Source organism: Hordeum vulgare, chromosome 5H (assembly GCF_904849725.1).
Source record: "Hordeum vulgare subsp. vulgare chromosome 5H, MorexV3_pseudomolecules_assembly, whole genome shotgun sequence".
Lineage (NCBI taxonomy): Eukaryota > Viridiplantae > Streptophyta > Magnoliopsida > Poales > Poaceae > Hordeum > Hordeum vulgare.
The window spans coordinates 197,430,235-197,502,323 of record NC_058522.1 but is presented as its reverse complement, the minus strand read 5'-3'; positions in this window follow the sequence as shown (position 1 = coordinate 197,502,323).

The window sequence follows — 72,089 nt, the reverse complement described above, 5'->3', positions numbered from 1 at the left end:
CCAGCGATGCACCTTGCCACTATGGAGTGGGGTGCCGGTGTCCGCACACTAGTCCGGGGTATTGGAGACCCCACTCTTTAGTGCACCGACAGGAGCCCCCGGGCGTGGACCACACACGCATGTGAGGCGTTGTTGGGCCAGGCCCAAAGTGCTGCGTTGACTTGCAGGCGCCGGGCTTATCGGAATTGAGCCGTTGCAGGTTTTCTTTCCCCATGTCGCGCATTGAACACCCGAAGTGGGAGGGTGCACGGCATGCGTGTGATGGCCCCTTTATTCCCCGAAAACGCTTCTGCCACGCGTAGGGCATGTGCAACGGCGGTCGGGAAAGTCGCGATCGAGGCCTCAAAAGCCGCGGGCGTGGATGGGCACGCCCCTGCATGCATTGGCGCATCAAGGCAGTTCCATGTTCCGCTCGTGACTTAAGGGCGATTGGACAAGAGGGCAGCGGCTTCTGGAGCGAGTCAGGTTGCCTCCGGGCTTTGCCCTATAAATTAGGGTGTTTGCGCGGAGGTTTTTCCCATCCATCTCACTCTCGAAGCCTTCAGCGCCTCTCGCCTTGTCTCTTTTTCTTCTTCTCAACTTTGCTGGTGGCACCCGTCCCTAACTATGGTTAGGGGATGGGGCCGGCCTCCGTTGGCCATCGGGGCGTCAAGGGGATCTCGCTCGGATCATGCCAAATCTTTTGAGGCCGCAGCCAGCGGCAGCCCTATCGACCATGGCGGGGAGGCTCAAGGGACCGAGGACGCCCAGAACATGGTCGAGGGAGGCGGAGTGCTACTCCAGCGTCCTCGCCTTTCCCTGGGCTTGTCCCGGCAGGAACTCACGTCGAAAGGGCCCCACTGGATGCATCAGGACCCGGCTGCAACTCCCATGCGCCTTTGCTAGGACGATGGAGGAAGAGAAGCTCCCGATGCTTTGGCTACGAGTACATGGCTGCGGCAACGGTGCCGTACCGGTGGTCGTAGAGCATCCGACCCCCCCCCCCCCCCCGCTCCTGTTCCTTGGCCGTGGGTGGAAGAGCTTCGCTCGTGCCCACAATCTCTAGGATGGGCATGTTCTCCGCTCTAAGATGACGGCGGACAACCTGCTCTCCATCAAGCTATATGGGAGCTCAGGTGCGCGTCTCGGCTGCTGCGAAGAGAGCTCGAGCGGGACCGACAGCCCTTCCTCGTCTGGATGTGACGAGGAAGGGTCGGGTGGTAGCGACAGCAGGGATGGTTCAGATCCTTGGCAGTTTAATACTACATATGAGGACCTGACCTCGAAGTGACCGTCGGTCGCATTATCACTATCGTGGTTTTTTCACGGTAGATGTCCTCGTGAAAGGACTTAATGAAGGAGCCATCGCACCTTGGTGGCAACTCAAAGGGGGTGAGCGCAAGCGAGACTCACATTTACCCAGGTTCGGCCCCTCCTGTAGAGGTAAAAGCCTAGGTCCTGCTTTGTGTATATTGATGATGGATTCGATTACAAGGAGAGCGTAACTCGCCAGACCTAGCTCTCGATGATTTCTAACTTGACCTATCTGTCCTAGAGACTCCCCTTTATATACAGGTCGAGTTCTAGGGATTACAAAGTCTTGGCCACACCACAAATCGTCGCCTTCCATATCTCTAAGTCGCCGTGTTTGCCAAGCCAGGAAACCTTCTTGGCGACTTATCTTCTTCATCAATCACTATCCGCCACTCTGGCTCATGGGACCTCGTAGCCCTCTGACGAGAATCTCTCTACATGCCCCAGGCCTGGGCCAAGACTTGCACTAACCATGTATGTATGAGATGCCGCTTTCTTGACCCGGCCCAATAGGGCAGGTCATACCACAGCTAATATCCCCAACATTAGGACCCAGTTTGACTTGAATTTATTCACGCCAACAAACCTTCATGCTTATCTTCAGCGACTCATATTACCTCCATTATTTTTTAATAAGTGACAAGCCGCCAGCTTTATCAATTTGCTTGAGTCACCAAATCATCTGTCGGTGACATCACCTTCTCCACTATTCTCGGGATTCTAGTGACGTCACTTTCCAACGGATCTTTTTCGTCTTTATCGTGTCATCCTGAAAATCTATGCATCATCATTTTCGGTTTTCAATTTGTCGCCTCGATTCCCGCGCCTGCCGTTTCGTCCTCTCCCTAGGCCTTTAAATAGCCACGACGGAAACGGTAGGGCATCGCCACCTACCCCCATTATGTCCCTTCGGCCGCATCGTCTTCCTCAGGCTCGCACCTCGGCCACCTCGCCATCGTCGAAGCTCCGTCACAGGTCATCGTGGTTCAGCCGTTCGCCAGGCGAGTCAGGGGTGCGGTCGCCGTCGCGGAACCTCCGCAAACTTCCACCGACGTCTTCTTCCTTCTTGAGGTAAGTTCTCCTCCCCCATTAGGGATAGATATCGAACCCCTGCATTCTTTAGGGAAGCTCCGGGACCCCATGAATTCCATATCCCTTTAGCTTTTAATCCGTCTGGGTATGGCATTGTAGATCCTTCCACATGGTGGTAACCGCGGTAGTTCCATTGTGTTCCACAACAAGTAGTATTCCTCTTCCATAGATTTACACACAGTTTTTCGTAGTGTTCTTGTGTTCTTAGCACCTGATTCTTTGGTCGACATCATTTTCTCAACTAGAACCACACGTAGATCCGTAAGTTATCTTTTGGTGTTGGAAACATGTTTGTGCCAAATTGAAAATATTCTTAAGGAAACATTTTAGAGCCACAACCCGCCTCTTTTGTTACGGCAAGTTACAACATCCTTGCAGATATGTTCCCAATCATTTAGCCGACGAGTTACCATTCCGTAGATCCTGACAACCCACCCATCTCTTTCTTTTTGTAGTTATTGGTACCATCTCGAAATGCAACTGGTTGCCAACACAGGTCAACGATGCTTATCTTGATAAATTTGTGAAAACAGGTAATCTTGAAAACAAGGAGATCATTGGGTCACGCATCGCCGTCGGGGAGACAACTCCCCAACCTGCCGAAGGGGAGGTAATCATCTTTGCTGATCACCTAGAGCGAGGCTTCAAGCCGCCCGGTTCGAATTTTTTTAGAGATACCTTGCACTTCTTCAACCTTCATCCCAAAGACTTGAGGCCAAATTCCATCAGCAACCTTTGTCAGTTCCAAGTATTCTGTGAGGTTTATCTGCAAATAGAGCCCACCGTATTGTTGTTCCGGAAGTTTTTCTACCAGAACCGCCAGACGGAGTTCGCCAATGGGCCTATCTTAGAGCTTGGTGGAGTCAATATTCAGCGGCATCGTGAGTGCGGCTTTCCCTCCATTACATTGCCTAGTCATCCCAAAGGTTGGGCAAAGAGTTGGTTCTACTGCCACGACACCTCTCCATCCAATGAAAACCCTCTGCCAGGCTTAAGGGAAGATCGCCAACCTATGGATTTCAAGCTGTCGGAAAAGCTATCTGAAGAAGAGGAAGCCACATTTGTCCCTATCTTTGCTAAGCTCAAGGCCGTGACCACCAACGGTCTTACCGGGATTGATCTGATCTGCTGCTGGGTAGAATGGAGAATTGTGCCCGTAAGCCGCGGAGATGGTTTGATGTGTGAGTATAATGGCGAATTGAACCATCCCCAATGCTTTTACAATGTGAGGCTTCTGGAAAAAGACATTATTGATATCGTAAAGACGCTATGTAGCGAGCCTATTGAAAATTGCTCCAAGATTGGGCTTAAACCCTTTTGCTTCACCAACCCGACTCCAGAGGTAAACAAAACGGGTCGCCCTTTTAACCTTTCCATATAATCATTTATGTTTCTGGTCTTGAGCCTTTGATCATGTTTAATCAGAGGGATTCGGCGCTTTGGACCCGAAGACCCAAACAAATGTCAATAAAACAACCAAACCCGCCTCCCAGACGAAGAAGAAGAGCAAAGGTAAAGCTGCAACAAAAGAGTCATCCGTCGTTGGCGAGTCTTGGGCCGCCGAAGAACATTCAGAGGTGAAGTTTCTCTTGTATTTTATTGCTTCATTCTGACTTGCACGTATGCTTTACTGCCTTTGTTTATAGGATGATGATTCTGAGAGCCAAGATGAAGATGTCGAGGTAATTTCCATTTCTTCTGACTCAACTTCTTCTCCCCCCAAGCCGGTCAAGCGAATTTGTAGAAAAGTTCCCATGTCCCACCGGATGCTCATCTTGAACACAATTTCCTTTTGAAGAAGGAGAGTTATACACCTAAACGTCACACTCGAAGACATTCTCGAGACCTAGTGTCCGGCTTGCCCGAGAGAACAATTGGTCGCAAACGACTGCAACCTCTTGAGCTTCCGTTGGTTTTTCCCTTGAAGAGGAAAGGGTGATGCAGCACAGTAGTGATAAGTATTTACCTCAGTTTGAGAACCAAGGTATCAATCCAGTAGGAGTATCAAGATGAGGCACTAATGTACCTGCGCAAAAACAAACAAACTTGCACCCAACGCTATAAAGGGGTTGTCAATCCCTTCACTATTATTTGCAAGGTCAGATATGAAGGTGAAAAGTGCAACAAAGTAATTGTGTAGATCTGAAAATTTGATGTGAAGTAGACCCGAGGGACATAGTGTTCACTAGAGGCTTTTCTCATGATAGCAAGTATTACGGTGGGTGAACGAATTACTGTCGAGCAATTGATAGAATAGCCCAAAGTCATGACGATATCTAAGGCAATGATCATACGTATAGGCATCAGGTCCGAGACAAGTAGACCGATAATTTCTGCATCTGCTACTATTACTCCACACATCGACCACTATCCAACATGCATCTAGTGTATTGAGTTCATAGCAAAGAGAGTAACGCCTTAAGCAAGATGACATGATGTAGAGGGATAAATTCATGCAATATGATATAAACCCCATCTTTTTACCCTTGATGGCAACAACATGATGCGTGCCTCGCTACCCCTTCTATCACTAGGTGAGGACACCGCACGGTATGAACCCAAAACCAAGCACTTCTCCCATTGCAAGAATTATGGATCAAGTTGGACAAACGAAACCCACAACTTGAAGAGAATTACAAGGATACGAAATCATGCATATAAGATATCAGAGGAGACTCAAATAATATTCATAGATAATCTGATCATAAATCCACAATTCATCGGATCTTGACAAACACACCGCAAAAGAAGGTTACATCGGATAGATCTCCATGAAGATCATGGAGAACTTTGTATTGAAGATCCAAGAGAGAGAAGAAGCCATCTAGCTACTAGCTATGGACCCGAAGGTCTATGGTGAACTACTCACGCATCATCAGATAGGCAATGGTGTTGATGTAGAAGCCCTCCGTGAATGAATCCCCTTCGACAGGGTACCAGAACGGTCCCCAGATGGGATCTTGGGGAGACAGAAGCTTGCGGCGGCGGAAAAGTATTTTCGTGGCTCTCTCTCGTGGTTTTGGATTTTTAGAGAATTTATAGGCGGAAGAAGTAGGGCAAAGGAGCCACGGGGGTCCACAAGCCTGCTAGGTGCCCCCCAGGGTGCGGCTAGGGGGCTTGTGACCTTCCCCGAGGTCCCTTGCCTTGGTTCTCAAGTCCCTTACGTATCTTCTGTTATGGAAAAAATCACCCCGCATGTTTTATTATGTTTCGACTCCGCTTAATATTCTTCTCTGAAAAAGGTCAAAAACACAGAAAAAACAGAAAATGGCACTTGGCACTGAGTTAATAGGTTAGTCCCAAAAAAGATATAAAATAGCATATTCATGCATACAAAACATCCAAAGTTGAGAAGATAATAGCATGGAACCATAAAAAATTATAGATACGTTGGAGATATATCAACGACAAAGCAAGGTATGTTTCCGCGAGCATCTTTTCCTTCTTGTGTAAGATATTCTCGCAATTTATCCAATCTTTGAATCCTTGTCCATCAGGTTTCACCTCCTTCATCTGGCGATTCAGCAATGTGGACTCTCCCCCCAATGATTCGTTTTTGGGGGTAAGTTTCTTTACCAGCATGTTATTTGAAATGTCAATGTCTTTGTTCCAACGTTGGTACCATTGTTTCTGAGAGCGCAAGCCAAGAAAAGGAAAACTGGCGACTCATCTTCGGCTTCCAATGCGGATGAAACGTCTGGTATGGGTACCTCCATCCGAGAGGCTCGAGAAGAACCACCTGAAGTTCACGACAATATCTTTGATGATGTCCCTGATATCCGGGCCAACCCTTCAAGCCCTCAAAAGGCGGTAACTCAAAACATCAACCCGCCCAGTCCTTCTAAGGCTCCTGAAGATCCAGTCGCAGTCATCGTTACTGGTACTTGTTATTCTAAACCTGCAACCGCAGTGTTAACCAAACACACGCCAAAAGATGCCCTAATATTTGCGGAGAAGGATATCACCAAGATGAAGCTTCCTCATGATGAAAAATTAGAGTTTGAGGAGCTATATTCTGGTTTTCTGAGCCGCCTTGAGACAAGCCGCGAGATGGAGAATAGCCTGGCCAACCTGATGCGGATCAAACATGAGGTATGACATCTTTATCACTATTAATATATCCTCCCATTATCCCTCCAAAGGACGGGTCATCCATGAAGAATCGTGCATTTGTATCATTCTTGAATGTCTAGCTCACAAGGGCAGGGTCATCTTTGTAAAGACGAGCTGGGTCTTGAACTTATAGTTGCGAAAACAGCTTCAACCTGTAGTCCCCAAGGGCCGGTTCATCTTTTGAAAGATGAGCCAGGTCTTGAACTTGTATTTGAACATAAAATTTCTTCAACCTGTAGCCCCCAAGGGTCGGTTCATCTTTTGAAAGATGAGCCGGGTCTTGAACTTGTAATAGACAAAAAAAAATCTTCAACCTGTAGCCTCCAAGGGTCGGGTCATCTTTTGAAAGATGAGTCGGGTCTTCAACTGTCACACCCCAATTCTTGGCTTTCCTTACTAACTAACTTATTTCAAAATTTAGGACCAATTAAATTTTTTTGAATACTTGTGATGCTTGAAGTGACTATTGTTTGCCTTGTTTGTTTGCATGATTGTGTTTGATACCTAATAGATCCTGTCACTCTCTTAATCATCTTATCATCCCATGATCTCCTCCCTAATGATCATGCCATGTGATTAGGATAAATATCTATTTTTACCAAATATTATTTTCACCAAAAAGCTTTTCTTTGAATTAAACTTTCAAACCCCTGAGATGAGGTTTGTACTACAAGTCTTCAAATTAGGGAGTTTCTTTTGCACCAATTGTTTTATTTAAAACCATTATCAAAATGACTTTCAAAAACCACCATATTATTATTTTAAAAGTTATTTTATTATTTTATTTAAAAGCCTTTCTGTGAGGCCAGAAATGGTCTCCTATGAAGGAAATTTATTTTTATTGCATTCAAAATATTTAAGAAAATTTAGGGAAACTCAGTGGATATACTAACTCCATATTTATGAGTTTCAACACATGGTCATGTTCAAAATATTGGGCAAACCCCTTCAAAACCATTCTTGCCTATTTCAAGCTTTTGGAATATTTCTATAAGAAATATTCTCAATAAATTCCAGTAAAATTCGATCATGTCATCTATGATATTATTGATGATCTTGCCAAGTTTCATTTCAATCCAAGTTGATTTGGCTCCCCTAATCACTCTAAAACCCTATCTGTCCAGAATCAAATTTGAGCAACTTTACATTGTGAAGTGTCTCCAATTGTGCTCAAATTTGGTGGACATGTTCCAGTATTCCAATAAGGGATCCACATTAAGTGGTACACCAATGAGAATAGAGGAACTTGTCCTAAGACCCTCAAAACCCTCTCTGTTGATTTCTGACTCTGGTAAACTTTACATAATAAAGTTTCTCCAATTATCCTCAAACTTTTTGTGCATGCCTTAATGCTCAAATAATGCCCGTACACCAAATATTGGATTTGTGGGAATTCATTTGAATAGGGTTCTAAGAAGAAACCCAATTCTGCCCATTTCAAGGGTTTTTCAAGTCTACATTGGAAAACTCCTCCAGCAAATCCCAAATTTGGTGTGCAAGCCTATTTTCATATATTATTTGACCGTGTTAAGTTTCATAGCCATTGGAATTCATCTGATATCCTAACCACAGATCAAACACCTTGTGTGCACTTAGTAATTTGGCTTGTTTTGCCCCTTCTTCTTTATTCCTTGAGCTCAACTTTCTACCACAGCCTCTCATAGTCATATTTTACCTCCAGTAACTTTCCCATGGCCACTGGTCAATTATTGGGGAAGGACCCTTTGTAACTTTCTCTCATTTTCACCCTTGGCAGCACTGTTTTACCTCTCTTTCCATTCTTCTGCTTAAGCTATCACCCCCAATTCTTTCCAGAGCCTCTCTAGTGTCTCAATGCATCATTTCAAATCAATAGATGGCATGCTCATGTAGGAAAATTAGCAGCACCTCTTCAAGTTCATTTTTGGCTGAAATGTGGCTTTGTACAGCAAGTATTGGCTACACTTGCTTTCTTGAGCTGAAACTTTGCAGTCTGGTAGTCCTTCCATGCCTAACACTGCCACACATAATTTCTCTCCAAGGATCCCCACCTAAGACCCAGTTTTGTCCGCTCTAAGTTTGTTGTTAGAAACTTGGCAGCAGTCAAAACTAGTTCAAACCGACACCACTAGTCACCAAACTCCACAGTTCCTTTCCAGATAGCATGCCCCACCTCCCAGACATGATTGACTGGTCTTTGCAAACCTGTGGGCATCGATGGCCGTGGTGACCACCACCTAGCATGCAAACCGGGTGCTTTGCACCTAGTTTCTCCCCTCCTGACCGTTTCATGGCGAAGCAGGTTGCCCCAACATGTCCCAGCGTGCCGCAGAACATCCTTTGACTCTCTCCACGACGCTGGCTAGCTTCCAAGGACCTCAGGGACGCGTGGCCGCCGTGCCCTGGGTGCACCAGAGAGCTCCGAGACCCTTCTCGGCTCCCTTCCCCCACTTAGAGCGTTCCTCGAGCGCCTGCGCCTCTCAAACTCTTCTCCTTCCCACCTAGGAACTCCCACTCGAGCCCTCTCCTCTCGGGCTCACTCCTCTCCCCATGGCCGAAAGGTGGAGCTCCGGCCTCCGCTCGGGTTGGCATGCGCAGGGCCTACCCTCGCCTCCTTCCTCCCCTGCTAGAGACACCCAGGCCGCCGCAACTCCACCGCAACACCGCCTACTCTTCCCCATCGCTTCTGGTGCCAAAAATCTGGGGGTAGACGGCCTCCCCGTAGCCTCTTCGCCAGCGCTCATGCAGCCCTCCCTTGCAAGCACTGAGCAGGAGAATGGGTGCGGCTAACCGCCCCGAGCGCGCCAGTAGCCGGCACACCGCCGGAGGGTGGCCGGAGCCATCTGAGGAGCCCCTCCCCATCGCTACCGTCGCTGCCCTCGGCCGCGGCCAAGGCCCCTCTCTCCGCAGTTCCCCTGCGGGAACGAGACCCCCAGGTCGGCGCAGCTCGTTGCCCCGAGTACGCCGATGGTCGGAGCGCTGGGAGCCATGCCCTGTACCTCTGGCAGCCGCCGTCAGCCTCCCCTGCTCTTTCCCGTGGCAGGAGGTTGAAGAAGGCCACGGGCCCCGCTCGTCAGCCGGCTGGCTAGGCCGCCAGGTGGGGCCGCGCCACATACGTGGTTGCGCCTCAGTGGGGTGCCGTCTTCCTGCGCGGGAAGCACACTTCGTGCTAGGGCGCCTCCTGCGTGGCTCGGTTGGCTAAGCCAAGCCAGTGGGCTGACCCGAAGGCCTAACTGACGCGCAGTACGCACGATAGCCCCCCCCCCCCAAAGCCGAGTTTTTTCCCATTTTCTATTCGGTTAAACTTGTAAATTCCATATTAAATCCATTCTAACTCCAAATCTGATTATTCAAATTTCTACAGGTTCCTAAAATCAAGCTCTATACACCTATGTGCCTTGCACATTTTTCCAAGACATGTTTCTGTGGTATGTTAATTAAAATCCAAATCTGGATATTGTTAACCCCATCTTTCAAAAATCCCATAGGCTTCATTTCAACTCCAAATGGACTGATTCAAACTCCCAGAGCCTTCTAAAATCATTCTCCATTTTTAGAACCCTGGTCAACATTTTTCTGTGACTTATTTCCGTTGCAATAAATAAATAGCTCCTATTGCTATTTAATCCTCATTGTAAAATCTCTAGAATATTCATACCATCTCCAAATCCAGTGAAACCACTTCCTAAATATTTCTAAAATCATTCTCTATTAAATGGGTGCCTCCACTTATTTTTAACGGAATGATTTATGTTAGCTTATTCAATAACCACCCATTGCTCCGTTCACCTATTCAAAAATCCTTGATGATTCAAATCTCCTGTGAGAAGCTTCAGGTATTTTTGTTATGACCAGAGAGGTCCAAGAAAAATAAAACTTCTATTTATAGAACACTTTTATTCTGCTTGATGTGTGGCTTACTATGGTTGTTTCCGACGATAGTTGACGGTAGACGGAGTACTCGGAGTTGGAGCGGAAGACCTCGAAGACCCCGAGGACTTACGTGATCAAGGAAAGCAGCCTTTGACCATGACTTGAGCATAAACATTGTTGCATGCTAGTCTAGCAAGTATTTTCCCGTTGCATGTGGTCACGATGCCAGTTCATCATTGTGGTGATCGCACCGGAGGCTTCTTCAAAGCCCTTGCACGATGATGATGTTATTCATATGGCTCCTCGGAGCACAAGCATGATGAGCTTGACCCTACCATCTATGAGGATCATGCTACTGTCATGTTGACTAGTAAAGTTATAGGATCATTGCACTGAGCTTGACCCTACCCCTTAAGGGTCATGTTATTACCATGTTGACAAGTAAAGATAGAGCATATTATCATAAGCATGATGATGAGTTAAATAAAGAGTTTATGAAAACCCCGTCGGGTGCCACTAATGCCCGAGGGTGATGATGAGTTGGTGATCACTTTTGGTGAAGTGATGCACCGGTGTTTTTGTGTGAGTATGGTTTCGGAAATGGGATTAGATTTATGATGTGTCGACCGTCCCAACCTTACCAGTACGACCACGATACCCCTTTATGGGACGGGGCTTTGTTGATTACTCTGGTCGGTACTAGCAATGAGCCACATTACTAGTGGCGGGAGTGATCGGTGTCACTCTCGTGATGGGGTCGTGCCAGGTAGGACGACTATGCCATTATTATGAGTTCGAGGCACACCATTGGTCCCCGCATGGTTGATACTATCCAGAGTCGGTGCTCGTAAGACGTACAACATGTGGGCTGGGTACCAATCGAGTGGACCTCTTTGTCTAGTATCGTCAGGGGAAAGATGATGATTGGGTACTTACCTCGGGTATATGTGATATACCGCGAGTCGTGGATGACACGGAAGTTTCCCGTTTCTCGTGGGTCCAGCGTACTACCTCTGCAGAGTGTCAAACTATTCGAATAGCCATGTCCACGGTCAAGGACAGTTGGTTGGTGTTGCTTAAACTACGTCCAGCGTTTCCGCATAAACCAGAAGTGTGTGTGTGGTGTTATAAAGGTGTTGTTTTGATAATCACAATAATATGACCAAGTTCGGTGACTTGGCATATAGGGTACACCCGGATGGTTTAGCCCTCATTAATACATTGAGGTTATGACAAGTCCGATGACTTGGCATATAGGGTCAACCCGGATTGTTAAACCCTTAGCAGATATGTTGATATCTGTAACCTGTTCTTCAAAAGTAATTCTTTAGCTTGATGCATATACATGATCATTCCACCCAGTGGAGTTACACTAAAGATGCATGATACTGTTATCCTTCACTTTCATTGTTCGTATCATGGGCTGTTTGCGAGTACATTCAAAGTACTCATTGGCTTGCCACTGGTTATTTCATTGACCAGGTGTGAAAGACAGGATATGGTGAAGATTAACTCGGTGACGTTCTTGCGAGCTAGGATGCTTCCCAGTCAGAATGTCTGTAGGTTAAGGCTGATGGCATGGGTTCACGCTTTCAACCAATAATTCCGCTATTGGTCTAGTTTGGTGCTTTGGACTTTAAGGCCCTATGTATGTAAGACTCGACCGAGGTGGTAATTTATTGTATCAAACGATATGTATGGATGTAAGACTCTATTATTCAGTATCTGTGTTCAGTGAGCATTGATCCTTGGGATCACTCAGCACGGCATTCTCGACTTACCAGTCGGGGTCCCCACATGAACTTGTAATTGAACAAAAAAATTGTTCAACCTGTAGCCCCCAACGGCTGGGTCATCTTTTGAAAGATGAGTCGGGTCTTGAACTTCTAATTGAACAAAAAAATTCTTCAACATTTAGCCCCAAGGGTCGGGTCAGATTTTGAATGATGAGCCGGGTCTTGAACTTGTAACTAAAAAAAATTCTTTAACGTGTAGCTGCGAAGGGTCGGGTCATCTTTTGAAAGATGAGTCGGTTCTTGTGTGATGGTATGACCATAAAAGAATTGAATTAGACAATAGCCTCCAAGTGTTAGGGATATTGCTTGCAATGATCCTGAGACTTGCTTCCCCAATGTTTGTTGCAGGAATCCTTGACTCGGGCCGACTCAACCATGGCCGGCTTGAAGGAAACCTTAGCTGAGCAGCAGGACGCTCGGGCTAAGTTTGAAGAAAAGTTTCATCTTGCCCTTGTTGACATGGAAAAAATGAAAGTAGAACACAAGAAATTTGCAGATAAGGCCCATGCTGAGCAAGCCGCCATGTTGAAATGGGTGGAACAAGCCGAATAAATGTTGAAAGCCGTTATTCAAAAACTCTCCGGCTTGAAGCGTCATATCTCCAACATGACCCAAGCCATATTTGCTAAGGGTCAATCACCTACTTCTGAAAAATGCAGTGTACAATATTGCAACCGCTAATTATCCTGTTTTGCCACTTGTAGGTCCACGAGCCGCCACCCTACAGAATGATAGTATTCTGAAGCTGAAATCGGTCTATACTTTGACAGAGCAGCTGTACACGGGTGCTATGATGACTATGAAGTCCGTGATGGGCAACAGGGAACTCATCAGATCCATCAAGAACATGCTTGGTTGCCTGTCAACACTGCCGCCCCCGATATAGGAGTTAAAAGGGTGAGCCGCCCGGAAAGGAGCGCTAACCACCCTAAGCCGGTGTTTGGCCTATGCCCCCGAACTTAAGCCGGAAGAGGTGGCTGCTGGCTTTCCAAAGTTAAAGGACGATGGGTCAGATTTCACCGAGGAGGACTTCCACCATTGTGTCAAAGAGTCTCGTTTTGCGATGACTCAACTAGTAGCCGGCCTGGACTTAGGCAAGTACCACACGGCTTATGATGAACACAGCAAAAGGGTGACTCCTCCCTCGTATGAGATGAACAACCTGACTCCACGACGCCATTAGAATCCTTTCGATTTTGACGTTGATCTGTCCACCGTCTTGACTGATGAAGACGAGTTCCTCACCTTGAGCAATCGCAATTGGAAATTGGGCGACTTACAGATCGAAGATGGCGAAAGCTCGAGGCAGGGTAACCCGGAGGCGGCTTGAACCAAATTGCCATGAAGTTTATCCTCCAAGAATATTTTGATCCTTTTACGACCGGGATATGATTCCTGGTATGGCCTGCTGAGCCATGTAATAGTCTAGGATTCGGGAAAACAGTATGATAACCGTACCTTTTGATGGTGTTTGGAAGTTTCAACCTTCATTAACATGAATTGCTTTTCCCAAAGATTTGTCATGTTTTGACAAAAAAGGTCTTTGCCCTGTTTATCAGAGAAAAAACAATAGACCGGCTCGGTGAGTCATGGCGGGTTATAACTTTTTATGAAACCTTTGGGCGGTGCCACAAAGATAGTCGTAAAGTTCGTCGACTCGATGAGTTACTACAGGATAGGACGAGTTTGCAAAACTCTTTTGCTACCCCAAGAAGGCTTTTGCAACAACCCGAGTTGTTTAGACCGATTGCTCAGGCGCGATTCAAGCTTCAGTGAAGCAGGTTCAGTGAACACATGGTTTGTCTATTTTCCATGTGTCAGCTCTTGCCAGTACCTTTCATGTTTTAACGAAGGCATGTTCAGGGTCCAAAAAGTGGATTGACTTGCCAAGAGTACATGGGACCATAGGGCGAGTCGCCAAACACACAGTCCAGTATAACCATTGTAATGCGTTAAATTTTCGCTAGCCAAGAGGGTATTGAGGCTCAACTCAGTTAGTGGAAGCCCCCAAGTGACCTATGATTAGGGAAAAACTAGACATAGGATGGAAGAAGCGTATACGCTCTTACTACAGAACGACTTGGGAGCTAGTATCCCCCAAGTAAGCCGGCTTAATTCTCAAAACTATATAAGGTGCCCATGTTTGAACTGTGCAACGTGGCAACTTTGGTCCTCTTTGGCGTATCAACATCCAGTTTTGAAATAAGTGCCACGTGGCAAATTATGCTCTTTGATGCTGATAGCATCCATATTTGGACGACTTTTGGAACAATAAAGACTCATGCTTTCAAGAAGCTGAAGCGGCAAAAGACCTCGAAGTTTGTGGGCGCCGGCTTTATTGCTTTATATATAAAATAAGAGTTTACAAAGTAAAAATTGTAGATATAGATAAGGAGCCAGTGGCTCTAATTATAGTATGGCCGCAAGTGGGCGATGTTCCATGGGCGGGTTGTCTCAACCTATGTTGTTGGCCTATCCGGGCGAAGATCCACCAGGTAGTATGAACCGCTGTGGAGATTCTTGCTGACGACAAAAGGTCCTTCCCACGGAGGAGATAACTTATGCATACCTGTATGATCCTGAATGAACCAGACCACTAAGTCATCCTCTTGAAAAGTGCGGCTCTTGTCTCGGCGGCTGTGATAGCGTTGCAAGTCCTGTTGATAAATCGCCGATCGTGACGCGGCCAAATCACGTTCTTCCTCCAGGGCGTCCAACGAATCTTCATGTGCTAGCTCGTTGTTTTGTTCCACATAGGTGGCAACTCGTGGTGAGTGGTGTCTGATGTCACTTGGTAATACCGCCTCTGCTCCATAGACGTGGAAAAAGGGTGTGTAACCGATAGACCGATTAGGGGTGGTCCTCATGCTCCACAAAACTGAAGGTAATTCTTCAACCCAGCATCTCGGAGTACGTTCCAGAGGTACCATTAGTCAGGGCTTGATTCCTCGCAATATTTCCTGATTCGCCCTTTTTGCCTATCCATTAGACTGAGGGTGGGCAACTGCCGAAACATCAAGCCGAATGTGCTCTTTTGCGCAGAACTCTTGCATGGCGCCTTTGGATAAATTAGTACCATTGTCAATAATGATACTATGAGGATACCCGAAGCGAAAAATCAACTTCTTGAGGAACTCGATAGCCGTGTCTACATCGCAGCTGCTAACCGGCTCTGCTTCAACCCACTTGGTAAACTTGTCAACTGCCACCAATAAGTGGGTCTTTTTAATGGACGACATCTTGAAGGAGCCAACCATGTCTAGCTCCCAGTCCGCAAAAGGCCATGTAATTAGAATCATCGGTAATTCCTAAGTCGGCAGATGTATGAGACGTCCAAATTTTTGAAACCCGTCACATCTGCGTACTATATCCTCAGCATATGCATGAGCTGTCAACCAATAAAACCCATGCCTAAAGGCTTTAGATACCAGAGAGCGTGAACCGGCGTGATGACCGCAGTCGCGTGCATGTATGCCGTTAAGAATCGCACACCCCTCTTCGGAGGAAACACACCTTTGAAAAATTCTAGAAGTACTTCGCTTGTGTAACTCGCCTTTATGTATGATCATCGACTTGCATGGGCGAATGATTTGGCGGGTCAACAACTCGTCAGTAGGTAACTCGCCTCGTGCCAGATATGCCATGTAGGGGATTCCCCAATCCGGTGTAACACGGAGAGCCGCCACAAGTGGAGACTCAGGGTCAGGAATTGCTAAATCTTCTTCTGAAGGCAGTTTTACTGATGGGTTTTGCAATGCGTCGAAAAAGACATTAGGGGGAACCGGCTTACGCTGTGAACCGAGTCGTGAAAGAGTATCAGCCGCCTCATTGAGCCGACGATCAATGTGATCAACCTGATAGCCATGAAAATGACCCGCCACATCAGATATTGCACGCCTATAAGCTGCCATCAGACGATCTCTGGAATCCCATGTTCCAGAAACTTGTTGCGCCACTAGATCTGAGTCGCCCAAACATCTGACTCGACGGAGCTTCATCTCTTTGGCGATTCTCAACCCATGGAGCAGGGCCTCGTATTCCGCTGCATTGTTGGTACACGGGAACATGAGTCGAAGGACATAACAAAACTTGTCACCCTGAGGCGAAGTCAAAACCACGCCATCCCCCGAGCCTTCTAGCTATCTAGACCCGCCAAAATGGATAGTCCAATACGTGTGATCAGGTCTGTCTTCCAGAATTTACAACTCGGTCCAATCGTTGATCAAATCCACCAATGCTTGAGATTTAATAGATGTGCGAGGGGCATATTTCACATGATGGGGTCCAAGCTCAATAGCCCACTTAGCAATCCACCCAGTCGCCTCTCGATTCTGCATGATACCAACAAGTGGGGCAGTCCTGACCACCGTGATAGGATGCTCTTGAAAGTAGTGCTTCAACTTCCGACTTGCCATGAACACCCCGAAGACTAGCTTCTGCCAATTTGGGTAGCACTGTTTGGAGAGGGTTAGGACTTCGCTGATAAAGTAGACCGGTCTTTGAACTGGGTATTCCTTCCCTTCCTCTTTGCGCTCGACGACCACTGCAACGCTTACCGATGTAGAATTGGTAGCAATGTACATGAGCATAGGCTCTTTGTCAGTCGGAGCAGCAAAGATAGGCGGCTCAGCCAGTTGTTTCTTCAAGGCTGCGAAAGCTTTGTTGGATTCATCCGTCCAAACAAAGCGATCAGTTTTCTTGAGCAGCTGATAAAGAGGGATGGCTTTCTTCCCAAGGAACTTATGAACTGACTTAGAGCCGCAATGCGACCCGCCACGCGCTGAACTTGATTGATATTGGCCGGCTTGCCTAGCGAAGTGATTGTTTTAATGTTATCCAGGTTAGCTTTGATGCCTCGTTCTGACACCAAGAAGCCCAATAACTTTCCTGCGGGAACACTAAAAAACTCACTTGGTAGGGTTAAGCCTCATCTGGTACACGCGTAAAATGTCGAAAGTCTCCCTGAGGTCCTCCAAAACTGACTCTTTCTTCTGGGATCTGACCACTATGTCGGCAACGTAGGCATGAACATTGCGCCCGATCTGGCTGTGTAGGCAATTCTGATGCAGCGTTGATAAGTCGCCCCCGCGCTCTTGAGCCCAAATGGTATGGACACATAACAGAAGGCTCCAAAGGGGGTTATAAATGACGTTTTCTCCTGATCCAGCACAACCATCTTGATCTAGTGGTACCCTGAGTAAGCATCCAGAAAACACAATCGCTCGCAACCCGTCGTAGAGTCAATGATTTGATCATTGCGAGGGAGGGCGAAAGGGTCCTTTGGGCAGGCCATGTTGAGGTTGGTGTAGTCAATGCACATGCGGAAGGTGCCGTTTTGCTTGAGTACCAAAACCGGGTTAGCCAACCTTTTAGGATAAAAACCTCAATGATGAATCTGGCGACCAAAAGTCGGACGACTTCATCCCCAATTGCTTTACGACGTTCTTCATTAAACTGCCGAAGATACTGCCGAACCGGCTTTATGTTAGTGTCGATATTAAGGTGGTGCTCAGCGAATTCTCTTGGTACACCTGGCATGTCTGAAGGCTTCCATGCGAACATGTATCGATTCTCATGGATGAATTCGATGAGCGCGCTTTCCTTTTTGGGATCCACACCCGTGACAATGGTGAACTGGTTGGACGAGTCGTGAGGCGTGAAATCTATCACCTTCATGTCATCCGTCGGGTTAAACTTGAGGGCGGCTTTGAATCGATTGTGGGTCTCTTGAGTGGTGTCATATCTGTAGGGTCAAAATTGGATTGGTGAAACTTGAGCTCCTCGGCCGAGCAACCGACTCGGCATAAGCCGCGTCTCCTTCCTCACATTCTTGAGCTATTTTCTTGTCCCTGTTGATCATGATAGTTCCCTTAGGGCCAAGCATTTTGAGCTTGAGGTAGACGTAGCATGGGCGGGCCATGAACCGAGCGTAAGCTGGCCTTCCGAATAGTGCATGGTAAGGGCTCTTGATCTTGACCACCTCAAACATGAGGGATTCGCTCCTGTAATTGGACTTCGTGCCAAAAGCTACATTAAGTTTGATTCATACAACAGGGTATGCCGACTTACCCGGAACAATGTCGTGGAAGACCGTCGAAGATGGCATCAAATCGCCCTCTGAGATATTCATCCGTCGAAAGGTATCGAAATAGAAGATGTTAATGTTGTTGCTGCCATCCATAAGGACTTTGGAAAGAGTGTAGCCCCCGACCTAGGGAGTCACGACCAAAGCCAAATCGCCGGGGTTATCAATCCGGGGCGGGTGATCCTCCCTACTCCAGATAATGGGCTGTTCAGACCAATTGAGGTACGTGGGGAGCGCCGGCTCCACCACCCTAAAAGCTCTGCGTTTCACCTTTCGGTCCCTTTTGCAAGGGCTGGTGGTGAACATGTGATATTGTCCGCTACTCAACTGCTTAGGATTATTCTGGAAGCCCCCATTGTCATCGTGTGGCAGGGGGTCTCCTTGTGGGGGTGGTTGCTGAAACACGCCCTGCGTGTTGTACCGCTGATTGTTGTGAACCTTGTACTGCCCGGCATTAGACTGCGACCCACCCTGCGGGCCCGGGTTAGGAAATCCACCAAACGGGTTTCGATGTGATCCGGGCGTGCCAAATAGTTCCTCATGACCGCCTTGATTACCTCCTTGACCTTTTTTGAGCGCCTCAGCGCGAAACTCCTGCATCACATAGCAATCCTCCCAAGAGTGGATAGACGGACCTTCCGCGGTGGCGTGTTGTAGGCAAGGGCCTTTGAGCATCTTATGATAATTATGTGGTGTCTTCCCACGGAAGCCCCTTTTCTTCTCACATTGGTTCCCGTTGCCAACGTTAGTGTTAGCGCCGAAGTCTGTGACACCTTCCTGCTGCCTCCTCTTACCTTGTCCCGCGGGGTTGTGGTTGCCTCGCCCTTGGAACTGGGATTGGCCCTTTGACGACTCGCCTCTCCTGGCGGTGCTAACTTTATCGTCTTCCTCCCTAGGATCTTTAGTGTCGTCTAATTCGGCATACCTGGTCAAGATGTCCATCAATTCGCCCATGTCCTGCACCTTACGTTTGAGTCGCCCAAGCTTCATTACCAAAGGCTCGTAGTGACAATTTTTATCTCGGATCAGCACCGCATGAGCCACCGAGATGCCATCTGATGAATGGATTACTTCTACAACTCACCGCGTCCAATGATGGGCCAATTCATTTGGACGTTGGACACAGTGTTGTAGGTCGACGATGGTCATCGGGCGCTTGCAAGTTCCTCTAAAATTTTTGACAAAGCGTTCCTTCAACTCGGCCCAGGTGTTGATGGAGTTGGGCAGCAGGTTCTTCAGCCGTGTGCGTGTCGGTCCTTCGAGCATTATGGTGAAATCCTAAGCGTAGACCGCCTCATTCACATCGAGCATATCCATCGCAAGCTCGTAACTGTCGATCCATGAACTTGGCTCGAGGTCTGGCATGTAAGTGGGTACCATTCGTGTTCCTTTGAAATCTTTCGGCATACGCTCGTTGCAAAGGACGGGCGCTAGACAGGGTACCCCGATGTGCCTGCCACCTGTTTCTGTCAAGGTGGGAGAAGGCAGGGTGTAAGCCGGATAACCCTGACCCGCCGCAGTTGATGTTTCCATCAGGCGGATGGCTCACGTGGAATCCACGAGAACATGAGCCTGCGCGTCGGGCATCCCGGGTGGATTGGTCTGCGGCGAACGCCGTTGCTCGCTGGTCACCGCAGGCAGGTCATCATGTCGACTCCTGGTCTGACTCGCCTGGGGCGTGGAGTGTAGCAGCTCGCAACTATGAATATTGTTGGAAATATGCCCTAGAGGCAATAATAAATTAGTTATTATTATATTTCTTTGTTCATGATAGTCGTTTATTATCCATGCTATAATTGTATTGATTGGAAACACAAATACATGTGTGGATACATAGACAAAACACTGTCCCTAGTAAGCCTCTAGTTGACTAGCTCGTTGATGAAAGATGCTCAAGGTTTCCTGACCATAGACAAGTGTTGTCACTTGATAATGGGATCACATCATTAGGAGAACCATGTTATGGACAAGACCCAAACTATCAATGTAGCTTGTGATCGTGTCATTTTATTGCTATTGTTCTCTACGTGTCAAGTATTCATTCCTATGACCATGAGATCATGCAACTCACTCACATCGGAGGAATACCTTGTGGGTATCGAACGTCGCAATGTTACTGGGTGACTATGAAGGTGCTCTATAGGTATCTCCGAAGGTGTCAGTTGAGTTAGCATGGGTCAATACTAGGATTTTTCACTCCGTGTGACGGAGAGGTATCTCGGGGCCCACTCGGTAATACAACATCACACACAAGCCTTGCAAGCAATTTGACTCAAGTGTGAGTCACGGGATCTTGCATTATATAATGAGTAAAGTGATTGAAATAGGTATAGGGATATCAACGATCAAATATCGGGCAAGTAACATACCGAATGACAAAGGGAATGTTATACGGGACTATATGAATCCTTGGCACAGAGGTTCAACCGAAAAGATCTTCGTAGAATATGTAGGATCTAATATGGGCATCCAGGTCCCTCTATTGGATATTAACCGAGAAGTGTCTCGGGTCATGTCTACATAGTTCTCGAACCCGCGGGGTCTACACACTTAAGGTTTGATGATGTTTTAGTATAGTTGAGTTATATGTGTTGGTGACCAAAGGTTGTTCGGAGTACCAGATGCGATCACGAACATCACGAGGGTTTCCGGAATGGTCCGGAAACAAAGATTGATATAGAGGAACTTGGTGCTTGGACTCCGTAAAGTTTTCCGGAATTGCGGGCAATGTACTAGGAGTGACGAATGGGTTCTGGGGGCCCATTAGGTGGGCCCACCATGCCCCAAGGGGTCCACGTGGGTTTATTGGATGTGCAATAAGGTATAATGGGCTGACAAAGTCATCCAAGGAAATCCATGAGGAAAGAGTGGAAAATCCAAAAGAGGTGGGAAAATAAGGAAGGAGTCCTAATCCAAGTGGGATTGGAGAAGGACTCCTCCCTTCCCTAAGTCGGCCGACCCAAGGAGACCTACTTGGCCGGCACCCTAGGGCTTTGCCCCACCCCTTGGCTCCTCCTATATATACTAGAGGTTTAGGGCTGATTTGAGACAACTTTGCCACGTGCAACTCAAACCTACACCTTGTAGTTCTTCCTCTAGATTAGATTTCTACGGAGCTAGGGCGGAGCCCTACAGGAATAGATCACCACCAACACCGGCGCGCCGTCACGCTGCCGGAGAACTCATCTACTTCTCTATCTCTCTTGTTGGATTAAGAAGGCCGAGATCGTCATCGAGTTGTACGTGTGCTGAACGCAGAGGTGTCGTCCGTTCAGCGCTAGATCGGAACGGATCGTGGGACGACGGTGATTTGAATCACGAAGCTGTACCACCATATCAACCGCGTTTCTTAACGCTTGCCACTGAGCGATCTACAAGGGTATGTGGATCAAATCTCCCTCTCGTAGATGAACATGACCATGATAGGTCTTTGTGTGCGTAGGAAATTTTTTGTTTCCGATGCAACGTTCACCAACAAATATTGTGTGTGTTGTACCACCGCCACCTTCAGCATCTCGATGGCATTTCTCGCCTCCACCTTGGTCGGGGAGTTTCCGTGAATCGGGAGAAATTCAAGGTGGCGGGTTGCTATTGGCATGTTATCCACGGGGTTCGAGAAGTGAGCCCGTGGCGTTTAGAAACGGGGTGTGTGAGGCTCCATCGGCGGAGGCAGTTGCGGGTTAAGCGGTGGTCGAGCTCGATCGCCTCCTGGGGCGGCCTACCATTACCGATTGGGATCCATCCTAGGGTTATGCGGGCTGTCGAAGAGCCGAGTTGGGTTTAAATAACCCGGTAGGCGGCCGTGATGTCTCCTCTCGTGGATCGCATCGGAGGCACGCTGTTGTCTCTCAAGCCACCAACCTTCAGTATTCAACCCCTCTGTCTCTGCGGTGATCTGGGCCTGCTGTGTTGCCATCCTGGCAACTTCTACTTCTATGTCCCGCTGGATCTTGGCCATATCCTCCCTTAGTTTCGTCTGTTCGGCGTTGACTATTTCCGGGTTCTCTATCGTCACAGTGATCGCCATGAGTTTGGCCGTTTCTGCTGCCAGGTCCGCCATGGCTTGACCTAGGGCCTTCCCCAACCTTCTGGTTTCATTCTTACCCGTCAGATTTGGTTGAGGCGGCGCTACCCCCGCCATGTACATGGCGACTTGACGATGCGGTCCCGCAAAGTCCTCAGGGATTACTACCTCCAGCAACCCCCCAGCTGTCCTTCGTGGAGAGGGTAGATTGAATCTGTATCACCCATGGATGACTCGTTGTCCAAGTTGACAGGGGTGATCTCCTGGAAGACCGGCTCGTCTGATAGGTCGGTTCCTTTCGTAAAACCAATGAAAGTGTGGTGTTTCCAGACCTGGTGTTTGGCAGGATTGGCGTACCGGGCCGGCTCGACGATGTCGGTGAAGGTGTCCGGCTCAGGTACGGGTGCCCTGATCTTGCCGATGAAAACGTGGATCTTGCTGAAGGGGACCATGTATCCAGATTCGATTGAATCAGCGTCTGATCCCCACTGAGAGTTGTCGATGTAGTACTTCCCGCGGCGGCTTTTCGTCATGATGCCATTCGCGTAGCTTCCTGACCCTGGAAGCGCTCCCTTTGAGAATTCAAATCCACCATGCACATGCCCCATGGTGGGCGCCAACTATCATGGTTTTGTCATGACATATGTCCTCGTGAAAGGACTTAGTGAAGGAGCCATCGTACCTTGGTGGCGACTCAAAGGGGGAGAGCGGAAGCGAGACTCAGATTTACCCAGGTTCGGCCCATCCTGTAGAGGTAAAAGCCTACGTCCTGCTTCGTGTATATTGATGGTGGATGCGATTACAAGGAGGGCGTAACTCGCCTGACCTAGCTCTTGATAATTTCTAACTTGACCTATTTGTCCTAGAGACTCCCCTTTATATACAAGTCGAGCTCTAGGGATTGCAAAGTCCTCGCCACGTCATAAATCGTGGCCTTCCATATCTCTAAGTCGCCATGTTTGCCAAGCCAGGGAACCTTCTTCGCGACTTATCTTCTTCATCAATCATGAACCGCCATCTGGCTCATGGGCCGTGGCAGCCTTCTGACGACAATCTCTCTACACGCCTCAGGCCTGGGCCAGGACTTGCACCGAGCATGTATGTATGAGTCGCCGCTTTCCATACCCGTCCCAACAGGGCGGGTCATACTGCAGGTAATATCCCCAATAATTACCGTCAGCCCGCGGCTCACCCCTTGTTGAGCCGAGACCTGTGCGGTGGAAGAGCCGACGCTGCCTCGTCTTCTTGGTGGCTCCCGAAGTTTGGCTCCGTCTTCTCTCCTGGTCGTGTTCTCCTCTACGCAATGCTGGTTCAGGAGGAACCATCCTGGATTACGCAGAGGGCCTTGCCGCCTTGTTATCTTCTTAGGCTTCACACCCCTAGCATAGGTCGTCCCTTGTCAAAAGACAGAGTCCTCAGGTTAGTGTAATGCCCCAAGTGTGTAACTTGCCATATTTGGAACCTTCTCTATGTGGTCCAACTTGTCATTGATATGAGAGCCTATGCATGTGTTATTTCATGTGTCACCTTGTTTTGTTCTTCCTTTGCATGCATGCATTCCATCCATTCCATGCTTTGTATTGTTGTTCTTGTGATGGTGATGGTGTGATGTCATGTGATGATATGTGGTATATATGTAGGTGTGGAGTGGTGTTGTTGAAAGTAGGAAGCTATGTGGTTTGCTCTAGGCTTTATAAAACTTCCCCTTTCTCTATTTATCTCAAGCCCATATTTACTTGTTGCTTCTGTGTTTTACAAATGCCCATGGTTTAGGATATTTTGTGGTGGATGTGCAGTTATGTATTTTCTGTTTTGAATCTATATTTTAAAGGTGCAAATATTCCCAAAACAGATCATATAAATGTTGTTTTGTAAATATTTAGTTGCTCCAAATATTTCTTTTCCAATTCATTTAAATAGGTCACAATTCCTTATGACCAGGGGCATTTTCGTTCTGTTTTTAGTCTTAAAAGATTTTCCTTTCCTTTATTTTCCTCTCTAGTTATTTTGTAATTAGAAAACCCCAAGGGTTTTATTCTTCTTCTATCTGCCGCCAACTAGTGGGGCTCCTCCCACTAGCAGGCCCAGTTCCCCTCCTTTCTCCTGTAGACGCTATTCCCTGTCCTCCTCCTCCGTCACGCTCCTTCAGAGAGGCAGAGAGTGTGCGGCAGCAACAGACGGCGTCACGGATGTCGAGCCGCATCCCTCGCCTCCTCCTCCTCCATATAATCCCCCCTTGGCATCCGTGCAACCTACGGTTCCTCCATTGCGCCTCCACCTCCATCCCATCTCCTTCTCCCGCTCTGTCGATGAAACCAGGTAAGGGGATCGACCTCCGCCATCGCCGCAAGCTGAGAAGCCCTAGCCGTCCCGCCCGTACACCTGCGGCCTCCCCAACACCTCGACAAGCATGCAGGATCTTCCAGGAGCCCATTCCCATAGCTACTTCGACGAGATCAGCCATGCTACAACTACCTCGACGATGGCGGCCTTCCTCCCCGACGGTCTCCCCCGAGTGGCTCCTTCCCCTTCTTCCTCTACTTCCTCTCTGGCCGACGCGACTACCTCGTCCAGTAGGTGAGGTAGAACCTTCCCCTCTCTTCCCTGTCACCAGATCTAGCGCTAGGAGCCTTAGCCTCAGCATGTTTCCCCTTCTATCGCTGGCGCTGCCATGCCTCGTCGAGCTTGTGTTGTAGGTTTAGTTAGGGAAATGGAACCGTGGGAGCCTGGGCTTCCTTCCATCAACTAGCCGTAGCTTAATTTTGCGTGTAACGCCGGCGAGCACCTTCCCCTGTTCTGGCCATTGTCGGGTAGAGGAGATGCACGAGGGGGTGCTCAAGAGAGATTACTCCCCTCCTATGTTAAGATACGAAGCAGTAGCAGAGTGGCAGAGGCGTTTTGGTGCAGTGGTAGGTCGGGGGTTTGAATCCCCGCGGCGCACCTTTTGTTTTGTGATTTTTCGCCACGGTAGCTATAGCAGAGAGCATTCCCTGCTCTCTTACCTGTTTCTGTCGAACCAGAGCACATTAGCAGAGTGGTGTGGTGTTGTTGGTTCAACCAGGAGGTCCTGGGTTCGAATCCCCCATTCTTTTTTTTTTCCTTTGCCATTTCTTTTGCTGATTTCTTTGTTTGCTGGGAGGTGCTGTGGTGTACTAGGTGACCTTGTGTGGTGTTTTATTTACCCGTCAACAGTATGTTGTTGCTATTATTTTTGCTAGCAAGTGAAGAGTGCATGTGTAGGTATATCTTGGTAGCAATGCATGTGTAGGTTGAGTGCATATATATGTATGTGTAAGTATCATGATGTGTGTGTGCACTTTGTGGGTGTATGGCACTAAGGTGGTGAAGCTTATGTGCATGATGTGGGGCTGATGCACTAGTGAGTGCAGGTGTGATGTGTGTGTGTGTGTGGGTCCCCCCCCCACACATACCTTGTGTGTGTGTTAGTTGATCTTGTGTGTGTGTGCAAGTTGTGAGTTCTTGTGTGTGTGTGTCACACACATATGCCAAGGCATGATGTTCCTTGATGAACTCATGTGCAAGTTAATGTGTGTATGTGTAGAGATGCTATGTGATTGTAAGCTAGTGTGTGTCTGATGACTAGCATGTGTAGGAGTTAATATGCTTGTGCTTGATGCATGGTGTGTGAATGGTGAGGTGTTATGGCACACTTACATGAGGACTAAAACCTCATGTCACCATTGGTGATGTGGACATGTGCAAGAGCATGTATAAGTGATGAGCTAGTGGACGCACATGAGATGTTGCACTATTCACTCAATGTGATTCCATGTAGATTCTCCTTTCAAGTTTGTGCCCAATTGTTCTATGAAAGTGACTATGTTTTATATATGTTTTTGGGGTAGAATCATCCCAGGAATCCAATGGCGGGTTCAGATTCCACATCGGAACACTTTCTGGGAATGTCATATTTCAGTTTTGTTCCATGTTTAGAGCTTCGTTCCATGAGATGTGATGAGCCCAAGAGGTTGATTCTTTGTTGTGGCAGTAGAGGGTGAACCCCTCTACCACATGTTGGTTTTTTTTCATGCTTAGGAATTCATATGTGCAAGTTGTGCCTAGTCAAAGTAGGCATGTGACTGAAATTCCAGATTAGTGAAAATCTGTGATTTTCACTAAGTCTGAGAATCTGCTTATATTCTCTTCTCCTGTTGTTGTGCTTGTGGAAGTCCATGTGTTGGGAATCAGCCCTTGCTATCAACTCCGAAGTTGTAGCTTTTGTTTTTTCTAGCTCCCTGTCAATTTTCATTCTATTTGGAATCCTGTAGATATTGTTTTTGGTGCTGTCAAAATGCTTCAGAGCATAAACATCTTGTGAGAATCTGGAATTTTCACCAAGTCCCTGAAAACTGATATTTTTGTCCAAGTTAGCAGTTGTGTAACTTTCTGTGTGAAACTCCTTTGGATTCTATTTTTGCTTGTGCTTGTAGTACTCTTGGATAGCTTCTGCCACATATCCTATATGGCCTATTTGGGTGGTTGTAGGTGCTTTGCATGTAGCCCTCAAACTGCTATGATGTTGTTTATTGCAGATTGTATAGTTTTGATGTTTTGATGCTTGTGAGTGCATAGATGATGGTGTGGTGATATTCCTTGCACCACACCATCCATACTTGTTTGTTTTATGTCTTGGCAACTTGGGAATACCAGAAGTATGCCATTGTAGTGTGTGGTAATGGATTTGACACGTAGGACTCTATTTTCTTGTTTCGTTGATTCCGGTTGAACCGTAGCTCCGTTTGTAACGTTCTTTATATGTTTTTGCATCGTTTTCGCGTGACGCATATGTTCATGTCATTCTCATGCATGTCAAGATATATTATAGTACAGTTCTGTCTAGGAACTTGTAAATCCTTCCCATGCTTGTGCACGTAGCTAGAATAGAGATGCATGTTCATTTTCATCTCATGCATCATGTGCTTGTTGCATCTTGTGGTGCTGTTGTTCATTGGATGTTATTCATATGTTGGGTAGCACTGGGATCGGAGAACGAGTACATGGATCCGGGAGAGTACGTGCAGGACGAACAAGAGTAGTTCCAAGCTGAGGACATCACAGGCAAGATGATATGACCTTGATTCCATCTCTAGACTTGTTATGCTAGATTCATGTTTCATTCTCATATGCTCGCTGCTTACCACTGAAATAAATGCGTCCTGATATTGCCATGAAACGCAAACACTTTTTCCCCTCCTAGCAAATCTTGAGTGGCTAAGTAGGCTTTGCTAAGCTTCTAATGTTAGCGTTGCTAGTTGCAGGTGCCTTGTCTCATGTGATAACATGAGTTTGATATCATTATGTTAAATATGATATTTAATTAATGCACATATACACTTGGTAAATAACGGGAGGCCTAGCCTTTTGCCGGGTGTTTTGTTCCGTTATTGCCGCCAAAGTTGCCGGCTACCGGTGTTTGATTCCATAACTAATCGCTCCTAACACGTTCGGGGTTGTTATGGGGACCCCCTTGATAAATCGAGTAGTGTTAAGACTTGTCCAGCAGGACCCAACATTGGTGTTAATTTGCTAATCACTTAATAATAATCTGCATAGGGAATGGCCTACTCAAGGAATTTAATCAACAACCCGGGCCAGTGCTCCTCATGATTGTTGGTCCAAACAAGAGTCGTGTGATGTCTATCATGCCACTATACGCTATGCTCATCCGGCGTGTCCTGAGACTGAGATACGCGGCTCTTATCGGGGTCGTCGACATGTCCGGAGGTCCTGCTAGTCTTCTCTTACCTTAGCGATATATCTTGCGTATAGGAATCCCGGTGAATCTTTGGTTCTCCCCAAAGTTGAGCTTTTCCTCTAAGGAATCCGTTGAGATCACGAGATTCGTGATAGAGGATTACTTTGCGGCCCGTGACCGTTTGTGATGAACTAGTTGGAGCACCCCTGTAGGGTTCGGAAAGCCGTGCCCGTGGTTATGTGGCAACTTGGAATATTTTTTCACATCCGGTTATAGTTAACTTGAACATAAGCTAATAAAATTGCCAACTGTGAGCGTAACCGTGATTGTCCCCTTCGAAGACCTCTCTTCGATTGGTAACACGGTGGGGGTTATGACTGACGTAAGTAGGTGTTCAGGATCACTTAGTGATCAACTAATCATCGTTCGCTAGTATATACCACCTTCAATACTTGCTCTACGTAAGTTAGACACCATATATCCTTAGGATGCTGCAACCTAAATACTCCACATTCCTTACCTAATAACTTGACTAGTTCTGGCACCAAGGTCATAGATTGCTGAGTCCCCGTGGCTCACAGGTTCCTTCAACACACCAACAGGTACAGGTACATATCGTAGGAAAGCATGCAGGGTAGCATAGTCATTTCTCATGTTTTGTAGTCCGTAGCGGAACTACCTTGTTTGGATGCGTGATGTACCTCTGGTATTAAGTATGAGATGGCAGTTGAATCCCTAATTGTCATTCTATTATTATGTATGTGCTATGCTACCGTGCTTGCGAAACGCTTAGATGTGCTTCTTTCCAATTCGGGGCCTCGTTCCCTAAATCGTAAAGGACCGCATCTTAGTCGTTACAGTTAGGGCAACAACGCTTTGTAAGTAGAATCAAATATATCCAGACGAAGGAATGAATAGATGCATCCTTTATTCGACTCTCATTTTGTATGGTTATTCTCTTGTGCTTTCCGGATGATTGCCGGCTTGACTTATCCTGCCGCGAGTACTTAGAGGAGCAGATCCTCAAAAAACTCAATAGAGGAGGTCTTCACCAGCAAGACTCCTTGTCGCACTCAGTGCAAGTATGTAAATCGTCGAGCATGGCTCCAGGCGCAGTATGGTGCTACGTAGCCGTCCGAAATGTTGAACGAGATCTAAACAAGATGAGGGCGCTCTATGGCCTCTCAAGTCGTTGAACATGCTCGAAACGAAGTCGGAGTGCATTGATCTTAGCGAGGTCCATCTGCATGTGAGATTTTCATACAAAAGTTGAAACTTCAAAAGGATACAACTAGTCTACATCGAGTCTGGCAAGAGGTTTGCCCTTGTACTTATCTTGCATGTCACGACATTCTTAGCCGCACCGTCTGAAGGTGCGGCCGGGGAGGAATATCTTGCACCCCCAGCAAGCTGACATTGCCCCCAGTGACCTCCTTGCCGATGAAGTTTTCGCTGGTGGATCTTGGCCGCACTGAAGGAAAGAGGCGCGCTTTGGCACAACACTATGTCACCTCTTTCGCAAGAAGTTTGTTGGTGGCGCCCCCGAGCGCATTTTCCGGGTGTCACAATGCTTCAAGGAGAAATGTGAGTCGGAGGGCGGGTAAAGGGGAGGTTCGGAGCCTCGGACGCGTCCTCGACGACCATGCAGCACTCCGGAGATGTTCGACGGCCGGAGTAAGCATTGGAGGCCTGGCCGAAGCCCCCTGACACGCCCTCGACAGCAGCGCGGGCGTTCCAAGGATGTGAGTCGGCCAGGCGATTCAGAGCTCGAGGCATCCGCTCGTTCCAGCCGTGCTCGCATAGCACCCATGGAGGTGCCATGTGATCTTGCGCGTGGGTACAGCAGCCACTGCCTCCACCCGCTCCGGTAGGATGCTATGGCGAACTGAGATCCATGGAGCCGTCGATTGGATAGCCAGATCGGGACGGCGCTGACGCCGGCCTTCTTCCGGCGATCCCCCTACGTGGCGCACCAAAGATGTCGGTGAAAGGATCGACACCTATGGGGCCCTCAACGGTCCCCTTTTGCTGGTTTGGCGGGGAGAGGAGTCGCGGCAAAAGCAGAACCAACGGTCAGGGCTCGACAAGATCGTTTTTACCCTGGTTCGGGCTGCGTTGTGTGTAAAACCCTACTCCTGCATGCGTTTTTATAGGCAAAGGGTCACCACAGTGGCTCAGAGGGTGAACGGTGGTTCACGAGTGGAACATCGGCGACCGCCTGCCACAATGTTACTGTGGCGCATTAAATGCTATTACAGGTTTCCTATCCTAGACAGGTATCCACACGTGGCAACTGTTGGAAATATGCCCTGGAGGCAATAATAAAATGGTTATTACCATATTTCCTTGTTCATGATAATCGTCTATTGTTCATGCTATAATTGTATTAACAGGAAACAGTAATACATGTGTGAATAAATAGATCACGATGTGTCCCTAGCAAGCCTCTAGTTGGCTAGCTCGTTAGTCAATAGATGATCATGGTTTCCTGGTCATGGGCATTAGATGTCATTGATAACGGGATCACATCATTGGGAGAATGATGTGATGGACAAGACCCAATCCAAAGCGTAGCACCAGATCGTATTGTTCGGATGCTAAAGCTTTTCTAATGTCAAGTGTCTTTTCCTTCGACCATGAGATTGTGCAACTCCCAGATACCGTAGGAGTGCTTTGGGTGTATCAAACGTCACAACGTAACTGGGTGACTATAAAGGTGCACTACGGGTACCTCTGAAAGTGTCTGTTGGGTTGGTACGAATCGAGATCGGGATTTGTCACTCTGTGTGACGGAGAGGTATCTCTGGGCCCACTCGGTAGAACATCATCATGAGCTCAATGTGACTAAAGGAGTTAGTCACACGATGACGTGCTACAGAACGAGTAAAGAGACTTACCAATAACGAGATTGAACAAGGTATAGGTATACCGACGATCGAATCTCGGGCAAGTTCTATACCGACAGACAAAGGGAATTGTATACGGGATTGATTGAATCCTTGACATCGTGGTTCATCCGATGACATCATCGTGGAGCAAGTGGGGGCCACCATGGGTATCCAAACCCCGCTGATGGTTATTGGCCGAGGAGGTGTCTCGGTCATGTCTACCTGTCTCCCGAACATGTAGGGTCTACACACTTAAGGTTCGATGATGCTAGGGTTATAGGGAATTGTTATACGAGGTTATCGAAAGTTGTTCGGAGTCCCTGATTAGATCCCGGACGTCACGAGGAGCTCCAGAATGGTCCGTAGGTAAATATTGATATACAGGACTGATGGTTTTGGACACCGGAAGTGTTTCGGGCGTCACGGGTAACGTACCGGGACCACCGGGACCACCGGAGGTGGCCCCGGGGGTCCACCGGAAGGGGGCAACGACCCCGGGAGGCCCAGACCGACCTTACACGTACGCTTACGTGAGACTAGTTCCACCGACACACATGCACACCATGCATAAAGGTGGTTAGCGAGTGTCTGTCTCTCCCACTCTAGTCGTATTGGATTTGATGAAAAGGGTCCTTAGGAAGGGTAAATAGCTTTGGCATATCATCGTTGTGGCTGTCATGTAGGTAAGAAGGCACTGTTGCTAGAAACCCAAATCAGCCACGTAAAACTTGCAACAACAATTCTAACTTGTTTTTGCACGGTTTGATATGTGATGTGATATGGCCAAAGTTGTGATGTTGCATGTATGATGTATGAGATGATCATGTTATTGTAATAGGTTTCACGACTTGCATGTAGATGAGTATGACAACCGGCAGGAGCCATAGGAGTTGTCTTAATTTATTGTATGAGATGTAACGCCATGTGCTTACTACTATTACTTCATTGCTAACGGTTAGCTATAGTAGTATTGATAGCAGTAGTTGGCGTGACGACTTCACGGAGACACGATGATGGAGATCATGACGATGGAGATCATGGTGTCACGCCGGTGACAATGATGATCATGCGATGCCTGAAGATGGAGATCGAAAGAGCAAAGATGATAATGGCCATATCATGTCACTATATAATTTTATTGTGATGTTTATCATGTTTTTCATCTTATTGCTTAGAACGACGGTAGCATAATAAGATGATCCCTCTTAAAATTTCGAGAACGTATTCCCCTAAGTGTGCACTGTTGCGAAGGATCGTTGTCTTGAAGGACCACGTGATGATCGGGTGTGATAGATTCTAATGTTCGCATACAACGGGTGTAAGCCAGATTTACACACGCGAAACACCTAGGTTGACTCGACGAGCTTAGCATGTACACACATGACCTCGAATACAAGAGACCGAAAGGTCGAAGATGAGTCGTATGGTTGAATACGATCAACATGAAGTTGCTCACCACGGTGACTAGTCCGTCTCACGTGATGATCGGACACGGGTTAGTCAACATGGATCATGTATCACTTAGATGACTAGAGGGATGTCAATTTAAGTGGGAGTTCATACTTAATTTGATTAAATGAACTTAATTGTCATGAACTTAGTCTAAAAGTTGTCTTTATAAATATTGTAGATGGCCAACGTCAACCTCACTGTCTACGCATTCCTAGAGAAAAACAAGTTGAAAGATGATGGTAGCAACAATGCGGACTGGGTTCGCAACTTGAAGCTCATCCTTGAAGCAGCTAAAAAGGCTTATGTCCTTGATGTGCCGCTAGGTGACCCTCCCGCTCCCGCAGTAGCCCAGGACATTCTGAACGTCTGGCAAACGCGGAGTGATGACTACTCTCTGGTTAGGTGTGGCATGTTATACAGTTTAGAAACGGGGCTCCAAAGGCGTTTTGAGCAACACGATGCATATGAGATGTTCCAAGAGCTGAAGCTAGTTTTTCAAGCTCATGCCCGTCTCGAGAGATATGAAGTCTCCGACAAGTTCTTTAGCTGTAAGATGGAGGAGAACAGTTATGTCAGTGAGCACATACTCAAAATGTCTGGGTTACACGGTCGTCGAACTTCCGGATGATGCTATAATTGACAGAATCCTCCAGTCGCTCCCACCAAGCTACAAAGGTTTTGTGCTGAACTACAACATGCAAGGGATGGAGAAGACCATTCCCGAGTTGTACTCGATGCTCAAGTCTGCAGAAGTAGAAATCAAGAAAGAGCATCAAGTGTTGATGGTCAACAAGACCACTAGTTTCAAGAAGGGCAAGGGTAAGAAGAACTTCAAGAAGTACGGCAAAGCCGTTGCTGCGCCCGGTAAGCCAGATGCTGGGAAGAAGAAAAAGAATGGACCCAAGCCTGAGACTGAGTGCTTCTATTGCAAGGGAAAGTGTCACTCGAAGCGGAACTGCCCCAAATACTTAGCGGGCAAGAAGGCCGGCAACGTTAAAGGTATATGTGATATACATGTTATTGATGTGTACCTTACCAACGCTCATAGTAGCTCTTGGGTATTTGATACCGGTGTTGTTGCTCACATTTGCAACTCAAAGAAGGAACTGTGGAATAAGCGGAGACTGGCCAAGGACGAAGTGACGATGCGCGTCGGGAATGGCTCCAAGGTCGATGTGATTGCCATCGGCACGCTACCTCTACATCTACCGTCGGGATTAGTTTTAAACCTTAATAATTGTTGTTTAGTACCAGCTTTGAGCATGAATATTGTATCAGGGTCTTGCTTAATGCGAGACGGCTACTAATTTAAGTCAGAGAATAATGGTTGTTCTATTTATATGAGTGATATGTTCTATGGTCATGCTCCGCTAGTGAATGGTTTATTCTTGATGAATCTCGATCGTGATGTTACGCATATTCATAGTGTGTGTACCAAAAGCTGTAAAGTTGATAATGATAGTCCCACATACTTGTGCCCCTGCCGCCTTGGTCATATCGGCGTTAAGCGCATGAAGAAGCTCCATACTGATGGACTATTAGAGTCTTTTGACATTGAATCATTTGACAGATGCGAACCGTGCCTCATGGGCAAGATGACCAAGACTCCATTCTCAGGAATAATGGAGAGAGAAACCGACTTATTGGAAATAATACATACTGATGTGTGTGGCCCAATGAATGTTGAAGCTGACGGTGGCTATCGTTATGTTCTCACTCTCACCGATGATTTGAGTAGGTATGGGTATATCTACTTGATGAAGCAGAAATCTGAGATGTTTGAAAAGTTCAAGGAATTTCAACGTGACGGAAAAAATAAGTGTCTACGATTAGATCGTGGAGGAGAATATTTGAGTCACGAGTTTGGCACACACCTAAGGAAGTGTGGAATCGTTTCACAACTTACGCCGCCTGGCACACCGCAACGCAACGGAGTGTCTGAACATCGTAATCGCACTTTATTAGATATGGTACGATCTATGATGTCTCTTACCGACTTACCGCTATCATTTTGGGGATACGCATTAGAAACTGCAGCATTCACTTTAAATAGGGCACCGTCTAAATGCGTTGAGACGACACCGTATGAACTACGGTTTGGCAAGAAACCTAAGTTGTCGTTTCTTAAAGTTTGGGGCTGCGATGCTTATGTGAAGAAACTTCAACCAGAAAAGCTCGAACCCAAAGCGGAGAAATGCGTATTCATAGGATACCCTAAGGAAACTATTGGGTATACCTTCTATCTTAGATCCGAAGGTAAAACCTTTGTTGCCAAGAACGGATCATTTCTAGACAAAGAGTTTCTCTCGAAAGAAGTAAGTGGGAGGAAGGTAGAAATTGATGAGGTAATTACACCCCCTCTCGAAGAGGATAGTAGCGCAGCGCGGGAAATTGTACCTGTGGTGCCTGCACCAACTCAAGAGGAAGTTAATGATAATGATCATGAAGCTTCGGATCAAGTTACTACTGAGCCGCGAAGGTCCACAAGGGTACGCTCCGCACCAGAGTGGTACGGCTACCCTGTAATGGAAATTATATTGTTAGACAACGGTGAACCTTCGAACTATGAAGAAGCGATGGCGGGCCCGGATTCCAACAAATGGCTTGAAGCTATGAAATTCGATATAGGATCCATGTATGAGAACAAAGTATGGACTTTGGTGGACTTGCCCGATGATTGGCGAGCCATAGAAAATAAATGGATCTTCAAGAAGAAGACTGATGCGAACGGTAATGTAACCGTTTATGAAGCTCGACTTTTCGCAAAGGATTTTCGACAAATTCAAGGGATTGACTACTAAGAGAATTTCTCTCCCGTAGCGAAGCTGAAAGCAGTCCAAATCATGTTAGCAATTGCCGCCTTTTATGATTATTAAATTTGGCAAATGGACGTCAAAATAGCGTTCCTTAACGGGAACCTTAAGGAAGAGTTGTATATGATGCAACCAGAAGGTTTTGTCGACCCTAAGGTGCTAACAAAGTGTGCAAGCTCCAGCGCTCCATCTATGGGCTGGTGCATGCATCTCGGAGTTGGAACATTCGCTTTAATGAGGTGATTAAAGCGTTTGGGTTCATACAGGTTTACGGAGAAGCATGTATGTACAAGAAAGTGAGTGTGAGCTCTATAGCTTTCCTCATACTATATGCGGATGACATATTATTGATGGGGAATAATATAAAGATGTTGGAGAGCATAAAGGCCTATTTGAACAAGAGTTTTTCAATGAAGGACCTTGGAGAAGTTGCATACATATTAGGCATCAAGATCTATAGAGATAGATTGAGACGCCTCATAGGTCTTTCGCAAAGTACATACCTTGACAAGATATTGAAGAAGTTCAATATGAAAAACTCAAAGAAAGGGTTCTTGCCGGTTTTGCAAGATATGAGATTGAGTAAGACTCAGTCGCGGACCACGGTAGCAAATAGAGAGAAGATGAGTTATGTCCCCTACGCTTCAACCGTAGGCTCTCTTATGTATGTCGTGCTGTGTACTAGACCTGATATAAACCTTGCCATATGTTTGGTAGGGAGGTACCAAAGTGATTCTGGTATGGAACACTGGACAACGGTCAAGAATATCCTTAAGTTCCTGAAAAGGACTAAGGAAATGTTTCTCGTTTATGGAGGTGACGAATAGCTCGTCGTATTGGGTTACGTCGACGCTAGCTTCGACACAGACCCGGATGACTCTAAGTCACAGACCGGATACGTATATGTTTTGAATGGTGGGGCAGTGAGCTGGTGCAGTAGCAAGCAAGAAGTCGTGGCAGCATCTACATGTGAAGCTGAGTACATAGCTGCTTCAGAAGCGGCTCATGAAGGAATTTGGATGAAGGAGCTCATCACCGACCTTGGAGTGGTTCCAAGCGCGTCGGGTCCAATGACACTCTTCTGTGATAACACTTGGGCCATTGCCATAGCCAAGGAGCCCAGGTTTCACCGGAAGACGAAGCACATCAAACGCCGCTACAACTCCATCCAGGACGATGTCCAGAGTGAAGTAATGGAGATTTGTAAAGTACACACGGATCTGAATGTCGCAGACCCGTTGACTAAACCTCTTCCACGAGAAAAACATGATCGACACCATAATGCTATGGGTGTTCGATACATCACAATCTAACTAGATTATTGACTCTAGTGCAAGTGGGATACTGTTGGAAATATACCCTAGAGGCAATAATAAAATGGTTATTATCATATTTCCTTGTTCATGATAATCGTCTATTGTTCATGCTATAATTGTATTAACATGAAACAGTAATACATGTGTGAATAAATAGATCACAATGTGTCCCTAGCAAGCCTCTAGTTGGCTAACTCGTTAGTCAATAGATGATCATGGTTTCCTAGTCATGGGCATTAGATGTCATTGATAACGGGATCACATCATTGGGAGAATGATGTGATGGACAAGACCCAATCCTAAGCGTAGCACCCGATCGTATTGTTCGTATGCTAAAGCTTTTCTAATGTCAAGCGTCTTTTCCTTTGACCGTGAGATTGTGCAACTCCCGGATACCGTAGGAGTGCTTTGGGTGTATCAAATGTCACAACGTAACTGGGTGACTATAAAGGTGCACTACGGGTACCTCTGAAAGTGTTTGTTGGGTTGGTAAGAATCGAGATCGGGATTTGTCACTCCGTGTGACGGAGAGGTATCTCTGGGCCCACTCGGTAGAACATCATGAGCTCAATGTGACTAAAGGAGTTAGTCACACGATAACGTGCTACGGAACGAGTAAAGAGACTTACCGGTAATGAGATTGAACAAGGTATAGGTATACCGACGATCGAATCTCGGGCAAGTTCTATACCGACACACAAAGGGAATTGTATACGGGATTGATTGAATCCTTGACATCGTGGTTCATCCGATGACATCATCGTGGATCAAGTGGGAGCCACCGTTGGTATCCATACCCCGCTGATGGTTATTGGCCAAAGAGGTGTCCCGATCATGTCTACCTGTCTCCCGAACCCGTAGGGTCTACACACTTAAGGTTCGATGACGCTAGGGTTATAGGGAATTGTTATACGAGGTTATCGAAAGTTGTTCGGAGTCTCGGATGAGATCCCAGACATCACGAGGAGCTCCGGAATGGTCCGGAGGTAAACATTGATATACAGGACGGATGGTTTCGGACACCGGAAGTGTTTCGGGCGTCACCGGTAACGTACCGGGACCACCGGAGGTGGCCACGGGGGTCCACCGGAAGGGGGCAATGACCCCAAGAGGCTAGATGGGCCAAGTGCGGGAGGGAACCAACCCCTAGGTGGGCTGGTGCGCCCCCCCCCCCACTCATCCCATGGCGCAAGAAGAAGGGAGAGGGGGGAACCCTAGCGCAGGTGGGCCTAAGGCCCACCAGAAGGGTGCGCCACCCCTCCTCCCCCACTTGGCCGCCGCACCTCCCCCCATCTAGGGCTGCCGCCCCTCCCAGGAGAGGGAAACCCTCAAGGGGGCGCAGCCCCTCCCTCCCCCTATATACAGTTGGAACTTTTGGGCTTTTGGAGACACAGTTTTCCCTCTCCCTCGGCGCAGCCCTGCTCTTCTTGTCCTCCTCTCTGTCGGTGCTTAGCGAAGCCGTGCCGGGAGACGTCGTCTCTCCATCAACGCCACGCCGTCGTGCTGCCGGAGATATTCCCCAACCTCTCCCTCCTCCTTGCTGGATAAAGGTGCGGGAGACGTCACCGAGCTGCACGTGTGTTGAACGCGGAGGTGCCGTAGTTCGGCACTAGATCGGAATCACAACGCGATCTGAATCGCCGCGAGTACGACTCCATCAACCGTGTTCTAGCAACGCTTCCGCTTAGCGATCTTCAAAGGTATGAAGATGCACTCACCCCTCTCTCGTTGCTGGTCTCTCCATAGGAAGATCTGAATATGCGTAGGAAATTTTTTGAATTTATGCTACGTCACCCAACAGCAACGTCGGGGTGTTGCGCTGGCGTGTGAGCGGACGTGTGGTCCATGCATCAGCGGTGGCGTGTTCGTTGGTGGAGGCATCTACGAGACGCGACGGCGCCCTGGTCCCGGTCCTCTCTTCGGGCCTTCTTTTCCTCCCCGGCAGGAGGCTCTTCTTGTACCTCTCGACGGGGAAGTGATGGCCTGCCGAGGCCTTGTTAATCTTCCCTGCAAGCATGGCTTTGCGGGGCTCAGTTCTTCTTCCTTGGCGGGAGGGTCTCGCCTTGGCAGTGTCTTACTTCCTGGAGGGGAGCTCCCTGCCCGGGCCTCTTCTTCAATCCCAGCAAGCGGGCGCTTGCCGGGGGCTTGTAGTCTGCACTTGGTGGGCTTCCAAGCCTCGCTTCCGTTCAAAGCTCCAGCGATGCGCCTTGCCGCTGTGGAGGGGGTTGCCGGTGTCCGCGCTCTAGTCCGGGGTACTGGAGACCCCAGTATTTAGGGCACCGACATGAGCCCATGACATTGCTTCCGCGGCTATGTCCAGCATGTGCAGAGAGGCATATCACGATGTTGCTCGACTCCTGGTTCAACCAAGAGGAGTGTCATCGCGCCCTTGTCATCGTGCACCGGTCTTCGTGGTAGTCTGACGTAGGGGAGGCTGAGCTCGTGCATCCGCGGCTCCACTTAGCACTCTATCTTGCTCTGGACAGGGGACGCGCCCAGCAACCGCACCTATGACAGGTACAACCGATGGATCACGAGTTGCTTCATATTGGGAACCAGTGTTCGGACTATGGCCACTAGTGCGGCGGAAGACTGGAGTCTAGATGTCCCTTCTACCTGCAGCACTATGGTCAAGCTCGCTAGGACATCGCTGCTTCTCGCCTTCGGCACTCTTTGTTTCGGCTTCGGCCACGGGGGAAACGAGGCGGCGCCTCCTACACCGATCGCGTCGACGTGGTGCCTGCATTGCCTGATGCCGCCGCGGTACCAGTAGTGTACGTACATGCAAGTGTAATGGCCTTCGAAGTACAAGGATGGGCGGTTACGCCTGTCTTTTTCTTGGAGCCATGAGGAAAAAGAATGAGGATGAAGATCAGCACGCTGCTCGTAATCTTAGGTTTGCGTGAACGATTCCCCTACCTGGCGCGCCAATGATTTCGGGGCAGGTTGAACTCGATCGCCTATGGGAACATTGGCCCCTTCATGGTTCAGCGAGGAGATCACGTCGCACAAAGATCAGAAACTACGAGGCAACATGATGACGGAATTTGAGGCGTTTACCCAGGTCCACGCCGCTGAGAAGCATAAAACCCTACTCCAGGTTTGGTGGATTGATTTGAGGAAGACAGAGCTCGTACAGTGTTCTGCCTCGGCAAGGGTTGCCGCGGAGAGCTACTACGTTCGTACAAATGTTCTTTGCTCTGAATCCCGTGCTAGGTTGCCTTGGGCCTCCGTTTCTAGCTCAAGGGGCATCTAGAGTGGCAAAACGATATGATTAGATAGCTAACAGTGCTATCATACCTAACTGTAGCACTCGAGACAACAAGCCATAAATGTAGCCTAAGGTGGTGAGTGGGGGTACGTCCCCAGCAAGCTCCTTCCACCGCTCTAGCTAACTATTGCACTACAGCTTGACACGTCTACAGACGGAAGTCAAGGGGGCGTAACATGTCTTCCATCATGTCAACACGTGCCCTACGAGATCCACCTAGCCATCTAGGAGCATTGTTAGATTGGCTCACAATTTAGGATATCTGTGCCTAGTGTGGTGATGGTGTGCAACATTGTCAGATTGGCTCACAATTTATGAGGGTGTGAGTTGCCGGGTTTCCTTTAGGATATATGTGCCTTTGTCCCTGGTAGGCACCGGGGGTTCTTGGCGCGTCTTGCGCTCGTCGTGGGCTGCTGTGTAGGTCTTGTCGGCGTCTAGTTCCGGATACTCTCTTGGGTTGGCGGTGCCATCGAGGGGTTATGCTCTTAACGCATGTGCATAAGTCAGGGGCACTGCGTCTCCCATTACTAGTGCAACGGCAGAAACTAATTGCCCGCGACACACACAACTTCGGGTTGAAGTTGGCAAATAATCTGGACATGTACGGTGCATATTAGAGTGACTGTTTAGCGCTAATATTTTTCCCCAGATTCGAACTATCTTAGATTACCTTCATTGTGCCACATCACTTGTGTACTGGTTGGCAAGAACGTATCCCGGTGGATCGCACATCTGAAACACAAGATGTACACGGATTAAACAGTTGTTTGTATCTCCATCACATCGGAGTGCTAGGCTTTTTGAGAGTGATATTTACAATATATCAACACGGTTAGGTCTAGTAAACCGTTGCCTCCGAAGTACATTATTCTATAGTACATAGTAATATTTATGCTTTGTCACACACGGATGGGTCTATTATGCATTGCCTCGGAAGCACATTATTCTAGACCAAAAAACCCTCTACACCACACGTCAAAAAACCCTGAACCAACCCACCCGACACAACTTTGTGACTCTCCATGCAAGTCACCGCCTATCCCCACGGTAACCACTTAGCTCACCGCCTGTTGCCAGTGCCGACTCGTGCCAAACTCCATAGCATTTCACCACTACCACTTGTCGCGGACTATCAGCACTGACATTCCCAATGCTGATCGCAGTCGAGCCAGCTCTCCCAATTGGGTAATCTTTGGTACTGGTTTTTCCCCATGGATAACCAGGTAACTAATCTTCTTAAATATTTTTGCTCATCTCTTATACCAGCTCGTCTGCCACGTTTATTCACCCAGCCGAAATCATCATGGATTAATGTTTCTTATAGGTGAATTGAGGATTTTCATTTATAGAGTGTATAGTGCAAGGGAAAATCAGGGCTATGCGGCCTCGGCATACAGCCGAGTAGTTCCATGTGACTGTACGAGACGACTTCATGAAGCGCATGGTATATATGTCCAATCTCACACCACCTGGGTTAACATAGCTTATACGTTTGTGAACCTATATTATATATTGCTAAATTTGGATAAAAGGTGCCACATGTAACATATTCATGAATCGTGTTTTCTTCTTCTTATTATTTTTCTATATTAGGAAAATTAATGATGCATTGGTCTTTCGTTTACTCTCATATATATTTGCATGACATCATGGTTACATCTTATAATTTATTGTCCTTTGATATCAACTCATGTGTTGCTCTTTTAACTACTCCCATACTCTCATGTTACACTGTTCTTTAACAATCTTATCAGTTCCTACAATACATCCCTTGCTTTGTAACAACAACTATAGTGCTAAATATTGGTATGTACATAACTGAAGAGTCTAGGGATGTCATACTGAGCACAAACCATAGATTTACAATCATTGTTTCTATAAAACTTGAGGAAGATTGTCACTCCTATTTTGAAGCGTGACTTTGGGTAGAAGTTGTATGTACTGAAAGCTAGCACAAAAATTACAGTGCGCCTAAAAGAGCCTGGTCATCTGATTAATACTAACTTCCTCGACGTCATCATCTCTCCATACTAGAATTAAGTATTGTTTTTAGTATCCGCGCGTTGACTTGGGTAGCAATATGAAAGTATTTACACGTTATTTCAGCAACCAACTGTGATTTCATATTCCGATTCAGTTAAATTTGTTCCTACCTAGTAACGTATAATTATGAATGCACTACTTTTCTGCCTTGATCGAGCTAAAAAATTACTATCCTCCCACTGCTCTAATCATTATAGAAAGTGTCACCGCCGCCGATACTCTGAAGGAGGAGGACGTTGTTTCAAACAAGCGGAGGCGGGCCAAGCCAAAACCGCAAGCGGCTTTGTTAGGCCTAGAATTCAACGACAGCCTCCCCAATGATATGTTGACAGTCCTCATCTCCCTCCTCCCAAATGAAGATGGTGTACTCACAACTATTCTCTCCTGGCGGTGGCGTCCCCTTTTTTTGTGCCCCCCTCAACCTCATCAACGAGTACATGCTCTGCAATGGCTATCACAAACACTAGGATGCATTGTCCGAGATCCTCAGCATGCACTGTGGCCCAATCAGCAGCCTTACTATGGGAAATTTCCTTCGCAATGGCAATGATCGATGCAATCTTGGCGAGTTCTTCCTATCGACCGCCCAAGACCAGATCAAGGAGCTCACTTTTAATTACAGACATATGCGCTCGCTGCCACCCTCTGCGTTGCGCATCTCACCAATTTTGTGCATCGCCAGGTTTATGAGCTGACATTTCTCTAGATTAACACTAATCCCGCTCATTATCTACCTCGACGGAAGCATCTCGAGCTCATCGTTGTCTCCATTCCAAATGATGACATGGAGTGCCTTCCCCGCGAATGTACTATGCTCCAGTACATTCATCTTCAAGCGATCAATCGGTTGAGTAGCCTCCACATCGCCTCCATGAGGCGTCGAACAAATTTTTTATATTGTTGGTGCAGCAACAGGAGGTCACACAAGGTGAATCACCAAATGGTCATTAAGGAGATGTGATTACATGTACTTGATCAACAAGGTTCAACAAAAATCAGGTTCAGCGCCAAAGCTGACAGTGTTTGGCTACTCGCGTGTCAACTACTTTGAACTTGTTATTAGATCCATAACCGTCCAGGTACAACAATCGCCTTCTTGTCCTCCTGAAATTAACATTTTCTTTTCTTCTCTATTCAGGATGTATGTTCGTGTGTCATCCAGAAAATGATTGTGACAAGCTCGACCCCGTATCTGTGCACAGTGAAGGTCTTAGCACTACAATCTACCAGGCGCGACTTGGAACAAGTTGTCAAATTCCTAAGATGATTTTCATGTGTAGAGAAGCTATACATTGAGGTGATGCGCCTTTCTTGTTAATTGTTAACCACAAGGGAGTTCAATTTTTTAAGCCCTACAAATCAAAGAGGTATCTTGTGTGTCCAAGAACTAATACATTCAATTCTTTTGATCATACGATTAGTCCTGATACTTTATACTGTAGTACACTATAACAATATCAACGAATGCCTTGATTGCCATCTCTCAGAAATTACTTTGATCTCATAATGAGGGACCTTACCGGAGAACATATTTTTCAGGCTCTTTGTTGTGAGAGAAAGTGTGCTAAAGAACGTAAGATTTTCCCTTGATTTACTCAACAAAAATGAACAGTTTGCTGATCAACGTCGACGAGTAGGACAGAATGGAAAAGGCTTTCTAGAAGCTCAATTCCATTTGGTAACTTCAATTGATGGAGTATTTGGAAGTCCTAATGTAAATACCACACATGACATGTCAGTGGCGGATCCCTTTGTAGAAATATTGAAGTTACGAAACTAGTTGTGATATCAGTGTGAAACTCTCATGTGTTCATGTTTAGTTGATCAGCGCAGGCATCTAGAGCTGCATGACAAAGTTTCTTCATAAGAACAATTTCATTTCTATTATCGGTTTAATCCTTGTAATATTCTAATTTGAGCCTTGTAATTATGGAATCTAAACCTTTGTAATACTTATTTCATTTGTCATACAATCATTCAAATGGCATCCGATGATACTCGTATTTTGGTAGTTCTATTTTTTCCTTAGTATGCAATGGACGATTAATATCTGGACCTTAAGAAGCACAACCAAGACCAAGAGTATCATTCGTGGCTCCAATGGCGCTCCCATCAGTTACCGAGGATGAGTGCTAGTTCACCATGGATGTCTTGGTGGATATGAAGAGCTGGTTCACGGGGCTCTCGGTGTTGTACACCGACCATTTGATCTGGGTGGAGATGTCCATCAATGTTATGGACATGTTGCTTCACAAGAACAAGTACAAAGTACTCTGGTTCGACCTCGTGTTTCTCCTAGCACTCTACTCTCGTATCCCCGCCACGTGCTCTGCTCTTGTGCCCCTCCGCGTGCTCTCTGCCAGCGGTTGGTGCCATCCCATGACCAAGTTGGGGCTCCATATGCATGCTTTTGCTCCATGCGCAGCACCCCTTGCAATTACGTGCTTAAAGACTAAATCACATGCTGCGAAAATTGCCATCCGAACGTGCTGGTTTTCTAGGATGTATCGCCCCCATTTATACCCAAAGCCATTAACCATAGTATCGTCCCAGCCCTAGTTTAACTCAGCTTGCTAATGCATTCATGCATGCATTTTTATTTTCATTTGAAAATGAAATGAGGAATGATCAAGCCTCAAAAGGAAATTTTGTCCAATAAGCAACAGAAAAATTTCTTCAAATCGATCCAAGAAAATGTCCCTGGTATTCTAGTAAAATTTTGCAATGAGTTCAAAATGTCAACCAATATTTTGGGATCACACAAACATTTTATCTTGGTTTTTTGAATTAATTAAAACCCTATTTGCATTGGATATATATTTTTCTATATATAAACTAGATGTCCAACAACTATTAGATTTATCTTGTGGCTTTGACAAAATCCATTAAACCCATATGTAAATTTTCAAGAGTTCAAGAAATGGTTTCATATTATTTTTGGACCAAAACAAATTGCAGAAAATATAAAAACTTGGAATAAAAAGAAAAAAGGAAGAAGCTTACATGTGCAACCCTTTAGAGTTGGCCCAACTGGCCCATGCCACTCATCCCCCTCCTCTCGCTAGGAGGACAAGGGCGTGTGGTCGTGGCGCACCGGCATGCGCGTCTTCATTTCCTGCTTGTCGTCGTTGCCCGACCCGGATATGGACGCCACATACCCTCCCATAGACGTCTCATCCTCTCCCCATATTCATCCACTTCTCTGTCTCTCTCTCTTACTCATTCTCGCATGGACCCGAGATCGCCATCGTCGTTGTTTGCCGCAGCAACATGCCTCCTCTCGCCATTCCGCCAAGCCCTGCATCTCCACCACCACGAGTATCTCCTCCTCGCCAACGAAATCGATCTCGGATGCCTCCTTCCTTGTCGTCTTCGTCGTCTTTAACCTCGGAAACTGGTGGACGATGGTCGTTGATTCCAAGCAACCGGAGCGCTACAGAGCCAGCTCATCCCCCCTGCAACCTCCGGGTAAGATCCATTGCATTTCCCCTCTCACCCGATGGTCGTATGTCTGCCCTAGCCATAGATGCCATCGGAGCCGAAACTTCCATGTTGTAGACCATGTCGCCGTCGTGGTAGGAGCAACAAGGCTCGCCCCTGAGTGTGTAGCCATGATCAGCACCTCCCCACGAGCCCGTAGATACCATCAGTTACTCTCCCCATGCTCTCCAACATTGAAATGGAACATGACCGAGCCACTGCCGGCGCACAGCTCATCGTCGGCAAGTATTTCAATGACCCCACGACCTCTCTAGTGTCCCAATGGATCGGCGCGAGCAAGGGCTATCCCCTAGTGCTAGCAGCGCGTCGAACAGATGCCTCTAGCCAAGTCCAGTGAGAATCTGCCGTGTTAATGGTCATCGCCGGCCAAACTCCAGTGAGTGCCGACGTGGCCTTGCCATTATGGGCTAATCATCGACTAATTAAGCGCCTTAGAGACTAATAGTGGGGCCCTAGAAGCGGGTCCAACCCCGGTGAGCGCGGGTTTAAGCATGCTTAGCCTCTGGGTCACTGACTAGTGGGTCCCATGGTCAAGTTTGACATGGACCTGCCACGGTTGACCTGCTGATGCGAACATGATGCAGTGCTGACCCAATTATTTATTTTTTGGAAGAAAATGAATTCAGGAAATTCTAGAAAATACCTAAAACTTTGAAAATCCAAAGAAAATAATCTATAACTCCAAATGAAATAAATTATATATGAAAAATTACTAGAAAAATCGATAGAATCTTATTGCACCATTTTCATCCATGTTTGAATAACCTAAAGTTGCTCGTTAGTACAATTAAATTAAAGGCATTTAAGTGATTTACTTGTGGAGTTAAATTGGATCTATATTGATCAAGTGAAGTTCATTTAATTGTGGATAGTTGTTACATCTCAAACGAGCAAAATGTCAACATGTCATGACTATGCATCAATCTGAAGCATTTGCCTTGCTAAATTTGTTCTTTGTTTGTCCTTGCCGATAGACTTGTGAGATGTAGTTATAGACTACATCAAAGAAAAACCTTTTTCTTCCGATCTTTAGGCAAGCAACCCCCCTTGAACACTTCGATACAATCCCACTCTCTTGCTCTTGCTCTCATTCCAATGCATTAGGACAACACAATTCAAGTGTTACCTCTGTTGTGGTAGATGAACCCACTCCTTTGCATGGCCTGTCAATGTCATAGTAAATAGCTAAATCAAGCAACCTAGCATAGCTGGTACATGCTTGAGCCATGTTGTGCCATTACCCTATTATGCTTGCTATGTTTAGAGTTGAGTTGGTCTGACCATCTGGATGATGAGTTTGAATGAACACGTCCTGGTGTTGGGAGTTAAGTCTGAGAATATGTTTTTGTAAAGGTAGTGATGAGAGGCCATGTCGAAGTACATCATGGGTTCTCTCATTGACGCTACACTTACGACCTGAGATCTTGTCTTAGTGTTCGAAGACTAGCTACTACGGCAAGTTGGGCCCGAAATCAATGGACCCTCTCGGCCTATTAACTTCTCTGTTCTTAGTCCAGGAGTAGCAGTACTTTGAAAAGTTTATAGGTTGTGTCCCGGCCTGCCAAGTGGATGAACGGCCTAACCAGGACCGTCTTGGGGCCTTGCTCACATCGTTTGAGGCTGTATTGGAACCCTTGGTCGGACTTCCATTATGGGTTCCACCTTAGATAGGCGATTACATTGGACGTGAGTCGTTGTAAGTTAATGTTCGTGGACGACTACCTCGCTGGGCTTCTGCTTGGAGGTTGCCGAGGTGCCTGTTTTACGTGCACATGGCGATAAGTGGCGGGAGCATGCCTGACGTAGTACACCCCTGCAAGGTACCTCTGTTTTCAAATAGTCGTGTCCTCAGTTACTTGGAGACTTTCATGGTTCATAAATAACTTTAATGGATACTCCAAAATGTGCAAGAAAAGTGTGAGTTTTATGGATGGCCTTGTCGTAGTAAGACTATAGAGGAACGATACTTTGTCGTAGTTTAGGTTAGCCAAAGGTCGAAGTTGGCATTTTTGCAGTAAACCCCACAATGTCGTTCATTCATACTGGATGCATAAGTAGTTAGTTTTGATGTATGTCTTGTTGAGTTCTTTCGTACTCACTATTTCTTATTTATATTTTTGCAGAGATGGACGTTGGTCTCTTTAGATTTTCCTATTGGCGTTGAGATCGATGGATTTGCTTGGGAACCTAGATAGCCGTCTAGCTCCTTTGGTAGAGTCGTTGTAGCTTTTCATGCTCTTCGAGCCGGTTTTACAAGATGTTTGTACCTAGACATGTAACTTCCGCTTGGTGTTTGTACACTCTGAATGTTGGGTCATGTGACCTCCCTGCTTGTAACATTATACTATGTTGGCTCTTCGGAGCCTTCTAAATATAAGTTGTGTTATTGAGTTATGTTGTGATGCCATGTTGTATCTACAAATATCGTGCATATTGTGTGTTTGTTTGAAATGCATTGGTATGTATGGGATTCAAAACCTGGTTGTGTGCCTATGGTAGCCTGCTGTATATGAAAATGCCTCTTTGTGCTTCCGCCGAGCCCTGGTAGATTGCTACTGCTCCGGACATATTGACTGACTAGCATGTATGCTTCTTTGCTGCTATGTCTGTCCCTATAGGGAAATGTCACACGGTGTAATGGAGTTCATGTAGCTTTCTACGGCTCGTCTACAAACACTGATGACCAATACCTACATTGCTGGGTTATGTATGTCTGTTCCTATATGGTTGTGCCACTTGGATCTATAACTAGTCATGTTGACCCAGGTTCTTTGACATATGATTGCTAGCGACATATTCATATACGTGAGCTAAAAGGCGCAAATGGACCTTGCCAAGGTAAGCTGGCAGCCTTAGGGATTACCGTGCGTGAGGCCGCAAAGTCATATGATGTGTTACATGCTAGATTCATATGTCTTAGGATCGAGGTCCCAACAGTGGTGGTATCACAGACTAACTATCTGTAGGATTACCAAGCCAAACTGGTCGATATTGAGCCTTGAAATGATTTATTTATTTAAGTGAATTGATTGTGGAAGGGAATGTAAGGCTCTTGTTTACCCTTTTCTTCGTGTCACTCTATTCTGAGTCACCCTCTTCTCTTCTATGGGGATTAAGGACTAGGCTTCTTATCTATCTGGTAGGATCTCAACTTATTGGATGTTCTTATTGGATGTGTAGACGTATAGAGTGGTTGTGTGTCAATCTTGTTCTCGTCAGGGTCATGAGAAATGGTGCCTATGTTCTCACTGCACCTTGAACCCATGATGCTACATTGTTATGCTTCTCAAATCTCTTGAAAGTTTCCTCATATGTCATGCCGGTACAACCGTTATTTTGTACGAGTTATCCTAGGCTTTGATAGAGTTTCAGTGTTTTTCCATTTTTCTGAAACCTGATTGTTTCCTTCAGGATGTTGCTAGTAACACGGAGTTCTGCTGGTCTTCATCAGAACCATGGAGATGGTAGGAATGAAGAGTATCTTCCCGACCCGCCTTCATTGGCAGAGGTTATGCTAGAAGTTGAGGGGAACAAGTGTACCACGAACCGTCTGTTGGAGCACATCAAGCAGAATACAGCCCATCAGTGCAATGAGCTAGTACCCATTAGAGACTTTATCAAATTGAATACTCCCACCTTCCACCACTCCATTGAGCCACTAGCTGTAGATGATTGGCTCTGAAATATCAACAACAAGCTGCGGTATGCAAACATGGCTGAAGGAGACAAGGTTATCTATGCCACATATCACCTTGAAGGTTCTGCTAGTGTGTGGTGGGAGAACTTCGAGGCCATGCGTCTTGCAGTCTAAGTTATTTCGTGGGAGGAGCTTTGTGAGGTTTTTCGTGAGCACCATATTCCACAATCCGTGATAGATCGGAAGCAAGAGGAGTTTTGCAATCTCACTCAAGGCAGATGGATGTGGCTGCTTACAGTCTTGAGTTTGGATGCCTTGCACATTATGCCCCTGAAAAAGTATCCCCAGATGCCAAGAAACAAACTAGGTTCAGGAAAGGTCTTAACCCAAAGCTTTGTCATTATCTCAGTGTGCATGAGTTCATCAGTTTCGAAGTTCTTGTGAACAAATCCATCCATGCAGAAAGAATCACGATGACCAATCAAAAATCCCGCAAGCACAGCCATGATGTTGGATCATCTTCATTTTCTATACCCCAGAAGCGTAGGATATGGATTCCGAACACTTGTCTTCCTCCAAAATATGCACCCAGGAAATACTTTGTGGCACCTCGTCTACTCATGCCAAGTGTTCCCCATAAGAATCTCATCAACCAAGTGTTCAACCCAGATCCACGTCCAACTTATGGAGCAGGCTTCTAGTGTAGCGAGCCAAGACACTAGTCAAGGGATTATCCTCTCAGTGGTTATATTCCACTCCCTTCAGGAATGGGTCATGGTCGTTGCAAGCCACCAACCAAGAAGCTTAATGACAGGTCAGTTGCTTTAACATGTGGATGTGTGCACCATGTATCTGCAGAATAAGCTCAAGATGATGTTGATGTCATGCTTAAGACGCTTCTTGTCATTTCTCATCCAGCTTCAGTTTTATTTGACTCTAAAGCATCCCTCTCTTTCATTTCTGAAAGGTATGCCCTGTTGCATGATATATCCTCTGATATTATGCCCACTCCTTTGGAAATTCAAACACTAGGTTGTTGATGGCAAACTGCTAGAGTGATCCATGGAAATCAAATCCTTGTTTCGTATTCCTTGCTTCGTTGATAGCTATTAAGTCTTCGGACATCAGTACCATTTTGGGGATGGACTCGATGACGGTTCATCATGTTGAGGAATGTTGAATGGGAAACAAAAAAATCCTACGCAAATGCAATACCTATTAATGGTGATGATCATCTACGAGAGGAGAGAGTGAATCTACATACCTTTGTAGATCGCTAAGCGGAAGCGTATATAACATAGTTGATGTAGTGGAACATCTTCGTGATCCAAGTTGCAGCCCATCCGACGATCTCATCACGATCCGTCCCGTGATGGCATCACGATCCATCCCGGTCTAGTGCCAAACGGATGGCCCCTCCGCATTCAGCACACATACAGCTCGATGAAGATCACCGCCTTCTTGATCTACCAAGAGTGACGCAGAGCTAGATGAGTTATCCGGCATGGTGGTGGTGGTGGTCAATTAATCCAGCAGGGCTTCGCCAAGCTTCTACGGGACTAATCTAGAGGAGTAAACGATCTAGAGTAAGAGAGGGTTGCACCTTTTCTTGAGGTGCAAAATGCTTCTCTACCCTCTAGTATATATATGACAGAGGGAGGGGAGGAGGCAGCCCAAAGGCTCCTCCTAGGGTAGGCCGAATAGGTGGAGGTGGAAGAGTCCACCTACAATCCTACTCCAAGTAGGATTCCTTCTACTTGGAAACGTCCTCTCCTTTGGGTTTTCCCCTTCTTTTGCTCCTTTGCCAAAATAGCCTTATTGGGCTGGCCGCACCAGCCCACTAAGGGCTGGTGCACCACCTTTAGACCTATTATGTTCTCTCCCGGGTGGGTTGCCCCTCCCGGTAAAACCACGGAACCCATCCTTCACTCTCGGTACTTTACCAGTAATGCCCGAAAACTATTCGGAAGCCAAATGCAACTTTCCCATATATCAATCTTTACCTCCGGACCATTCCAGAGCTCCTCGTGACGTCTGGATCCTGGGACTCGGAACAACTATCGGTTACCAAACACACATAACTCAATAATACCGAAACATAACTGAACCTTAAGTGTTGAGACCCTGTGGCTTCGAGAACTATGAAGACATGACTTGAGACACTCTTCGGTCAATAACCAATAGCGGGACGTGGACGCCCATATTGGCTCCTACATATTATACAAAGATCTCTATCGGTTGAACCTATATGTCAAGGATTCTGTTCATCCTGTATGTTGTTCCATTTGTCCTTCGGTATGTTACTTGCCCGAGATTCGATCGTCGGCATCTCTCTACCTAGTTCAATCTCATTGCCTGCAAGTCTCTTTACTCGTTCCGTAATACAGGATCCCGTGAATAACTTCTTCGTAACATTGCTTGTAAGGTTTGTTGTGACGTTGCATTAACGAGTGGGCCGGAAGATACCTCTCCATAATAAGGAGTGACAATTCCGAGTTTCGATTCACGCCAACACAACAGAAATCTTCGGATATACCTGTAGAGAACCTTTATAGTCACCCAATTACACTGCGACATTTGATACACACAAGGTATTCCTCCGATGTCCGGAAGTTGCATGATCTCGTGGTCATAGGAACAAATACATTGACATGCAGAAAATAGTAGCAATAAACTGACATGATCATATCCTACGTTAATAGTTTCGGTCTTGTCCATCACATCATTCTCCTAATGATGTGTTCCGTTATCAAGTGACAACACTTTTCTATGGCCAGGAAATCTTCACATCTTTAATCAATGGGCTAGTCAACTAGAGGCTCACTAGGGACAATGTGTTGTCTATGTATCAACACATGTATTTGAGTTTCCAATCAATACAATTCTAGCATGGATAATAAACGATTATCATGAACATAGAAATATAATAATAACCAATTTATTATTGCCTCTAGGGCATATTTCCAACAGTCTACCACTTGCACTAGAGTCAATAATCTAGTTCACATCACTATGTGATTGCAATGAATCTAACACCTAGACAGTTCCAGGGTTTTATCATGTCTTGCTTGTGAGAGAGGTTTTTAGTCAACGGGTCTGAACTTTTCAGATCTGTGTATGATTTACAAATCTCTATGTCATGCTATAGATGTTGCTACCACGTGCCATTTGGAACTATTCCAAATGACTGATCCACTATACGAATCTCATAGTCAACCCGATTAGTGTCAAAGCTTTCATTGACGTAACCCTTTACGACGAACTCTTTTATCACCTCCATAATCGAGAAAATACCTTAGTCCACTCATTTATAAGGATAACTTTGACCGTTGTCCAGTAATCCATTCCTCGATCACTCTTGTACCCCTTGACAAATTCATGGCAAGGAACTCATTAGGTGCGGTACACTTCATGGCATACTATAGAGCCCACGACTAATGCATTGGGGACGACCTTCGTCCTTTCTCTTTCTTTTACCATGGTCGGGTTTTAAGTCTTAGTCAATACTCACACCTTATAACACAGCCAAGAACTCTTTCTTTGACTGAACTATTTTGAACTCCTTCAAAATCTTGTCACGGTATGTATTTATTTGAAAGTTCTATTAAGCGTTAAGCGTTTTGATCTACCTCCATAGATCTTGATGCTCAATGTTCAAGTAGCTCCATCCAGGTTTCCTTTGAAAAAATCCTTTCAAACAACCATTTATGCTTTCTAGAAATTTTACATTATTTTTTATCAACAATATGTCAACCACATATACTAATCAGAAATTTTATAGTGCTTCCACTCACTTCTTTGGAAATACAAGTTTCTCATAAACCTTGTATAGACCCAAAAACTTTGATCATAGAAGGTCGATGGAGCTTGCATACTTCTTAGCATCCTTAGGATCGACAAAACCTTCTGGTTGTATCACATACAACCTTTCCTTAAGGAAACCGTCGAGGAAACAATGTTTTGACATCCTATCTGCAAGATTTCATGAATAATGCATCAACTGCTAACATACTTACAACAGACTTTTAGCATTGCTACGAGTGAGAAAGTCTCATCATAGTCAACTTTTTGAACTTGTCGGAAACATCTTTGCGACAAGTCGAGCTTTCTTACTGGTGACATTTACCATGATCTTCTGTCTTCCACTTAAACATCCATCTGTACCTAACAGCCTTATGACCATCAAGTAGTTCTTCCAAAGTCTATACGTTATTTTATTCATGGATCATATCTCGTATATTATTGCCTCCTGCCATTTGTCGGAATCTGAGCCCACCATTGCTTCTCCATAGCTCGTAGGTTCATTGTTGTCCAATAACATGACCTTCAAGACAGGGTTACCGTACCACTGTGGAGTACTACGTGTCCTTGTCGACCTATGAGGTTCGTAATAACTTGATCCGAAGCTTCATGATCACTATCATCATCTTCCACTTCAATTGGTGTAGGAACCACAGGAACAACTTCCTGTGCTCTCCTACACACCAGTTGAAGTGATGGTTCAACAACAATATCAAGTTCCACCGTCCTCCCACTCAATTCTTTCGTTAGAAACTTTTCTTCGAGAAAGGACCCGTTTCTAAAAAAAAAACTTTGCTTCCGAATCCGAGATAGGAGATATATCCAACTGTTTTGGGTATCGTATGAAGATGCATTTATACGCTTTGGGGTCAAGCTTATTAGACAGAAACTTTTGCACATAAGCATCGTAGCCCCAAACTTGTATGAATATGCCACTATTCAGGAGCGTTGCATTGGAAACATAAAATTTCCTACGTACACACAATACATATTCATGGTGATGATCATGTACGAGAGGGGAGAGTGAATCTACATACCCTTATAGATCACTAAGCGGAGGCATATATAACGCGGTTGATGTAGTGGTACATCTTCGCGATCCAAATCGCAGCCCGTCCCGCGATGTCATCATGATCCGTCACGTGCTCCCATCACGATCTAGTATCGAACGGATGGCACCTCCGTGTTGAGCACACGCACATCTCGATGACGATCACCACCTTCTTGATCCATCAAGAGGGGCAGAGAGGTAGATGAGTTCTCCAGCATGGCGGCATGGTGGTGGTGGTGGTGAATTAATATAGAGGGAGATAGGGTTGCGCCTTTTCTTGAGGTCCAAAAAGCCTCTCTACCCTCTAGTATATATAGGAGGGATAGAGGGGGAAGGAAGCCCAAAGGCTCCTCCTTGGCCCGGCCAAATAGGTGGAGGCGGAAGATTCCACCTCCAATCCTACTCCAAGTAGGAATCCTTCTACTTGGAAACCTCCTCTCCTTTGGGTTTTTCCCTTCTTTTGCTCCATGGCCAAAATAGCCTTATTGGGCTGGCCGCACCGTCCCACTAAGGGCTGGTGAACCACCTATAGGCCCATTAGGTTCTTTCCCGGGTGGGTGGCCCCTCCCGGTAAAACCCCGGAACCCATCCATGACTCCCGGTACTTTACCGGTAAACCCTGAAAACTTTCCGAAAGCCAAATGCAACTTTACCATATATCAATCTTTAACTCTAGACCATTCCAGGATCTTATCCGGGAGTACGAACAACTTTTGGTTACGAAACACACATAACTTAATAATACCAAAACATCACCGAACCGTAAGTGTGCAGAACCTATGGGTTCGAGAACTATGCATACATGACCCGAGACACTCTCCGGTCAATAACCAATAGCGGGATATTGATGCCCATTTGGCTCCTACATAGTCTTTGAAGATCTCTATAAGTTGAATCTCTATGTCAAGGATTCAGTTAATCCCGTATGATGTTCCCTTTGTCCTTCCGTATGTTACTTGCCCGAGATTCGATCGTCGGTATCTCAATACCTAGTTCAATATCATTACCGATAAGTCTCTTTACTCGTTACGTAATACAAGATCCCGTGACTAACTTACTATTCACATTGCTTGCAAGGCTTGTTGTGATGTTGCATTACTGACTCGGCCCTGAGATACCTCTCCATCATACGGAGTGACAAATCCCAGTCTCTATTCACGCCAAACCAACATACATCTTATGATATACTTGTAGAGCACCTTTATAGTCACCTAGTTACGTTGCACCGTTTGACACCCACAAGGTATTCCTCCGGTGTTCGGGAGTTGCATGATCTCATGGTCATAGTTACAGATACATTCACATGCAGAAAACAATAGCAATAAACTGACATGATCATATGCTACGTTCACAGTTCGGGTCTAGGCCATCACATCATTCTCCTAATGATGTGTTCCTATTATCAACTGACAACACTTTTCTATGCCTAGGAAACCTTGACCATCTTTGATCAACGAGCTAGTCAATTAGAGGCTCAGTAGGGACAGTGTGTTGTCTATGTATCCACACATGTATTTGAGTCTCCAATCAATACAATTCTAGCAAGGATAATAAACGATTATCATGAACATGGAAATATAATAATAACCAAATTATTATTGCCTCTAGGACCACATCATGCAAAAAATTGATTGTCTCACTAGGTCTATTTAGCTTACCCATCCTTCTGGTTAGATAGTGAATGTATCGTCTTGTATTTCAAAATGCCAGATATATGCTCTCAATTCCAATCCTCTTCCACACCTTAAATCCAGCCCGGTAGTCCATGACTTCCCAGATGTCTTTCCAGAAGAATTGTCAGGTCTTCCACTTGACAAAGAAGTAGAGTTTATCATATAACTTATTCCAGGAACCACTCCAATTGCTAGGAGACCCTATAAGGTGTCCCCTCAAGAGTTAGCGGAGCTTAAAATCCAACTTGATGAGTATTTGAAGAAAGGTTTCATCCGTCCTAGTTAGTCTCCATGGGCTTATCATGTACTCTTTGTCAAGAAGAAGGATGGTACGGATCGGATGGTTCTAGAATATCGAATCGTTAATCTAGTCACGATAAAGAACAAGTATTTGCTCACCAAGATGAACGATCTATATGTTTAGCCCACTATACCTATACTCTTTTCCAACATGGATTTGAGATAAGGTTATCATCAAATCAAAATCAGGAACAGGGACATTCCTAAGACAACTTTTTTCACTCGTCATGGCCAGTATGAGTACACCGTCATGTCCTTCAGTGTAACCAATGCCCCAACCATCTTCTTCCTCTTAATGAATACGATCTTCATGGAGTACTTGGACAAATTTGTCGTGGTTTTCCTCGATGATATCCAGATTTACTCAAAAACAAAGAAGAACATGTTCAGCATCATAGGCTAGTATTGATGAAACTTTGAGAGCACCTCCTTTACGCCAAATTCTCTAAGTGTTAATTCTGGTTGTCAGAAGTGACCTATCTAGGTCACGTAATCTTTACATAAGGTATTGTTTTCAATCCCAAGAGAGTTCAGGTTGTTATTGATTGGACTACAACTGAATCTGTAAAGCATGTTAGGAGTTTCCTTGGCTTAGCGAGCTATTGCCTCCGCCTCGTTGAGAACTTCTGCAAAGTTGCTCATTTCCTTCCAGTTCGAGAAAGTATAACTACTAGTGAGTTAGCAGACTTATATATTTCTCAGATACTTCCTTTTCATGGTGTTTCTCTAGAAATCAATTCACAGCGTGGAAGTATTTTTACCTCTCGATTTTGGGAAAATTTGCAGAATTCTATGGGAACACATATCTCATTTAGCACCACTTATCACCCTCATTCTAGTGGTCAAGTAGAAAGAGTTAGTAAAATTCTAAAGATATGGTCAGAGCATGTGTTATTTCATTCCAAATGAATTGGGAGATATGTCTTCCATTCACCGAATTTTCCTAAACAACAGCTTTGAGTGTAGTCTACGCACAAATATGTCGAATGCCATTATACTGGTCAGAAACTGGTGAAACACAATTCTTTGGAGAGGATATGATCTAGGAGGCAGATTCGTGAAAATTTGGAATACGCCCAATCTCGTCAAAAGAGCCAATATGACCATCATCATAAGGAAGTAAGTTGTGAACTAGACGAGAAGTCTTATCTTTGGGGTTCACCTCTAAAGGGCACCCATCTTTTCGGTATCAAAGGAAAATTGGGTCCTTGTTACATTGGTCCTTTTCGCATTCTCGCTAAACGAGGAGAGGTTGCCTACCAATTGGAACTACCCCCGCAGCTTTCCAAAGTTCATGATTTCTTCCATGTTTCTCAACTCACTCGTTTCTTCAAGGATCCTATCCGGAAGTAGAACATGAAATGCTTGACCTCCAAGATGACCTTTCATATCGAGAATATCCTGACAGTATTCTCAATGAAACCAAGCGCACCACTCGACTTCGCCACATCAAGTTTCTCAAGGTTTAGTGGTCTCATCGTTCCGAGGATGAAGCTACCTAGGAGTGCGAAGATTGTCTTTGACTAGAGTAGCACGGCCTCTTACCGACTACAGCTGAATCTCGAGGCGATATTGTTGTTTAGTGGGGTTGAGTTGGCACAACCCTAGTTTAAATGTTCTTGCTAATGCATTCGTGCATGCATTTTTATTTTATTTTTAAATGAAATGACGAATGGTCAAGCGTCAAAAGGAAATTTTGTAAATAAGCAACAGAAAAATTGCTTCAAAAGGATCCAAGAAAATGTCCCTGATATTCTAAAATATTGGCATGATTTACAAATGTCAATCAATATTTTGGGATCACACAAACATTTTATCTTGGGTCTTTGAATTAATTCAAAAATATTTGCATTGGATATATATTTTTCTATATATAAATTATATGTCTAACAACTCTTAGATTTATCTTGTGGCTTTGAAAAATCCATTAAAACCACATATAAATTTTCAAGAGTTTAAGAAATGGCTTCATATTATTTTTGGACCAAAACAAATTGTAGAAAAATAGAAAACTTGATATAAAATGAAAATGGAGAAGCTTACCTGTGCAACAAACGAGATTTGGTCCAAATGGCCCATGCCAGTCATCCCCCTCCTCTAGCCAGGAGGACAAGGGCGCATGGTCGCGTCGCGTCTCCACGTTGCGTGACACATATATGGACGCCATGCGCACTCCTTTGGACATCTCGTCCTCTCCCCATCCTCTTCCCCTTCTCTCTCTCTCACTCTCACTCATTCTCGCATAGTACCGAGACCGCCATCGTCGTCGGTTGCCGAACCAACCGGACTCCTCTTGCTATTCTGCCAAGCCTATCATCTCTGCCACCACGAGATGCTCCACCCCGCCAACGAAATCGAGCCCGGACGCCCCCTTCCTGGCCGTCTTCGTCGTCTTCAACCTTGGCAACCGCAGTGCTGACGTAGTTAGTTATTTTTTGGAGTAAAAATAATATTTGAAATTCCATAAAATACCTAAAACTTTAAAAATTTATAGAAAATAATGTATATCTCCAAATGAAATAAATTATATATGAAAAATTATCACAAAAGTACAAATAATCTGATGGTACCATTTTCCTGCATGTTTGAACAACCTAAAGTTGCTTGTTAGTCCAATTCAATTAATGGCATTTAAATGCTTTACATGTGGAGTTTCAATTTGATCTATATTGAACAAATGAACAATATTTAATTGTGGATACTGGTGACATCTGAAACCAGCAACATATTAACAAGTCATTACCATGCATCATTGTCAAGCATTTGTCGTGCTTAGTTTGTTCCTTGTTTGTCCTTGCCAATTAACTTGTGAGATGTAGTCATCGACGAAATCAAAGAACAACCTTTTTCTTTCGATCTTTAGGCAAGCACCCCCCTTGAAAATTTTGATACAATCCCACTCTCTCGCTCTTCTTGTCATTTAAATGCATTAGGACAACATGATTCAACGGTTACTTGTGTTACGGTAGATCATCCAATTCCTTTGCATGAACTTTCATTGTCATAGTAAATAGCTAAACCAAGCAACCTAGCATACTTGGTGGATGCTTGAGCAATGTTGTGCCATTACCCTGTTATGTTTGCTATCTTTAGAGTTGAGTTCGTCTGCCCATCTGGATGATGAGTTGGAATTATCATGTCCTACTGATGGGAGTTAAGTGTCTAAATCTGTTTTGGTAAAGGTAGCGATTAGAGGCCATGTAGGAGTACATGGTGGGTTGTATCATTGACGCTGCACTTAGGACCCGAGATCTTTTGTTGGTGTTCCAAGACTAGCTACTACCGCAGATTCGTTCCGAAACAAATGGACCCTCTTGGCCTCTTAACTTCTCTGTTCTCAGTCCAGGAGTCGTAGTAGTTCGAAAAGTTTATAGGTTGTGGCCGAGCCTATGAAGTGGATGAATGGTCCAATCGGGACTGGCTTGGGGCCCTACTCAAATCATGTGAGGCTGTATTGGAAACCTTGACTGGACTTCCATTATGGGTTCCAACTCTGATAGGCGACTACCTTGGATGTGAGTCGTTGTAAGTTGACGTCCGTGGCCGACTCCCTCGCTGGGTTTCCGCTTGCACCTTGCTAAGGTGCCTGTTTTACTTGCACATGGCGATAAGTGGAGGGACTTTTGTGTTGGCGATGCTGGGTCGACACCTATGGGAATCAATGTGATACCCTTGTGATTGTAGGGCGGGGAAACACGACGTTAAGAGCAGAGATAACGATCAACACCCGACAAGCCTTTTTACCCAGGTTCGGGCCGCTTACGCGTAAAACCCTACGTCATGCTCGTCTGATCGTATTAAGCGTTTTGTTGTTTGTTACAATCACTGATGATAACCGTCTTCTGACCAATGTCCAAAGAGTCTAACCCCTTGTGAATGAGCTAAGGGCCTCCTTTTATAGGCAAAGGGGCCACCTACAGTGCTCGGTGGTAGGTTCACGAGAATTTACGGTGAACCTAGAGCGGTGCTTATCCATCTACCACTGTCAGGTGCATAAAATGCATGTGTTGTCCTTGTCAGCAATGTGCTGGTGAAGACATGTGTCCACGCGTTTCGACACCTGGACGCCGCGCTAGCGCATGCGGAATGTGCTGGAACTTGGGGGCGGTGGCACTGTGGCAAGGGCGGTTTCCCTCCTGTACCTAGCCTGTCATCCCAGCAAGGGAGCTTGCTGCGGCCTTGGGCCTTCGTCCCGGGAAGGGCGCTTGCTGGGGGCTTCGGTCATCGTCCCCGCAAAGGAGGTTTGCCGATGCCTCGTGTGTGATGAGTTCATCACGCCCACTAAACGGGCGTGGCCTTGGTTATCCTCCCAGTAAGGTAGGCTTTCCGAGGCCTTGGTAATCTTGGGGGCGCATCTTGTCTGGACTCTGCCACGCCCTGCCGTCAGGGACCCTTTGCACCCGTGCACAAGTCTGGGGCACTAGGGACCCCAGTCTTTAGTGCACCGACAATGTGTGACGAAGTACACCAATGCAGGGTAACTATCTATTCAAATAGCCGCGTCCTGGGGTATCGATTACTTGGACAATTGCATGGTTCATAGATAACTTTAATGAATACTCTCAAATGTGCAATATAAGTGTGAGTCCTATGGATGGCCTTCTCGTAGTAAGATGTGAGAGGATCCATATTTGTGTATTCTATAGTAACTAGCTAGATGGACTCGTGTGCGCTCTCTCATAGGGAGATGAGAGAGGGACAATACTTTGTCGTAGTTTATGTTAGCAAAAGGTCAAAGCTAACATTTCTGAAGTAAACCCCACAATCCCGTTCATTCATACATGATGCATTAGTAGTTAGTTCTGATGTAAGTCTTGGTAGGTACTTTCATACTCACTATTGCTTATTTACATTTTTGCACACATGGATGTTGCTCTCTTTACGTTTTCGTCTTGGCGTTGACACCAACAGATTAGCTTGGGAACCTAGATAGTGGTGTGGCTCCTTTGGTAGAGTGGTTGTAGCTTTTCATGCTCTTCCAATCGGTTTTAGTAGAGGTATGTACCCAGACATGTCACTTCCATTTGTTGTTTGTATGCTATGAATATTGGGTCATGTGACCCCCGGCTTGTAACATTATACTATGTTGGCTCTTTGGAGCCTTCTAAATAATAGTTGTGTCGTGGAGTTATGCCGTGATGCCATGTTGTATCTATACATATCATTCATATTGCGTGTTTGTTTGAAATGCATTGGTATGTGTCAGATTCGATACCTAATTGTGTGCCTATGGTATCCTGCTTAAAGGAAAGTGCCTCCTTGTGCTTCCATTGAGCCCTGGTAGCTTCCTACTTCTCCGGACACATTGATTGACCGGCATGTATCGCTATTTACTGTTGTGTTTGTCTCTACGAGGAAATGTCACGCGGTGTAATGGAGTCCATGTAGCATGCTATGACACATCTACATAGGCTGATGACTGACACCTACATTGCAAGGTTATGTATGCATGTTCCTGTACGGTTGTGCCACTTAGGTCTATAACTAGTCATGTCGACTCGGGTTGTTTGACATATGATTCCTAGCGACATATTCATATACGTGCACCAAAAGGCACAACTGGACCTGGCCAAGGTAAGGTGGCAACCTTGGGGATTGCCATGCATGAGGCAACAAAGTGATATGATGTATTACATGCTAGATTCGTATGTTTTAGGATCATTGTCCCGAAAAGTCTCTTCACACTTTCGATCCTACCCCACAACACAATAAGCACACCCTCGACGACGCGTACAAAGAGGATATCCAACGGCACTCGAATGGAGTTTGGTCTGCATGATGTGGTCACCCCATAAGGAATATGGACCTGACGGTGTTGTACAACAATCAATTTGGTCATGGTGGAGAACACCATCAAAATATGGAGCGGTTTCTTGATGCGAATGACAAGTACAAAATGGTGCGCTTCACCCTCGTGTGCACCTGCGGTCATGTCAGGCAAGATCAACAGTTTTTGGTCGCCCAATTGTGTGTGCGCCATCATGTCATCCACTACCACTACTGTCTGGCCACAACGTTGTGTGAGCGTTTCACCAAACTTCCCAGCAGCCCTGACTACACGTTTTCTATGACGAGCACGACCAATGATCCAAAGGTGCTCAAGACTTCGGGCTTGGCCTACCAAAAGCATGTCGACATCGAAGACTACTACAAGGTATGGGGCCGTGATACGTCTCAAACGTATCTATAATTTTTGATGGTTTCACGTTGTTATCTTGTCAACTTTGGATGTTTTGTTTACCTTTTATATCTTTCTTGGAACTAACTTATTAATCCAGTGCCAAGTGCCAGTTCCTGTTTTTTCTGTGTTTTTGACTCTTTTCAGATCTGATTTTGGAAAGGAGTCCAAATGGAATAAAATCCCCGAAATGAATTTTTCTAGAACGGAAGAAGATCGGGAGGCTTGAGGGCCAAGCAAGTAGGCCCACAGGGGGCCGACAAGCCCTGTTGCCTTGGCCAGGGGGGAGGCCGCGGCAACCAGGCTTGTGGCCCCCATGGCGCTCCCCTGCCCTAGGTCTTTGGCCTATAAATTCCCTAAAAATCCAGAAAAAATCAGGGCATCCACGAAAACACTTTTCCGCCGCCGCAAGCTTCCGTTTCCGCCATATCTCATCTAGAGACCCTTCCCTGTGCCCTGCCGGAGGGGACTTCGGAGTTGGAGGGCTTCTTCATCAACATCATCGCCCCTCCAATGACTCGTGAGTAGTTCACTTCAGACCTACGGGTTCGTATTAGTAGCTAGATGGCTTCTTCTCTCTCTTGGATCTTCAATACAAAGTTCTCCATGATCTCATGGAGATCTATCCGATGTAATCCTCTTTGGCGGTGTGTTTGTCGAGATCCGATGAATTGTGGATTTGTGATCAGATTATCCTACTTTCATGTGAGAAGCCACTAGTGAACACTACGGCCCCAGGGTCTATTCACACCTATCGTTTCCACTTTCGCTTTTACTTTGCTTTGTTTCTTTGTTGCTTTCAGTTCTCACTTGGAAAACAATCTATAAGGGATTGACAACCCCTTCATAGCGTTGGGAGCAAGCTCTTTGTGTTTGTGCAGATACTTGTGATATTCCTTCACTGGATCGATACGTTGGTTCTCAAAACTAAGGGAAATACTTACCACCGCTGTGCTACATCACCCTTTCTGCTTTGAGGGAACACCAACACAAGGCTCCAAGGCCACGGGGGAATCCTTTGCATATTTGCCAAGGAAGTCCCTAAAGGCGTAGCCGTAGCAGAATGATTCCTGGTGCCGTTGCTGAGCAGAATCAAGACAAGAATAGTCTCCCGTCAGCACGCTTGTTTCTGGCGCCGTTGGAAGATCTTTTGTTGCAGTAGCAGAAGTATTTACTGCGCCGTTGCCGGGGAGGAGAGATCTATCCAAGTAGGTCTCACAAACTCATCTCTTGCATTTACTTTTTTGGCGAGTTGCCTCTCGGTTTCCTCTCCCCCACTTCACATTTGCCGTTTTCGTTTGCCTTTCTCCTTTGCCTTTTTCTTTTGCCTTTTTGCCATTTTCCTTTGCCTGTTTTCTTGCTTGCTTGTGTGCTTGTTTGTTTGTTGAAGTCATCATGGCTGAAAACACCAAACTTTGCGACTTCTTGAGTACCAATAATATTGATTTTATTAGTACTCCGATTGCTCCCCCCACTAGTGCGGAATCGTACGAAATCAACGCAGCTTTGCTGAATCTTGTTATGAAGGAGCAATTCTCTGGTCTTCCTAGTGAAGATGCCGCATCCCATCTCAATACCTTCATTGAGCTTTGTGATATGCAAAAGAAAAGAGATGTGGATAATGACGTGATTAAGTAGAAGCTTTTTCCTTTCTCGTTGCGAGATCGCGCAAAAACTTGGTTTTCTTCTTTGCCTAAAAATAGTATCGATTCTTGGGATAAGTGCAAAGATGCTTACATATCCAAGTATTTTCCGCCGGCTAAGATTATCTCCTTACCTAACGATATCATGAATTTCAAGCAACTTGATCATGAACACGTTGCACAATCTTGGGAGAGGATGAAGTTAATGATTAGAAATTGTCCTGCTCATGGCTTGAGTTTGTGGATGATTATACAAATCTTTTACGCTGGCTTGAATTTCACCTCTCGCAATATCTTGGACTCCACCTTAGGTGGAACGTTCATGGAAATCACGTTAGGAGACGCTACAAAACTCCTAGACAATATCATGACCAACTACTCTCAGTGGCACACTGAAAGGTCACCTGCTAGCAAAAAGGTACACGCTATAGAAGAAATTAACTCGCTTAGTGCTAAGATGGACGAGTTGATGAATTTGGTTTCTAGTATAAACGCTCCTTTAGATCCTAATGACATGCCAGTATTTTCCTAGATTGAGAGTAGCAACGCTAGTTTGGACGTTAATTTTGTTGGTAGGAACAATTTTGCCAACAACAATGCTTTTAGAGGAAACTATGTTCCTAGGCCTTTTCCTAGTAACTCCTCTAACAGTTATGGCAATTCCTACAACAACACTTATGGAAATCACAACAAATTACCCTCTGATTTAGAGAGTAATATCAAAGAGTTCATCAACTCTCAAAAGATTTTCAATGCGTCCATAGAGGAAAAACTACTCAAAATTGACGATTTGGCTAAGAGCGTTGATAGAATGTCTTGTGATATTGATGCTTTGAAAGTTAATGTGCTCCTCCCAAGGTCAACTTGGATGAAACTTTGAAAGCTATGCGTGTCTCCATGAATGAGAGCAAAGAAAGAACCGTCCAAATTCGTGCTAGGCATGAATGGTTTAAAAGGGTGCGTTCTAGTGATGCACATCACGAAGATCTTAAAGTGCTTGGTGTGACTCCTCTTGAATCTTTGTTTTCACATGTCAAACCTATTGATGAAGGGGCTGGATATGAATCCACTTTGGTTGAAAAACGCCCCAATGATTCGGAGTCCACCTATCTTGATGATAAAGGTGTGGAGAGTGGAGTAGAAGAAATCAAAATTTTGGGTAGTAATGAAACTCCCACTTTGGATTTCAAGGAATTCAATTATGATAGTTGCTCCTTGTTTGAATGCATTTCTTTGATGCAATCCATTGCAAACTCTCCACATGCTTATACCAAAGCAAAGCCTTTATCGCGCATATCGTAGATGCTATGATGAAATATCTTGAAGAGAAGCTCGAACTAGAAGTCTCTATACCTAGAAAACTTCATGATGAGTGGGAACCTACAATCAAAATCAAGATCAAAAACTATAAGTGCAATGCTTTGTGTGATTTGGGTGCTAGTGTTTCCGTGATTCCAAAGTCTTTATGTGATATTCTTGGTTTTCATGAGATTGAAGAGTGTTCTCTTAATTTGCATCTTGCGGATTCTACTGTCAAGAAACCCATGGGAAGGATCGATGATGTTCTTATTGTTGCAAATAAGAACTATGTACCCGTGGATATCATTGTACTTGACATAGATTGCAATCCTTCATGTCCCGTTAATCTTGGTAGACCTTTCCTAAGTACTATTGGTGCTATCATCGATATGAAGGAAGGGAATATTAGATTTCAATTTCCCCTAAAGAAGGGCATGGAGAATTTTCCTAGAAAGAAAATAAGATTGCCTTATGAATCTATGATGAGGGCTACTTATGGTGTGAGCACCAAGGATGACTATACGTGATTCCATCACCTTATGCCTAGCTAAGGGCGTTAAACAATAGCGCTTGTTGGGAGGCAACCCAACGAATCTATCCTTTTTCTTTCTGTTTAGTGTTTTCCACACTTTCATAATTCTGTTATGATTCTTTTTTTTGGTGTTTCTTTTTGCGTTAGTGCCAAGATAAACCGTTATGATTAGTCTTGGGGATGATCGTTTCGTCATGCTGGAAAAGACAGAGACTCTCTGCTCACGAAAAGAATTTTCATTTTGTTTCTGTACGAGCTTTTAAGTTGATTCTTTTTGCTGCTCATTGCTACGCAAATTCTTCAGACTGTCATAATTGTTCAGAATTTGTGAAGTACCAGAAGTATACGAAGTATACAGATTTCTACAGACTGGTCTGCTGTTAACAGATTCAGTTTTTGTTGTGTTGGTTGCTTATTTTGATGAAACTATGGATAGTATCGGGGGGTCTTAGCCATGGAAGATTCAAAATACAGTAACCCAACATCAACATAAGTAGAATTTAAGTTTGCTACAGTACCTAAGGAAGTGGTGGTTTGCTTTCTTATACTAATGTTATCACGAGTTTCTGTTTAAGTTTCCTGTTGTGAAGTTTTCAAGTTTTGGGTGAAGTTCTTATGGACAAAAAGATAAAGAGTGGCAAGATCTCAAGCTTGGAGATGCCAAGGCACCTGATACATCTCCAACGTATCTACTTTTCCAAACTCTTTTGCCCTTGTTTTGGACTATAATTTCCATGGTTTGAATGGAACTAACCTGGACTAACGCTGTTTTCAGCAGAATTGCCTTGGTATTATTTTTGTGCAAAAATCAAAGTTCTCCAAACGTCATGAAAATTTACGAGGAGCAGTTTTGGAAAATATCAAAAATACCTGCGCCAGAATCCACCTGAGTGGGTGGGCCAGTGGGCCACAAGCCCCTGCTCCGCCACCACCCCCCTGGTGGCAGTGGGCAGGCTTGTGGGGCCCACAGGCACCTACCGCCCCCGACTCGAGCTCTATAAGTTGTCTTTCGTCCCAGAAAAAATAAAAAGAGAAGTTATCGTCGCGTTTTCGATACGGAGGCGCCGCCACCACCTGTTCTTCATCTGGAGGGCAGATCTGGAGTCCGTCTTGGGCTCCGGAGAGGGGAAATCGTCGCCATCATCATCATCAACCTTTTTCCCTCTCCAATTCCGTGAAGCTCTTCGTCGTTCGTGAGTAATCTATTCGTAGGCTCGTTGGACGGTGATGAGTAGGATGAGATCTATCATGTAATTGAGTTAGTTTTGATGGGGATTGATCCCTAGTATCCACTATGTTCTGAGATTTGATGTTGCTACTACTTTGCCATGCTTAATGCTTGTCACTAGGGCCCGAGTGCCATGATTTCAGATCTAAATTATTATGTTGTCACCAATATATGTGTGTTTTAGATCCGATCTTGCAAGTTGTAGTTACCTATTATGTGTTATGATCCGGCAACCCCGGAGTGACAATAACCGGAACCACTCCTGGTGATGACCATAGTTTGAGGAGTTCATGTGTTCACCAAGTGCTAATGCGTTGGTCCGGTTCTTTATTAAAAGGAGAACCTTAATATCTCGTAGTTTCCTTTTGGACCCTGCTGCCACGGGAGGGATGGACAATAGATGTCATGCAAGTTCTTTTCCCTAAGCACGTATGACGACACACGGAATGCATGCCTAGATCACATGAACGAACGGGAGCTAGCCACTTATCTCTCCGTGTTATAGTTGTTGCATGATGAATATCATCCAAACAAATCACCGACCCAATGCCTACGAGTTTGTCCTACTGTTGCTACTGATGTTACTTGTCTTGCTCTGTTGCTTCTACTACTGTTGCTACTGCTGTTATGTGTCGTGCTCTGCTGCTACTGTTGCTACTACTGTCGCTTGCTACTGTTGCTACTTGCTACTGCTGTCACTACTGTAGTTTCTTGCCACTGCTATTGCTCGTTACACTGCCGATACCCGCTACTTCGGTGTTACTATTGTGCTTGCAGGTACTAATCTTTCAGGTGTGGTTGAATCTGACAAATTCAGCTGCTAATACTTGAGAGTATAATTTCACCTCCTGACTGGCGTACCTACAAATTGGGTCGAATACTCTACCCTCAAGAACTGTTGCGAACCCACGCGCTGGTGGACCATCAACAACATTCTTCCAGTTTCATTGCCAGGGAGTGCTATCAGCATTCTTCTCGTGCCGTTGCAGGAGAAGGTTAGTTGTTATAAGCATTCGTCTAGATAACACTAGAGATTGCAGGATCAGCCCTTTTCTGGAGCTATTGTCAGGGAAGCACAGCTGACGTCAGCACCCCAAGATGATTCAAGGATGCCGTAAAAGCCTAAGCTTGGGGATGCCCCGGGAAGGCATCCCCCCTTTGGTCTTCAATCCATCGGTAATGTTACTTGGGGCTATATTTTTATTCACCACATGTTATGTGTTTTGCTTGGAGCGTCTTGTATCGTAGGAGTCTTTTATTTTTGTTGTGTCACAATCATCCTTGTTGCACACCTAGAGAGAGAGACATGCACTCACCGTGATTTTGTCAATCTTCACTTATATCCTTTGGTTAGACAATTAAGCTCACATGTGCTTCACTTATATCTTTTGAGCTAGTTGCTTTTGCTCTATGTGCTTCACTTATATCTTTTAGGGCACGGCGGTGCGTGGCTTACTAGTTGATCTATGCTATGAAAGTAGTCTCAAAAAGGGTAGTTATCCAAAGGGATACAAAAACTTCCACCTTCATGTGCATTGAATAGTTAGAGAAGTTTGATTCATCTCAACTAGTTTTGAGTTGTGGTTATGGTAATATTTAAGTTATATTAGTAAGGTGTTGTGGATCTAGAAATACTTGTGTTGAAGTTAGTGATTCCCGTAGCATGCACGTATGGTGAACCGCTATGTGATGAAGCTTGAGCATGATTAGTCTATTGATTGCCATCCTTCGTGTGGAGGTCGGGATCGTGCGATGGTTTATACCTACCAACCCATCCACTAGGAGTATGCGTTGAATGCTTTGTTTCGATTACTAATAAAACTTTTGCAACAAGTATATGAGTTCTTCATGACTAATGTTGAGTCCATGGGTTAGATGCACTCTCACCTTCCACGATCACTATCTTCTTTAGTGTCGTGCAACTTTCGCCGGTGCACAAAACCCACCATTAGCCTCCCTCAAAACAGCCACTATACCTACCTACTATGGCTTTTTCATAGTCATTCCGAGATATATTGCCATGCAACTACAACCGTGACATGTTCCACCATGTCTACATTGTCATTGCATGATCGTAAGATAGCTAGCATGATGTTTCCATTAATATCCATGCCATGCTAGATCATTGTCATGGTACACTACCGAAGGCATTCCATATAGAGTCATCGTTGCTCAAAGTTTTGAGTTGTAAGTGTGATGATCATCATTGACGGAGCATTATCCCATGTGAGGAAATAAAAGAGGCCAAAGATGCCCACAAAAAAAATAGGCCAACGAGTCCATCCAAAAAAATGAGAGAAAAGAGAGAAGGGACAATGCTACCACCTATCCACACTTGTGCATATTAAGCACCATGATCTTCATGATTGACAGTCTCTCGTTTTGTCACCACCATATAGCTAGTGGGAAATTTTCATTATATAACTTGGCTTGTATATTCCAATGATAGGCTTCCTCAAATTTTCCTTAGGTCTTCGTGAGCAAGTAAGTTGGATGCACACCCACTAGTTCTCTTTAAGAGCTTTCACCTACTCTTAGCTCTCGTGCATCATTTGTATGACAATCCCTACTCATTCACATTGATATCTATTGATGAGCGTCTCCATAGCTCATTTATATGCCTACTTAATGTGACCATCTTCTCCTTGTTTGTCTTGCAACCTCCACCACACTTCACACCACTTATAGTGCTAAAACCATGGCTCACGCTCATGTATTGCGTGAGAGTTGAAAAAGTTTGAGAAAGTAAAGGTGTGAAAACAATTACTTGGCCAATATCGGGTTGTGCATGATTTAAATTCGTTGTGCAATAATGATAGAGCATAGCCAGACTATATGATTTTGTAGGGATAACTTTCTTTTGGCCTTGTTATTTTGAAAATTCATGATTACCTTGCTAGTTTGCTGGAATTATTATTGTTTCCACGTCAATAGCAAACTATTGTTTTGAATCTAATGGATCTGAACATTCACGTCACATAAGAGGAGTTACAAAGGACATCTATTCTAGGTAGCATGAAAGCATCAAAAAATCATTCTTTATCACTTCCCTACTCGAGGACGAGCAGGAGTTAAGCTTGGGGATGCTTGATACGTCTCAAACGTATCTATAATTTTTGATGGATTCACGATGTTATCTTGTCAACTTCGGATGTTTTGTTTACCTTTTATATCTTTTTTGGGACTAACTTATTAATCCAGTGCCAAGTGCCAGTTCCTGTTTTTTGTGTGTTTTTCACTCTTTTCAGATCTGACTTCGGAGCGAAGTCCAAACGGAATAAAATCCCCGAAATGAATTTTTCCAGAATGGAAGAAGATTGGGAGGCTTGAGGGCCAAGCAAGTGGGCCTATAGGGGGCCCACAAGTCCTATTGCCGCGCCGGGGGGGAGGCCGCGGCAACCAAGCTTGTGGCCCCCCTGGCGCTCCCCTTCCCTAGGTCTTTGGCCTATAAATTCCCTAAAAATCCAGAAATAATCAGGGCGTCCACGAAAACACTTTTCCGCCGCCGCAAGCTTCCGTTTCCGCGAGATCTCATCTGGAGACCCTTCCCGATGCCCTGCCGGAGGGGACTTTGGAGTTGGAGGGCTTCTTCATCAACATCATCTCCCCTCCAATGACTCGTGAGAAGTTCACTTCAAACCTACGGGTCCATAGTTAGTAGCTAGATGGCTTCTTCTCTCTCTTGGATCTTCAATACAAAGTTCTCCATGATCTTCATGGAGATCTATCCGATGTAATCCTCTTTGGCGGTGTGTTTGTCGAGATCCGATGAATTGTGGATTTGTGATCAGATTATCTATTATTTATATTTGAGTCTTTGCTGATTCTTATATGCATGATTTGATATCCTTGTAAGTCTCTCCGAGTCTTGGGTTTTGTTTGGCCAACTAGATCTATGATTCTTGCAATGGGAGAAGTGCTTGGTTTTGGGTTCATACCGTGTGGTGACCTTTCCGAGTGACAGAAGGGGTAGCAAGGCACGCATCGTGTTGTTTCCATCAAGGGCAACAAGATGGGCTTTTATCGTAGATATGAGATTCTCCATCTATATCATGTCATCTTGCTTAAGGCGTTACTCTGTTCTCATGAACTTAATACACTAGATGCATGCTGGATAGCGGTCGATGTGTGGAGTAATAGTAGTAGATGCAGAAAGTATCGGTCTACTTGTTTTGGACGTGATGCCTATAGATATAATCATTGCCATAGATAACGTCACGAATTTGCGCGATTCTATCAATTTCTCGACAGTAATTCGTTCACCCACCGTATACTTGCTTTCATGAGAGAAGCCACTAGTGAACACTCTGGCCCCAGGGTCTATTCACACCTATCGTTTCCACTTTCTCTTTTAATTTGCTTTGTTTCTTTGTTGCTTTCAGTTCTCACTTGGCAAAGAATCTATAAGGGATTGACAACCCCTTCATAGCGTTGGGAGCAAGCTCTTTGTGTTTGTGCAGGTACTTGTGATATTCCTTCACTGGATCGATACCTTGGTTCTCAAAACTGAGGGAAATACTTACCACCATTGTGCTACATCACCCTTTCCGCTTCGAGGGAACACCAATGCAAGGCTCCAAGGCCACGGGGGAATCCTTTGCATATTTGCCAAGGAAGTCCCTAAAGGCATAGCCGTAGCAGAAAGATTCCTTGTGACGTTGCTGAGGAGAATCAAGACAAGAATAGTCTCCGTCAGCACGCTTGTTTCTGGCGCCGTTGGAAGGTCTTTTGTTGCAGTACCAAGCCGCAAGAAAGACAATGACTCCCTTGTTTACATTGCTTTGTCCATCATCGACCCCAACTACATAGACATGAAGGTTGAGTGCCAAAAGAATAAGCATGTGTGGCATAGGGTCTGGATGAGGAGACTGGATGAATATCACATCAAGACAACAACCACAGAAGCATACACATGCTATGAGATGTTCATGAGGATCGTTGACATGAGGAAGTGCCTCCTACCTGAAGAACCCGAGGGATCAAGCTACAAGCAGCGCGGTGGCGGCAAGCGTCACAGGAAGTAGATGACCTGATGATCGTTTCTCATAGTTTATTATGCATGTAGTAGTTTATTGAGGTGTGCACGAATGTTATGCTTGTAAACACTTATGTATTTGTATGCTTCATTAGCTTATACAATCATGTTGTTATATGTGTAACTTTTTATTAAGGGGTGCCATTGTTATGTGTGTAGTAACTTATGTATTTAGATGTTTAATTTGGTTATCCAACATGTTCTTTGTTTGTGTTATTTTGGCTCATGGCACATAATTCATCTGAATTATATGTATGTTGTTTATCACACACATCTTCATATGTGTATCTATTTGTGTCAAAATTGACGGCTAGTGATCTACACCAGTGCGCAGGCCAAACAGTAGGCCGGTTGCCCACGGGCTGAAGGATCAGACCCTCACGGTTCCGTCACGACTGTTGGGTCGCGCGCATGCTCGCCTTGGAAAAAATGGTTCGTGCTTGGATCAGTCCTCAAG